This window comes from Aegilops tauschii, chromosome 1 (genome assembly GCF_002575655.3).
Source record: "Aegilops tauschii subsp. strangulata cultivar AL8/78 chromosome 1, Aet v6.0, whole genome shotgun sequence".
NCBI classification, from domain to species: Eukaryota; Viridiplantae; Streptophyta; class Magnoliopsida; order Poales; family Poaceae; genus Aegilops; species Aegilops tauschii.
The window spans coordinates 507,359,800-507,431,888 of record NC_053035.3 but is presented as its reverse complement, the minus strand read 5'-3'; the positions used below and the strand labels follow the sequence as shown (position 1 = coordinate 507,431,888).

The window sequence follows — 72,089 nt, the reverse complement described above, 5'->3', positions numbered from 1 at the left end:
AGTAAGGGGAGAGGAGAAGTTGAAGGAGAACTCCAGCAGCACGATGACGTGGTGGCAATGGAGCTCGTGGTTCTCCGGCAGAGCTTCGCTAAGCACTACGGAGGAGAAGGAGGAGGTGTGTGAGGAGGGAGGGCTGCGCCAGGGAAGAGGTGCGGCTGCCCTCTCACCCCTCCACTATATATAGGGGCAAGGGGAGTGGGGGAGGCGCCCTAGGGTTTCCCCTAGGGGGCGGCGGCCACCCCAAGCCAAGCAGGTGGAGGCTTGCCTCCCAAGCCAGGTGGAGGCGCCCCACCTCCCCAAGTAACGTGGGAAAGGGTGTGGGGGGCGCACCACCCCTTAGTGGGCTGGTTTGCCCCTTCCCCTTTGGCCCATGAGGCCCTCCAACACTTGCCGAGTCTCCCGAAACACCTTTCGGTCATGCTGGCCATAGCCTGGTACCCCCGGAACACTTCCGGACTCCAATACCCTTCGTCCAATATATCGATCTTCACCGCCGGACCATTCCGGAACTCCTCATGATATCCGGGATCTCATCCGGGACTCCGAACAACCTTCGGTAACCACATACTATTTCCCATAACAACTCTAGCGTCACCGAACCTTAAGTGTGTAGACCCTACGGGTTCGGGAACCATGCAGACATGACCGAGACACCTCTCCGGTCAATAACCAATAGCGGGATCTGGATACCCATATTGGCTCCCACATGTTCCACGATGATCTCATCGGATGAACCACGATGTCGGGGATTCAATCAATCCCGTATACAATTCCCTTTGTCTATCGGCATGTTGCTTGCCCGAGATTCGATCGTCGGTATCCCAATACCTCATTCAATCTTGTTACCGGCAAGTCTCTTTACTCGTTCCGTAACGCATGATCCCGTGGCTAACTCCTTAGTCACATTGAGCTCATTATGATGATGCATTACCGAGTGGGCCAGAGATACCTCTCCGTCATACGGAGTGACAAATCCCAGTCTCGATTCGTGCCAACCCAACAGACACTTTCGGAGATACCTGTAGTGCACCTTTATAGCCACCCAGTTACGTTGTGACGTTTGGTACACCCAAAGCATTCCTACGGTATCCGGGAGTTGCACAATCTCATGGTCTAAGGAAACGACACTTGACATTAGAAAAGCTCTTAGCAAACGAACTACACGATCTTGTGCTATGCTTAGGATTGGGTCTTGTCCATCACATCATTCTCCTAATGATGTGATCCCATTATCAATGACATCCAATGTCCATGGTCAGGAAACCATAACCATCTATTGATCAACGAGCTAGTCAACTAGAGGCTTACTAGGGACATGTTGTGGTCTATGTATTCACACATGTATTACGGTTTCCAGTTAATACAATTATAGCATGAACAATAGACAATTATCATGAACAAGGAAATACAATAATAACCATTTTATTATTGCCTCTAGGGCATATTTCCAACAGTCTCCCACTTGCACTAGAGTCAATAATCTAGTTCACATCACTATGTGATTGTAACGAATCCAACACCCATTGGGTTTGATCATATCTCGCTTGTGAGAGAGGTTATTAGTCAACGAGTCTGAACCTTTCAGATCCGTGTGTGCTTTACAAATCTCTATGTCATCTTGTAGATGCAGCTACCACGCGCTACTTGGAGCTATTCCAAATAACTGCTCTACTATACGAATCCGGTTCACTACTCAGAGTCATCCGGATTAGTGTCAAAGTTTGCATCGACGTAACCCTTTACGACGAACTCTTTTACCACCTCCATAATCGAGAAAATTCCTTAGTCCACTAGTTACTAAGGATAAGTTCAACCGCTGTCATGTGATCCATTCCCGGATCACTATTGTACCCCTTGACTAACTCATGGCAAGGCACACTTCAGGTGCGGTACACAGCATAACATACTGTAGAGCCTACGTCTAAAGCATAGGGGACGACCTTCGTCCTTTCTCTCTCTTCTGCCGTGGTCAGGTCTTGAGTCTTACTCAATACTCACACCTTGTAACACAGCCAAGAACTCCTTCTTTGCTGATCTATTTTGAACTCCTTCAAAATCTTGTCACGGTATGTATTCATTTGAAAATACTATTAAGCGTTTTTGATCTATCCTTATAGATCTTGATGCTCAATGTTCAAGTAGCTTAATCTAGGTTTTCCATTAAAAAACACTTTTCAAATAACCCTGTATGCTTTCCAGAAATTCTACATCATTTCTGATCAACAATATGTTAACAACATATACTCATCAAAAATTCTATAGTGCTCCCACTCACTTCTTTGGAAATACAAGTTTCTCATAAACTTTGTATAAACCCAAAATCTTTGATCATCTCATCAAAGCGTACATTCCAACTCCGAGATGCTTACTCCAGTCCTTAGAAGGATTGCTGGAGCTTTGCATACTTGTTAGCATCTTTCAGGATTGACAAAACCTTCTGGTTGTATCACATACAACCTTTCCTCAAGAAAATCGTCGAGGAAACAATGGTTTTTGACATCCTATCTGCAAGATTTCATAAATAATGCAGTAACTGCTAATATAATTCCAATAGACTCTTAGCATCGCTACCAGTGAGAAAGTCTCATCGCAGTCAACTCCTTGAACTTGCCGGAAAACATCTTAACGACAAGTCGAGCTTTCTTAATGGTGAGACTTACCATCATTGTCTGTCTTCCTTTTAAAATCCATCTGCACCCAACAGCCTTACGACCATCAAGTAGTTCTTCCAAAGTCTACACTTTGTTTTTATACATGGATCCTCTCTCAGATTTTATGGCCTCGAGCCATTCGTCGGAATCCGGGCCCATCATTGCTTCTCCATAGCTCGTAGGTTCATTGTTGTCAAGCAACATGACTTCCAAGACAGGATTACGTACCACTCTGAAGTAGCATGCATCCTTGTCGTCCTACGAGGTTTGGTAGTGACTTGATCCGAAGTTTCATGATCACTATCATAAGCTTCCACTTCAATTGGTGTAGGTGCCACAGGAACAACTTCCTGTGCCCTGCTACACACTAGTTGAAGTGATGGTTCAATAACCTCATCAAGTCTCCGCCATCCTCCCACTCAATTCTTTCGAGAGAAACTTTTCCTCGAGAAAGGACCCGATACTAGAAACAATCACTTTCGCTTCCAGATCTAGGACGTATACCCAACTGTTTTGGGTATTCTATGAAGATGCATTTATCCGCTTTGGGTTCGAGCTTATCAGCCTGAAACTTTTTCACATAAGCGTCGCAGCCCACTTTTAAGAAACGACAGCTTAGGTTTCTCTAAACCATAGTTCATACGGTGTCGTCTCAACGGAATTGCGTGGTGCCCTATTTAAAGTGAATGCGGTTGTCTCTAATGCCTAGCCCATAAACGATAGCGGTAATTCGATAAAAGATATCATGGTATGCACCATATCCAATAGGGTGCAGTTATGATGTTCGGACACACCATCACACTATGGTGTTCCAGGCGGTATTAGTTGTGAAACAATTTCCACAATGTCTTAATTGTGTGCCAAACTCATAACTCAGATATCTCTATGATCATATCATAGACATTTTATCCTCTTGTCACGACGATCTTCAACTTCACTCTGAAATTACTTGAACCTTTTCAGACTTGTGTTTCATCAAGTAAATATTCTTAGCATCTACTCAAATCATCTGTGAAGTAAGAACATAACGATATCCACTGCGTGCCTCAGCACTCATTTGATTGCACACATCAAAATGTATTACTTCCAACAAGTTGCTCTCTTGTTCCATCTCACTGAAAACGAGGCCTTTCAGTCATCTTGCCCATGTGGTATGATTTGCATGTCTCAAGTGATTCAAAATCAAGTGAGTCCAAATGATCCATCTGTATGGAGTTTCTTCATGCATATATGCCAATAGACATGGTTCGCATGTCTCAATCTTTTCAAAAATGAGTGAGTCCAAAGATCCATCAACATGGAGCTTCTTCATGCATTTTATCCCAATATGACTCAAATAGCAGTGCCACAAGTATGTGGTACTATCATTACTATCTAATATCTTTTGGCATGAACATGTGTATCAGTACGATCGAGATTCAATAAACCATTTATTTTAGGTGCAAGACCATTGAAGGTATTATTCAAATAAAAAGAGTAACCATTATTCTTCTTAAATGAACAACATAATCCAATCATGTCTATGCTCAACGTAAACACCAAATAACAATTATTTAGGTTTAAAACCAATCTCGATGGTAGAGGGAGCAAGCGATGCTTGATCACATCAACCTTGGAAACACTTCCAACACATATCGTCATCTCACTTTTAGCTAGTCTCCGTTTATTCCGCAGCTTTTATTTCGAGTTTCTAACACTTAGCAACCGAACCGGTATCTAATACCCTGGTGCTACTAGGAGTACTAGTAAAGTACATATTAATATAATGTATATCCAATATACTTCTGTCGACCTTACCAGCCTTCTCATCTATGAAGTATCTAGGGTAGTTCTGCTTCAGTGACCGTTCCCCTCATCTCAGAAGCACTTAGTCTTGGGTTTGGGTTCAACCTTGGATTTCTTCACTAGAGCTGCAACAGATTTGCCGTTTCATGAAGTATCCCTTGTTGCCCGTGCCCTTCTTGAAACTAGTGGTTTTATTAACATCAACAATTGATGCTCCTACTTGATTTCTACTTTCGCGATGTCAAACATCGCGAGTTGCTCAAGGATCATCATGTCTATCCCTGATATGTTATAGTTCATCACGAAGCTCTAATAGCTTGGTGGCAGTGACTATGGAGAACCATCACTATCTCATCTGGAAGATTAACTCCCACTCGATTCAAGCGATTGTAGTACTCAGACAGTCTGAGCACATGCTCAACGATTGAGCTTTTCTCCCTTAGTTTGCAGGCTTAAGAAACTTGTCGGAGATCTCACACCTCTTGACGTGGGCACGGGCTTGAAATCCCAATTTCAGCTCTTGGAACATCTCATATGTTCCGCGACGTTTCAAAATGCCTTCGGTGCCTCAATTCTAAACCGTTTAACATTACACACCGAACTATCACGTAGTCATCAAAATGTGTATGTCAGATGTTCGCAACATCCACAGACGACGCTCGAGGTTCAGCACACCGAGCGGTGCATTAAGGACATAAGCCTTCTGTGCAGCAATGAGGACAATCGTCAGTATACGGACCCAGTTCGCATAATTGCTACTGTCAACTTTCAACTAAATTTTCTCTAGGAACATATCTTAAACAGTAGAACTAAAGCATAAGCTATGACATAATTTGCAAAGACCTTTTGACTATGTTCATGACAATTAAGTTCATCTGATTATTTAATGAACTCCCACTTAGATAGACATCCCTCTAGTCATCTAAGTGATACATGATCCGAATCGACTAGACCGTGTCCGATCATCACGTGAGACGGACTAGTCATCAACGGTGAACATCTCCATGTTGATCGTATCTACTATACGACTCATGTTCGACCTTTCGGTCTCTTGTGTACCGAGGCCATGTCTGTACATGCTAGGCTCGTCAAGTCAACCTAAGTGTTTCGCATGTGTAAATCTGGCTTACACCCGTTGTATGCGAACGTTAGAATCTATGACACCCGATCATCACGTGGTGATTCGAAACAACGAACCTTCGCAACGGTGCACAGTTAGGGGGAACACATCTCTTGAAATTTTAGTGAGGGATCATCTTATTTATGCTACCGTCGTTCTAAGCAAATAAGATGTAAACATGACAAACATCACATGCAAATCATAAAGTGACATGATATGGCCAATATCATCTTGCGCCTTTTGATCTCCATCTTCGAGGCGCGGCATGATCACCTTCGTCACCGGCATGACACCATGATCTCCATCATCATGATCTCCATCATCATGATCTCCATCATCGTGTTTTCATGAAGTTGTCTCGCCAACTATTACTTCTACTACTATGGCTAACGGTTAGCAATAAAGTAAAGTAATTACATGGCGTTTACATTGACACGCGGGTCATACAATAAATTAAGACAACTCCTATGGCTCCCGCCGGTTATCATACTCATCGACATGCAAGTCGTGATTCCTATTACAAGAACATGATCAATCTCATACATCACATATATCATTCATCACATCCTTTTGGCCATATCACATCACATAGCATACCCTGCAAAAACAAGTTAGACGTCCTCTAATTGTTGTTGCATGTTTTACGTGGCTGCTATGGGTTTCTAGCGAACGTTTCTGACCTACGCAAAAGCCACAACGGTGATATGCCAATTGCTATTTACCCTTAATAAGGACCCTCTTCATCGAATCCGATCCGACTAAAGTGGGAGAGACAGACACCCGCTAGCCACCTTATGCATCAAGTGCATGTCAGTCGGTGGAACCTGTCTCACGTAAGAGTACGTGTAAGGTCGGTCCGGGCCGCTTCATCCCACAATGCCGCCGAATCAAGATAAGACTAGTAACGGCAAGCAAATTGAACAAATCATCGCCCACAACTACTTTGTGTTCTACTCGTGCATAGAATCTACGCATAGACCTAGCTCATGATGCCACTGTTGGGGAACGTAGCAATCATTCAAAATTTTCCTACGTATCACCAAGATCAATCTAGGAGATGCTAGCAACGAGAGAGAGGGAATGCATCTTCATACCCTTGAAGATCGCTAAGCGGAAGCGTTACAAGAACGCGGTGGAGTCGTACTCGCAGCGATTCAAATCGCGGAAGATCCGATCTAGCGCCGAACGGACGGCGCCTCCGCGTTCAACACACGTACAGCCCGGGGACGTCTCCTCCTTCTTGATCCAGCAAGGGGAGAGGAGAAGTTGAGGGAGAACTCCAGCAGCACGACGGCGTGGTGGCAATGGAGCTCGTGGTTCTCCGGCAGAGCTTCGCTAAGCACTACGGAGGAGAAGGAGCAGGTGTATGAGGAGGGAGGGCTGCGCCAGGGAAGAGGTGCGGCTGCCCTCTCACCCCTCCACTATATATAGGGGCAAGGGGAGTGGGGGAGGCGCCCTAGGGTTTCCCCTAGGGGGCGGCGGCCAAGCAGATTGGATCTCCCTAGGGAAAATCCTAGGGAGACTTGCCCCCCAAGCCAAGCAGGTGGAGGCTTGCCTCCCAAGCCAGGTGGAGGCGCCCCACCTCCCCAAGTAACGTGGGAAAGGGTGTGGGGGGCGCACCACCCCTTAGTGGGCTGGTTTGCCCCTTCCCCTTTGGCCCATGAGGCCCTCCAACACTTGCCGGGGCTCCCGAAACACCTTTCGGTCATGCTGGCCATAGCCTGGTACCCCTGGAACACTTCCGGACTCCAATACGCTTCGTCCAATATATCGATCTTCACCGTCGGACCATTCCGGAACTCCTCGTGATGTCCGGGATCTCATCCGGGACTCCGAACAACCTTCGGTAACTACATACTATTTCCCATAACAACTCTAGCGTCACCGAACCTTAAGTGTGTAGACCCTACGGGTTCGGGAACCATGCAGACATGACCGAGACACCTCTCCGGTCAATAACCAATAGCGGGATCTGGATACCCATATTGGCTCCCACATGTTCCACGATGATCTCATCGGATGAACCACGATGTCGGGGATTCAATCAATCCCGTATACAATTCCCTTTGTCTATCGGCATGTTGCTTGCCCGAGATTTGATCGTCGGTATCCCAATACCACGTTCAATCTTGTTACCGGCAAGTCTCTTTACTCGTTCCGTAACGCATGATCCCGTGGCTAACTCCTTAGTCACATTGAGCTCATTATGATGATGCATTACCGAGTGGGCCCAGAGATACCTCTCCGTCATATGGAGTGGCAAATCCTAGTCTCGATTCGTGCCAACCCAACAGACACTTTCGGAGATACCTGTAGTGCACCTTTATAGCGACCCAGTTACGTTGTGACGTTTGGTACACCCAAAGCATTCCTACGGTATCCGGGAGTTGCACAATCTCATGGTCTAAGGAAACGATACTTGACATTAGAAAAGCTCTTAGCAAATGAACTACACGATCTTGTGCTATGCTTAGGATTGGGTCTTGTCCATCACATCATTCTCCTAATGATGTGATCCCGTTATCAATGACATCCAATGTCCATGGTCAGGAAACCATAACCATCTATTGATCAACGAGCTAGTCAACTAGAGGCTTACTAGGGACATGTTGTGGTCTATGTATTCACACATGTATTACGGTTTCCAGTTAATACAATTATAGCATGAACAATAGACAATTATCATGAACAAGGAAATACAATAATAACCATTTTATTATTGCCTCTAGGGCATATTTCCAACACGACAACCATGGAAATCGCTTTGGGACCCTAAAACAGTGAGTAATAGTCCATGAAACGGGCCAGAATCGGCCAAAACTGCGGGTGTTGATGACCAACACGTAATCACACCTTGGGGTTCAACAACTATGGAAATCGCTTCGGGACCCCAAAACGGTGAGTAATAGTCCACGAAACAGGTCAGAATTGGACCAAACTGTGAGTGTTGACGACGGACACATATACGCACCCCGGGTTCATCAATCGCTCTATGTACCCAAAACGCTAAGTAATAGTGCATGAAACGGACATGAATCGGCCAAATATGTGAGTGTTGATAACCGACACGTAAACGCACCCCGGTGTTTGTCAATCAATCATGGAAATGCCTACAGGACCCCAAAACTGAGTAATAGTCCATGAAACGTGCCAGAATAGGACCAAACTGTGATTGTTGATGACCGTCATGTAAGCGCACCTTGGAGTTCGACAACCATGGAATTCGCTTTGGGACCCCATAACGGTGAGTAATAGTCCACGAAACGGGCCAGAATCGGCCAAAACTGCGGGTGTTGATGACCAACACGTAATCACACCTTGGGGTTCAACAACTATGGAAATCGCTTCGGGACCCGAAAACGGTGAGTAATAGTCCACGAAACAGGTCAGAATTGGACCAAACTGTGAGTGTTGACGACGGACACATAAACGCACCCCGGGTTCATCAATCGAGGAAATCGCTCTGTGTACCCAAAACGCTAAGTAATAGTGCATGAAACGGACAAGAATCGGCCAAATACGTGAGTGTTGATGACCGACACGTAAACGCACCCCGGTGTTTGTCAATCAATCATGGAAATGCCTCCAGGACCCCAAAACTGAGTAATAGTCCAAGAAACATGCTAGAATCGGACCAAACTGTGATTGTTGATGACCGACACGTAAGCGAACCTTGGAGTTCGACAACCATGGAAATCGCTTTGGGACCTCAAAACGGTGAGTAATAGTCCATGAAACGGGCCAGAATCGGCCAAAACTTCGAGTGTTGATGACCAACACGTAAGCACACCTTGGGTTTCAACAACTACGGAAATCGCTTCAGGACCCCAAAGCGGTGAGTAATAGTCCATGAAACGGGTCAGAATTGGCCAAACCTGTGAGTGTTGACGACGGACACATAAAGGCACCCCGAGGTTCGTCAATCGTGGAAATTGCTCTGGGTCCCAAAACCCTGAGTAATAGTGCACGAAACGGACAAGAATCGGCCAAATATGTGAGTGTTGATGACCGACACGTAAACGCACCCGGGGTTCGTCAATCATGGAAATGACTCTGAGACCCCAAAACTTAGTAATAGTCCCAGAAACGGGCCAGAATCGGCCAAAACTGTGATTGTTGATGACCGACACGTAAGCGCACCTTGGAGTTCGACAAGGGACCCCAAAACAGTGAGTAATAGTCCATGAAACGGGCCAGAATTGGCCAAAACTACGAGTGTTGATGACCAACACGTAAGCACACATTGGGGTTCAACAACTATGGAAATCGCTTCGGGACCCCGAAACGGTGAGTAATAGTCCACGAAACAGGTCAGAATTAGACCAAACTGTGAGTGTGGACGACAGACACATAAACGCACACCGGGGTTCATCAATCGTGGAAATCGCTTCGGGTCCCCAAAACGCTGAGTAATAGTGCATGAAATGGACACGAATCGGCCAAATATGTGTGTGTTGATGACCGACACGTAAAGGCACCCCGGGATTTGTCAAATGTGTAAATGACTCCGGGACCCCGAAACTGAGTAATAGTCCAAGAAACGGGCAAGAATCGGCGCAAACTGTGATTTTTTATGACTGACACGTAAGCGCACCTTGGAGTTCGACAACCATGGAAATCACTTTGGGACCCCAAAACAGTGACTAATCGTCCATGAAACGGGCCAGAATCGGCCAAAACTGCGGGTGTTGATGACCAACACGTAATCACACCTTGGGGTTCAACAACTATGGAAATCGCTTCGGGACCCCAAAACGGTGAGTAATAGTGCACGAAACAGGTCAGAATTGGACCAAACTGTGAGTGTTGACGGCGGACACATAAACGCACCCCGGGTTCATCAATCGAGGAAATCGCTCTGTGTACTCAAAACGCTAAGTAATAGTGCATGAAACAGACAAGAATCGGCCAAGTAAGTGAGTGTTGATGACTGACACATAAATGCAGCCTGGTGTTTGTCAATCATGGAAATGCCTCCAAGACCCCAAAACTGAGTAATAATGCAAGAAACGTGCCAGAATTGGACCAAATTGTGATTGTTGATGACCGACACGTAAGCGCACCTTGGAGTTCGACAACCATGGAAATCGCTTTCGGACCCCAAAACGGTGAGTAATAGTCCATGAAACGGGCCAGAATCGGCCAAAACTGCGGGTGTTGATGACCAACACGTAAGCACACCTTGGGTTTCAACAACTACAGAAATCGCTTCAGGACCCCAAAGCGGTGAGTAATAGTCCATGAAACGGGTCAGAATTGGCCAAACCTGTGAGTGTTGACGACGGACACATAAACGCACCCCGGGGTTCGTCAATCGTGGAAATCGCTATGGGTCCCAAAACCCTGAGTAATAGTGCATGGAACGGACAAGAATCGGCCAAATATGTGAGTGTTGATGACCAACACGTAAACGCACCCCGGGGTTCGTCAATCATGGAAATGACTCTGAGACCTCAAAACTGAGTAATAGTCCAAGAAACGGGCCAGAATCAGACAAAACTGTGATTGTTGATTACCGGCACGTAAGCGCACCTTGGAGTTCGACAAGGGACCCCAAAATAGTGAGTAATAGTCCATGAAACAGGCCAGAATTGGCCAAAACTGCGGGTGTTGATGACCAACACGTAATCACACCTTGGGGTTCAACAACTATGGAAATCGCTTCGGGACCCAAAAACGGTGAGTAATAGTCCACGAAACAGGTCAGAATTGGACCAAACTGTGAGTGTTGACGACAGACACATAAACGCACCCCGGGTTCATCAATCGAGGAAATCGCTCTGTGTACCCAAAACGCTGAGTAATAGTGCATGAAACGGACAAGAATCGGCCAAATATGTGAGTGTTGATGACCGACACGTAAACGCACCCCGTGTTTCATCAATCATGGAAATGACTCCTGGACCCCAAAACTGAGTAATAGTCCAAGAAACGGGCAAGAATCGGCCCGAACTGTGATTGTTGATGACCGACACGTAAGCGCATCTTGGAGTTCGACAACCATGGAAATCGCTAGGGGACCCCAAAACAGTGTGTAATAGTCCATGAAACGGGGTAGAATCGGCCAAAACTGCGAGTGTTAATGACCAACACGTAAGCACACCTTGGGGTTCAACAATTATGGAAAGGGTTCATTGTTAAATACTGGCCTAATATTTGAAGTTCCGCCATATTTGCTCTCTAGCATTTGACTTAACGCGGAATTTCATGAATTAATATTGATTAAAAATACCAGCTAGGAATGATGGGGGAACTCTTAGGGGAGTGTACACAAATAATACAATTGTATACTAACATTACTATCCATACTAATATATAAAAAGCATTAATGGAGGTGATCCAAAAAATCTCAAACATATAACCAAGTCAATCTGAAGGTCCAAATCGCTCCAACGTTGAGCACCAAGCATGTTTAGCATGTTTAATGCACAATTAATATCTTACCTAATATCAACATGCACCTAATATCAACATGCATTGTAGACGGTTATTACTAGTAGATAAGAAATAATACATCCGCATTGTTTTTTGAACAATGGAATTACGGTCTCGAAGGACCCCGATTCACATTAGAAGCATTCAAGAACCACATACGATAGGACTCACAAGTAAGTAATAATTAGAGCCCGGTCGAAACATTAAGCAACATGACCCTTAAAAACGAAACTATACTGTAAGCCAGTACTAGACACAGGCACACTAGACAAACAGAATCCTTGAAAAAGAAACTATGTTTTAATCCAGTCCTAGACACAGGCTTCAACACATCCCCAAACAAGGATTTGCATTTCGTTTTTTTACAGGATCTGGGCAAAATTCTTCATTTTAGAAAATTTTGGATGAAAAAACAAATCAAAATTTGAAACGAAATTTGAATGAAAACTGACCGACATTTGGTAACTTTTTAAAAAATTGAGCAGAACTAGACCATATCACAGAAATTGTGGCCAGGCTCGATGTTGGGGCCCAAGTGCAGCCTGGATCTCATGTGGCCTCGTTTCACAGCATCGACCAGGTGGCCGCGAACGGGCATGGGCGATGTAGCGGCCAGCGACCTATACCATCCATGGGATGGAGAAGAAGAAGTGCTTGAGGAGGTGGTGTGCTGGAGGAGGAGGAGGAGGAGGAGGAGGCTCGGCGGAGGAGGTACTTTCGTTGCCTGCAGCCGCCACAATACAAGGAAGGGTACAATATCTGACCTCCACCACTCGGGCACATAGTATACAGTACCAACCAACAGTAGATGGACCTCACTCACTCGGTTAATCTTTCTTTCGCCAGAGAGGAATGGCCACGGGCCAGCGACGCCGGCGCCGGCGGCTCCCTACTCTGCAGGCCCCCCTGCCTCGTGGGGCCCATGGCCCTCTCCCTCCGCGGCGCCGGCGCGGCGCCTCCCTCCTCCGCAGGCTCCCTGCCTCGTGGGGCCTGGCGGCCTCACGCGCGGACGACGGCCGCCGACACCTTCACCTATCCAGCCGATCATCGCCTCCGGGGAGCACCATGGCCATTACTGCTCCGCACCGCTACTCCTCAGTCGAGCTCGCGCGACGCCATCACCGGGACCGGGAGCAGCACCGGCCGTCCATGTTGCCATTGGCCTTGTCCTTCAGGTTCCCTTCCTCTCACTCTTGTCCGATTCTCTCCTAGCCGTATGTTATGTGCCTGGTCCTGATTCGTTCGTTGTCCCACAGCTGGATCGGGGGGCGGTGACATGTTCGTCGTGTTCATCGCTTGTTATCACCTTGGCCGCCTGACGGAGATGGAAGAGGTTCCTTGCTCCCTTGCTTGGTCCTGTACTGGTTTTGTCCTGTCTAGGTGCTTATCTAGATCTATTTACTGTGATTTGTGGTCTGGTTAGGGTTTGTTAAGTTTACTAGGTTCTTCATTGCTGATTGGTGGACGGTGGTGTTGTTCTGCTGGGAAGAGACAAGATCTGCCATTGTTTCTCCTCTAGGTTGGGTCGCTGTTGCTGGTCTGTACATGTACTTTTCTTTTCCAGGTTCTACTATTTGGCATTACATGTTCATGGTTTTACTTGAAGGATATGCATCTCAGACGTGGATTAGCAAGAAAACATGTAGACGTCATCTAGCATACCATTATGTTGTATAATGGGTTAGTGATGTGTCATGAATGAATTAGAATTAGAAATCAAACTATTTCTGGTATTTTAAGGATTGAGACAGCTGGTTGACTTGCCAATTTATAGCTCGCCTCCACACATGAGGAAGGCGATGCCATTATGCCTTTGTTGCCACGGAGCCGAGCTAGGACACTGGTCAGCCTGTCACCTAACTCCATCAAGGTCACTCGCTAATCCTGACTCACCATCAACCTCCTCAATATCACCTATCCTATTACCACTTTAGCATTTGATTCCGTACTTCCAGATAACTGATACTAATTATTTGAGGAGTAGACATTTGAACCATTGTTTAGTTAATACTACCAGGTTCATATTTTTAGGAAGATAGTCATGTATCTGTTAATTTGACAGCGGAGTTAATTTTACAGAACATATAAGTTACCACTGTTTTGTTAGTTCATTCTTGGTCAAACATACTATTTTAATATCATCCTATAAGTGCCACAAAAATTGTGCAGGTGATCATACCATGTTGCCAGAATATACTTTAGAGTGTGGTCTTTATATGCTTATTGTACGCACTTCTAATGGCTTCTGGTGGCTTAATATGCCCAATGTTGTTATAGAACATGTAGATACCGCTGTTTTATTTGATGGTCAGACATACTATTTAATATCTTCCTACAAGTGCCTCAAAAAATTATTCAGGTGATCGTACCATGTTATCATTGGAATAAAGAAGAATCTATTTGAGAGTGTGGTCCACAAAAGTTATGCAGGTCGTCACTGCAAGCAATACCCTATTGTCCAACTCCATTCGTGCATCTTATCTGGAGATGCTTACTTATCTAATCATCTTCTAGATTATTTGACTAGAAGATAGTTCAATTTCCACTTCAATGCATGGATGCAGAGTATCTCGGGAAGAAGGTGAAGACATATATGCAACACATTTTGAGTGTCATCCCCTATGCCTCGGCCATAGGGTCTATTATGTATGCCATGTTGTGTACCAGACCTGATGTAAACCTTGCCGTAAGTTTGGTAGGAAGGTGCCAAAGTAATCCCGGCATGGAACACTGGACAGCGGTCAAGAATATCCTGAAGTACCTGAAGAGGACTAAGGATATGTTTCTCGTTTATGGAGGTGACGAAGAGCTCGTCGTAAAGGGTTACGTCGACGCTAGCTTCGACACAGATCTGGATGACTCGAAGTCACAAACCGGGTACGTGTATATTTTGAATGGAGGAGCAGTAAGCTGGTGCAGTTGCAAGCAAAGCGTCGTGGCGGGATCTACATGTGAAGCGGAATACATGGCGGCCTCGGAGGCATCACAGGAAGCAGTCTGGATGAAGGAGTTCATTACCGACCTAGGGGTGATTCCCAATGCATCGGGCCCGATGACTCTCTTCTGTGACAACACTGGAGCTATTGCCCTTGCAAAGGAGCCCAGGTTTCATAGGAAGACCAGGCATATCAAGTGTCGCTTCAACTCCATTCGTGAAAGTGTTCAAAATGGAGACATAGATATTTGTAAAGTACATACGGACCTGAATGTAGCAGATCCGTTGACTAAACCTCTCCCTAGAGCAAAACATGATCAACACCAGGACGCAATGGGTGTTCGATTCATCACAATGTAACTAGATTATTGACTCTAGTGCAAGTGGGAGACTGTTGGAAATATGCCCTAGAGGCAATAATAAATGGTTATTATTATATTTCTTTGTTCATGGTAATTGTCTATTGTTCATGCTATAATTGTATTGTCCGGAAATCGTAATACATGTGTGAATACATAGACCACAACGTGTCCCTAGTAAGCCTCTAGTTGACTAGCTCGTTGATCAACAGATAGTCATGGTTTCCTGACTATGGACATTGGATGTCATTGATAATGGGATCACATCATTAGGAGAATGATGTGATGGACAAGACCCAATCCTAAGCATAGCATAAAAGATCGTGTAGTTTCGTTTGCTAGAGCTTTTCCAATGTCAAGTATCTTTTCCTTAGACCATGAGATCGTGCAACTCCCGGATACCGTAGGAGTGCTTTGGGTGTGCCAAACGTCACAATGTAACTGGGTGACTATAAAGGTGCACTACGGGTATCTCCGAAAGTGTCTGTTGGGTTGGCACGGATCGAGACTGGGATTTGTCACTCCGTGTGACGGAGAGGTATCTCTGGGCCCACTCCGTAATGCATCATCATAATGAGCTCAATGTGACTAAGGCGTTAGTCATGGGATCATGCATTGCGGTACGAGTAAAGAGACTTGCCGGTAATGAGATTGAACAAGGTATTGGGATACCGACGATCGAATCTCGGGCACGTAACATACCGATTGACAAAGGGAATTGCATACGGGATTGATTGAATCCTCGACACCGTGGTTCATTCGATGAGATCATTGTGGAACATGTGGGAGCCAACAAGGGTATCCAGATCCCGCTGTTGGTTATTGACCGGAGAGGCGTCTCGGTCATGTCTCCATGTCTCCCGAACCCGTAGGGTCTACACACTTAAGGTTCGGTGACGCTAGGGTTGTAGAGATATGTGTATGCGGAAACCCGAAAGTTGTTCGAAGTCCCGGATGAGATCCCGGACGTCACGGGAGGTTCCGGAATGGTCTGGAGGTGAAGAATTATATATAGGAAGTCAAGTTTCGGCCACCGGGAAAGTTTCGGGGGTTACCGGTATTGTACCGGGACCACCGGAAGGGTCCCGGGGGTCCACCGGGTGGGGCCACCTATCCTGGAGGGCCCCGTGGGCTGAAGTGGGAAGGGAACCAGCCCCTACTGGGCTGGGCGCCCCCCATGGGCCTCCCCCCCATGCGCCTAGGGTTGCAAACCCTAGGGTGGGGGGGCTTCCCACTTGCCTTGGGGGGCAAGGCACCCCCCTTGGCCGCCTTCCCCCCACCCTAGATGGGTTTTGGCCGGCGCCCCCCCTCCCAGGGGGCCTATATAAAGGGATGGGGGGGAGGGAGGGCAGCATCATCTCAGCCTTGGGCGCCTCCCTCCTCCCCTGCTACACCTCTCTCTCTCGTAGAAGCTCGGCGAAGCCCTGCCGGCATCCCGCTACATCCACCACCACGCCGTCGTGCTGCTGGATCTCCATCAACCTCTCCTTCCCCCTTGCTGGATCAAGAAGGAGGAGACGTCGCTGCACCGTACGTGTGTTGAACGCGGAGGTGCCGTCCGTTCGGCACTCGGTCATCGGTGATTTGGATCACGGCGAGTACGACTCCGTCATCCACGTTCATTGGAACGCTTCCGCTCGCGATCTACAAGGGTATGTAGATGCACTCCTTTCCCCTCATTGCTAGTATACTCCATAGATGCATCTTGGTGAGCGTAGGAAAATTTTAAAATTATGCTACGATTCCCAACACAATTGTCCTGTATCAAAAACCTCGCAAGCCAGAGTAATTGCTCTTTTAAAGAAAACAATATATAATATATAAAAAATTTACTGGATTGATTTCACCTGATATGTCAGGCCAGAAATTATCCACCGCGGAGTTGATGATCATCACGGTGAAGCTGAAACCAACCACGGCCGAGTCGGCCGCGGGAACAGACAGATGAGCCGGCCGCGGCGTTGTAAGCCGGTGCGGTCGGGCGAGTCAATCGCAGGAGCGGTAAGCCATGCAGACGCCGAGTCGACCGCGGGGGCGGACGGGTAAGTTGTCTGTCACATTGTAAGCCGGCGCAGACGTGTGAGCCGGCCGCGAGGGTGGACGGGCAAGTCGTCCGTGGCATTGTAAAGCAGCGCGGATGGTTGAGTCGGCTGGCGCGTTGATGTAGACTGGACCGCAGGGGCGGCGGCTTGCGCCCACCTGTTGAACAGTAAGCGGTCGCAGATGCCGTTGCATGATGATGCTACCGCACACTCCATGGATATGGCATTACACCATCTTTATGATGAATCATTGTCCTGCACATAAAAGTGTACATACCAAAGTGATTGTTTTTTGACAAAAACAATATATGCTAAAAAATAGGCTTAGATGGATATCACCTGATGTTTTGTGACCGAAAGAGGAGCAGAGGCCTGCCCGGCGACTCAGTAGAGGTCGCGGCGGCTTGTGGAGGCATATTGCAGCGGCTGAAACAGTCGGTGACATGTCGCGGGGCCGCAGCAGAAAATGGCACGAGACTCGCTGGTCCACGGGTCGGCTCGTCACGGGGGCAGCCCGGCTTGTCGATGGCCGGAGGAGGCGACTCAGAGACGGAGGCGAGGCTGCTGAAGCATAGCCGGCTTCGGAAACAGAGCTGCGCAAGCAGCAACAGCAGAGTCCAGACTTTGCGGCCTTTTTTTATATGGCCTCGAGAGTCAGGCGCACATCATTAGCTTTTGCTGCCTCACGTCAAATAATAGTACATCACCACATAGCTTTTGGACTCGTACTACTAGTAGCTTGTAGTAGCACTACTCCATTGTTTAATCATGTTGAACTAGTCTTTCCTTGGACCGACACCGCTTTGAGGAGACCAACGAGGCCGACGTGGAGTACGAAAATTGATTGATGCCCCCCGTTGAACTGTTTATCAATGGATTCCTGATTTGCCTCGAAGTGGCACACTATATCGAGCTGCAGTTTTTTCGTTTGCTCCCCATGAGGTAAATCTGAAACCGGTTTACAGGAGATCTCAGGAGGAGTCCCGTTTGCAGATCGTCCAAGTACACGTGTAGATGCCGACTGGACCAGCTTCACGGTAGTGCGCGACACATCGTCATGAAAATTCCGAGCTTGATTTTTAGACAAGACTGACTCTGATTTTGAAAGAAAAGTAAATCCGCCCACGACTGGCGATGGCCGAGTAGATTAGGAAGAACGCCTGCGGCGGCGCTTTTGCACCGGCTCTTCTTCAGCCGGAAAATTGCGAACCTTTTGATCCCTAGAAAATCCCTTCAAGAACTCAACACCACCGTGCGCGGGCCCCACGGTGGGCGCCAACTGTCGTGGAATTGTCACGCAGATGTCCTTAGTGTCAGGACTTAGTCACGAGGCCAACGCATCTATGCGGTAGCTTGAGAGGGGTTGGGCGGAATCGAGAGACACAACACAAGACAAGGATTTAGACAGCTTCGGGCCCCGGGAAACATCATCCGGTAGTAACCCTACATGCTATTTGAGGCTAGGTCTCATTATGATCATGAGTGAGTCGCCGGCTCGGCCGGCTCTTTGTGTCTAGCCCTAGAGATTGTTTCTTGTTACTTGTCCCTCTTTGGGGTGCCCTGCCCCTCCTTATATAAGTTAGAGGGGCGGGTTACATGCGGAGTCCTAGTAGGACTAAGACTAGTCTATCTTTTCTTACAAGTTGAATATAAGTCTGGGTCTTGCTTCCTTGTAAAGGAAATATTCGTCATCCCTTTCTCCTTAAGCCGGCCCACCAGAGTATAAGCCAGCCTCCTGGGCCTTGCGCCTTGTCGTCCGCCTGATCCGTCGTTGGGGTTATCAGTAAGTCACCAAATACTCGCCGGGTCTCTGTGAGCCGCCAAGTCCGGCCGGGTCATACTTCCGGCCGGGTCATACCGCGTGGTATATCCCCAACAGGACCCCAAAACGGTGAGTAATAGTTCATGAAACGGGCCAGAATCGGCCAAAACTGCGAGTGTTGATGACCAACACGTAAGTACACCTTGGGTTTCAACAACTACGAAAATCGCTTCAGGACCCCAAAGCGGTGAGTAATAGTCCATGAAACGGGTCAAAATTGGCCAAACCTGTGAGTGTTGACGACGGACACATAAAAGCACCCCGGGGTTCGTCAATCGTGGAAATTGATGGGATCGTAGCAGAAATTTAAAATTTTCTACGTATCACCAAGATCAATCTATGGAGTCATCTAGAAATGAGAGAGAGGGAGTGCATCTACATACCCTTGTAGATCGCGCGCGGAAGCGTTCAAGAGAACGGGGTTGAGGGAGTCATACTCGTCGTGATCCAAATCACCGATGATCCTAGCGCCGAACGGACGGCACCTCCGCGTTCAACACACGTACGGAGCGGGGACGTCTCCTCCTTCTTGATCCAGCAAGGGGGGAGGAGAAGTTGATGGAGATCCAGCAGCACGACGGCGTGGTGGTGGAAGTAGCGGGATCCCGGCAGGGCTTCGCCAAGCGCAAGCGGGGAGGAAGAGGTGTCACGGGAGGGAGGGAGGCGCCAGGGCTTGGGGTGCTGCTCCCATGCGCCTCCCCACTATATATAGGGGTGGAGGGGGCTGGTTTCTTGCCCTCCAAGTCCATTGGGGCGTTGGCAAAGGTGGGGGAAAGAAATCCCATCATTTCCCTTCCCCACCGATTGTTATCCCCCTTTTTTAGGGATCTTGATCTTATCCCTTCGGGATATGATCTTATTCCTTCTAAGGTGGGATCTTGGTGCGCCTTGACCAGGGGTGTGGGGCCTTGCCCCCACTACCCACGTTCATGTGGGTCCCCCCATGCAGGTGGTCCCCACTTCGGAACCTTCTAGAACCTTCCTGGTACAATACCGAAAAATCCCGAACATTTTTCGGTGGCCAAAATAGGACTTCCCATATATAAATCTTTACCTCCGGACCATTTCGGAACTCCTCGTGACGTCCGGGATCTCATCTGGGACTTCGAACAACTTTCGGTTAACCGCATACTAATATCTCTACAACTCTAGCGTCACCGAACCTTAAGTGTGTAGACCCTACGGGTTCGGGAGACATGCAGACATGACCGAGACGACTCTCCGGTCAATAACCAACAGCGGGATCTGGATACCCATGTTGGCTCCCACATGTTCCACGATGATCTCATCGGATGAACCATGATGTCGAGGATTCAATCAATCCCGTATACAATTCCCTTTGTCAATCGGTACGTTACTTGCCCGAGATTCGATCGTCGGTATCCCAATACCTTGTTCAATCTCGTTACCGGCAAGTCACTTTACTCGTACCGTAATGCATGATCCCGTGACCAAACACTTGGTCACATTGAGCTCATTATGATGATGCATTACCGAGTGGGCCCAGAGATACCTCTCCGTCATACGGAGTGACAAATCCCAGTCTCGATTCGTGCCAACCCAACAGACACTTTCGGAGATACCCGTAGTGCACCTTTATAGCCACCCAGTTACGTTGTGACGTTTGGCACACCCAAAGAACTCCTATGGTATCCGGGAGTTGCACAATCTCATGGTCTAAGGAAATGATACTTGACATTTGGAAAAGCTCTAGCAAACGAACTACACGATCTTGTGCTATGCTTAGGATTGGGTCTTGTCCATCACATCATTCTCCTAATGATGTGATCCCGTTATCAATGACATCCAATGTCCATAGTCAGGAAACCATGACTATCTGTTGATCAACGAGCTAGTCAACTAGAGGCTCACTAGGGACATGTTGTGGTCTATGTATTCACACATGTATTACGACTTCCGGATAACACAATTATAGCATGAGCAATAGACAATTATCATGAACACGGAAATACAATAATAACCATTTTATTATTGCCTCTAGGGCATATTTCCAACAGTCTCCCACTTGCACTAGAGTCAATAATCTAGTTACATTGTGATGAATCGAACGCCCATAGAGTTCTGGTGTTGATCATGTTTTGCTCTAGGGAGAGGTTTAGTCAACGGATCTGCTACATTCAGGTCCGTATGTACTTTACAAATATCTATGTCTCCATTTTGAACATTTTCACGAATGGAGTTGAAGCGACGCTTGATATGCCTGGTCTTCCTGTGAAACCTGGGCTCCTTGACAAGGGCAATAGCTCCAGTGTTGTCACAGAAGAGAGTCATCGGGCCCGACGCATTGGGAATAACTCCTAGGTCGGTAATGAACTCCTTCACCCAGATTGCTTCTTGTGCTGCCTCTGAGGCCGCCATGTATTCCGCTTCACATGTAGATCCCGCCACAACGCTTTGCTTGCAACTGCACCAGCTTACTGCCCCACCATTCAAAATATAATCATATCCGGTTTGTGACTTAGAGTCATCCAGATCTGTGTCGAAACTAGCATCGACGTAACCCTTTACGACGAGCTCTTCGTCACCTCCATAAACGAGAAACATATCCTTAGTCCTCTTCAGGTACTTCAGGATATTGTTGACCGCTGTCCAGTGTTCCATGCCGGGATTACTTTGGTACCTTCCTACCAAACTTACGGCAAGGTTTACATCAGGTCTGGTACACATCATGGCATACATAATAGACCCTATGGCCGAGGCATAGGGGACGACACTCATCTTTTCTCTATCTTCTGTCGTGGTCGGGCATTGAGCCGTGCTCAATTGCACACCTTGCAATACAGGCAAGAACCCCTTCTTGGACTGATCCATATTGAACTTCTTCAATATCTTGTCAAGGTACGTACTTTGTGAAAGACCAATGAAGCGTCTTGATCTATCTCTATAGATCTTGATGCCTAATATATAAGCAGCTTCTCCAAGGTCCTTCATTGAAAAACACTTGTTCAAGTAGGCCTTTATGCTTCCCAAGAATTCTATATCATTTCCATCAACAGTATGTCATCCACATATAATATGAGAAATGCTACAGAGCTCCCACTCACTTTCTTGTACACATAGGCTTCTCCATAAGTCTGTGTAAACCCAAACACTTTGATCATCTCATCAAATCGAATGTTCCAACTCTGAGATGCTTGCACCAGCCCATAGATGGAGCGCTGGAGCTTGCATACCTTGTTAGTATTCTTAGGATCGACAAAACCTTCCGGCTGCATCATATACAATTCTTCCTTAAGAAAGCCGTTAAGGAATGCCGTTTTGACGTCCATTTGCCATATCTCATAATCATAGTATGCGGCAATTGCTAACATGATTCGGACGGACTTCAGCTTCGCTACGGGTGAGAAAGTCTCATCGTAGTCAACCCCTTGAACTTGTCGATAACCCTTAGCGACAAGTCGAGCTTTATAGATGGTAACATTACCATCCGCGTCTGTCTTCTTCTTAAAGATCCATTTGTTTTCTATCGCTCGCCGATCATCGGGCAAGTCTGTCAAAGTCCACACTTTGTTTTCATACATGGATCCTATCTTGGATTGCATGGCTTCAAGCCATTTGTCGGAATCTGGGCCCGCCATTGCTTCTTCATAGTTCGAAGGTTCACCGTTGTCTAACAACATGATTTCCAAGACAGGGTTGTCGTACCACTCTGGCGCGGAATGTGTCCTTGTGGACCTACGAAGTTCAGTAGGAGCTTGATCCGAAGTACCTTGATCATCATCATCATTAACTTCCTCTCTAGTTGGTGCAGGCACCACAGGAACATCTTCCTGAGCTGCGCTACTTTTCGGTTCAAGAGGTAGTACTTCATCAAGTTCCACTTTCCTCCCACTTACTTCTTTCGAGAGAAACTCTTTCTCCAGAAAGGACCCGTTCTTGGCAAGAAAGATCTTGCCTTCGGATCTGAGGTAGAAGGTATACCCAATGGTTTCCTTAGGGTATCCTATGAAGACGCATTTTTCCGACTTGGGTTCGAGCTTTTCAGGTTGAAGTTTCTTGACATAAGCATCGCATCCCCAAACTTTTAGAAATGACATCTTAGGTTTCTTCCCAAACCATAATTCATACGGTGTCGTCTCAACGGATTTCGACGGAGCCCTATTTAAAGTGAATGCGGCAGTCTCTAAAGCATAGCCCCAAAATGAGAGCGGTAGATCGGTAAGAGACATCATAGATCGCACCATATCCAATAGAGTGCGATTACGACGTTCGGACACACCATTTCGCTGAGGTGTTCCAGGCGGCGTGAGTTGTGAAACTATTCCACATTTCCTTAAGTGTGTGCCAAATTCGTGACTCAAATATTCCCCTCCACGATCTGATCGTAAGAACTTCATTTTTCTGTCACGTTGATTCTCAACCTCACTCTGAAATTCCTTGAACTTTTCAAAGGTCTCAGGCGACTTGTGTTTCATTAGGTAGACATACCCATATCTACTCAAGTCATCAGTGAGAGTGAGAACATAACGATAGCCACCGCGAGCCTCAACACTCATTGGACCGCACACATTAGTATGTATGATTTCCAATAAGTTGGTTGCTCGCTCCATTGTTCCGGAGAACGGAGTCTTGGTCATCTTACCCATGAGGCATGGTTCGCACGTGTCAAATGATCCGTAATCAAGAGACTCCAAAAGTCCATCTGCATGGAGCTTCTTCATGCGTTTGACACCAATGTGACCAAGACGGCAGTGCCACAAGTATGTGGGACTATCATTATCAACCTTACATCTTTTGGTATTCACACTATGAATATGTGTAACACTACGTTCGAGATTCATTAAGAATAAACCATTAACCAGCGGGGCATGACCATAAAACATATCTCTCATATAAATAGAACAACCATTATTCTCGGATTTAAATGAGTAGCCATCTCGAATTAAACGAGATCCTGATACAATGTTCATGCTCAAAGCTGGCACTAAATAACAATTATTGAGGTTTAAAACTAATCCCGTAGGTAAATGTAGAGGTAGCGTGCCGACGGCGATCACATCGACCTTGGAACCATTCCCGACGCGCATCGTCACCTTGTCCTTTGCCAGTCTCAGTTTATTCCGCAGCTCCTGCTTTGAGTTACAAATATGAGCAACCGCACCGGTATCAAATACCCAGGAGCTACTACGAGTGCTGGTAAGGTACACATCAATAACATGTATATCACATATACCTTTGGTGTTGCCGGCCTTCTTGTCCGCTAAGTACTTGGGGCAGTTCCGTTTCCAGTGACAACATGTATATCACATATACCTTTGGTGTTGCCGGCCTTCTTGTCCGCTAAGTACTTGGGGCAGTTCCGCTTCCAGTGACCACTTCCCTTGCAATAAAAGCACTCAGTCTCAGGCTTGGGTCCATTCTTTGGCTTCTTCCCGGCAACTGGCTTACCGGGCGCGGCAACTCCCTTGCCGTCCTTCTTGAAGTTCTTCTTACCCTTGCCTTTCTTGAACTTAGTGGTTTTATTCACTATCAACACTTGATGTTCCTTTTTGATCTCCACCTCCGCTGATTTCAGCATTGTATATACCTCAGGAATGGTCTTTTCCATCCCCTGCATATTGAAGTTCATCACAAAGCTCTTGTAGCTCGGTGGAAGCGACTGAAGGATTCTGTCAATGACCGCGTCATCCGGGAGATTAACTCCCAGCTGAGTCAAGCGGTTGTGTAACCCAGACATTTTGAGTATGTGCTCACTGACAGAACTATTTTCCTCCATCTTACAACTGAAGAACTTGTCGGAGACTTCATATCTCTCGACCCGGGCATGAGCTTGGAAAACCATTTTCAGCTCTTCGAATATCTCATATGCTCCGTGTTGCTCAAAACGCTTTTGGAGCCCCAGTTCTAAGCTGTAAAGCATGCCGCACTATACGAGGGAGTAATCATCAGCACGCTGCTGCCAAGCGTTCATAACGTCTTGGTTCTCTGGGATGGGTGCGTCACCTAGCGGTGCTTCTAGGACATAATCTTTCTTGGCAGCTATGAGGATGATCCTCAGGTTCCGGACCCAGTCCGTATAGTTGCTGCCATCATCTTTCAGCTTGGTTTTCTCTAGGAACGCGTTGAAGTTGAGGGCAACATTAGCGTGGGCCATTTGATCTACAAGACATATTATAAAGATTTTAGACTAAGTTCATGATAATTAAGTTCATCTAATCAAATTATTCAATGAACTCCCACTCAGATAGACATCCCTCTAGTCATCTAAGTGAAACATGATCTGAGTCAACTAGGCCGTGTCCGATCATCACGTGAGACGGACTAGTCAACATCGGTGAACATCTTCATGTTGATCGTATCTTCTATACGACTCATGCTCGACCTTTCGGTGTTCCGTGTTCCGAGGCCATGTCTGTACATGCTAGGCTCGTCAAGTCAACCTAAGTGTATTGCGTGTGTAAATCTGGCTTACACCCGTTGTATTCGAATGTTAGAATCTATCACACCCGATCATCACGTGGTGCTTCGAAACAACGAACCTTCGCAATGGTGCACAGTTAGGGGGAGCACTTTCTTGAAATTATTGCGAGGGATCATCTTATTTAAGCTACCGTCGTTCTAAGCAAATAAGATGTAAAACATGATAAACATCACATGCAATCAAATAGTGACATGATATGGCCAGTATCATATTGCTCCTTTGATCTTCATCTTCGGGGCGCCATGATCATCTTCGTCACCGGCATGACACCATGATCTCCATCATCATGATCTCCATCATCGTGTCTTCATGAAGTTGTCACGCCAACGATTACTTCTACTTCTATGGCTAACGTGTTTAGCAATAAAGTAAAGTAATTTACATGGCGTTATTCAATGACACGCAGGTCATACAAAAAATAAAGACAACTCCTATGGCTCCTGCCGGTTGTCATACTCATCGACATGCAAGTCGTGATTCCTATTACAAGAACATGATCAATCTCATACATCACATATATTTCATTCATCACATCCTTTTGGCCATATCACATCACAAGGCATATGCTGCAAAAACAAGTTAGACGTCCTCTAATTGTTGTTGCATGTTTTTACGTGGCTTCTATAGGTTTCTAGCAAGAACGTTTCTTACCTACGTAAAACCACAACGTGATATGCCAACTTCTATTTACCCTTCATAAGGACCCTTTTCATCGAATCCGATTCGACTAAAGTGGGAGAGACAAACACCCGCTAGCCACCTTATGCAACTAGTGCATGTCAGTCGGTGGAACCTGTCTCACGTAAGCGTACGTGTAAGGTCGGTCCGGGCCGCTTCATCCCACGATGCTGCCGAAACAAGATAAGACTAGTAGTGGCAAGAAAATTGACAACATCTACGCCCACAACAAGTTTGTGTTCTACTCGTGCATAGAAACTACGCATAGACCTAGCTCATGATGCCACTGTTGGGGATCATAGCAGAAATTTAAAATTTTCTACGTATCACCAAGATCAATCTATGGAGTCATCTAGCAACGAGAGAGAGGGGAGTGCATCTACATACCCTTGTAGATCGCGCGAGGAAGCGTTCAAGAGAACGGGGTTGAGGGAGTCGTACTCGTCGTGATCCAAATCACCGATGATCTTAGCGCCGAACGGACGGCACCTCCGCGTTCAACACACGTACGGAGCGGGGACATCTCCTCCTTCTTGATCAGCAAGGGGGGAGGAGAAGTTGATGGAGATCCAGCAGCACGACGGCGTGGTGGTGGAAGTAGCGGGATCCCGGCAGGGCTTTGCCAAGCGCAAGCGGGGAGGAAGAGGTGTCACGGGAAGGAGGGAGGCGCCAGGGCTTGGGGTGCTGCTCCCATGCGCCTCCCCACTATATATAGGGGTGGAGGGGGCTGGTTTCTTGCCCTCCAAGTCCATTGGGGCGTTGGCAAAGGTGGGGGAAAGAAATCCCATCATTTCCCTTCCCCACCGATTGTTATCCCCCTTTTTTAGGGATCTTGATCTTATCCCTTCGGGATATGATCTTATTCCTTCTAAGGTGGGATCTTGGTGCGCCTTGACCAGGGGTGTGGGGCCTTGCCCCCACTATCCACGTTCATGTGGGTCCCCCATGCAGGTGGGCCCCACTTCGGAACCTTCTAGAACCTTCCCGGTACAATGCCGAAAAATCCCGAACATTTTTCGGTGACCAAAATAGGACTTCCCATATATAAATCTTTACCTCTGGACCATTCCGGAACTCCTCGTGAGGTCCGGGATCTCATCCGGGACTCCAAACAACTTTCGGTTAACCGCATACTAATATCTCTACAACTCTAGCGTCACCGAACCTTAAGTGTGTAGACCCTACGGGTTCGGGAGACATGCAGACATGACCGAGACGACTCTCCGGTCAATAACCAACAGCGGGATATGGATACCCATGTTGGCTCCCACATGTTCCACGATGATCTCATCGGATGAACCACGATGTCGAGGATTCAATCAATCCCGTATACAATTCCCTTTGTCAATCGGTACGTTACTTGCCCGAGATTCGATCGTCGGTATCCCAATACCTTGTTCAATCTCGTTACCGGAAAGTCACTTTACTCGTACCATAATGCATGATCCCATGACCAAACACTTGGTCACATTGAGCTCATTATGATGATGCATTACCGAGTGGGCCCAGAGATACCTCTCCGTCATACGGAGTGACAAATCCCAGTCTCGATTCATGCCAACCCAACAGACACTTTCGGAGATACCCGTAGTGCACCTTTATAGCCACCTAGTTACGTTGTGACGTTTGGCACACCCAAAGCACTCCTATGGTATCCGGGAGTTGCACAATCTCATGGTCTAAGGAAATGATATTTGACATTTGGAAAAGCTCTAGCAAACGAACTACACGATCTTGTGCTATGCTTAGGATTGGGTATTGTCCATCACATCATTCTCCTAATGATGTGATCCCGTTATCAATGACATCCAATGTCCATAGTCAGGAAACCATGACTATCTGTTGATCAACGAGCTAGTCAACTAGAGGCTCACTAGGGACATGTTGTGGTCTATGTATTCACACATGTATTACGATTTCCGGATAACACAATTATAGCATGAGCAATAGACAATTATCATGAACACGGAAATACAATAATAACCATTTTATTATTGCCTCTAGGGCATATTTCCAACAGTCTCCCACTTGCACTAGATTCAATAATCTAGTTACATTGTGATGAATCGAACACCCATAGAGTTCTGGTGTTGATCATGTTTTGCTCTAGGGAGAGGTTTAGTCAACGGATCTGCTACATTCAGGTCCGTATGTACTTTACAAATATCTATGTCTCCATTTTGAACATTTTCACGAATGGAGTTGAAGCGACGCTTGATATGCCTGGTCTTCCTATGAAACCTGGGCTCCTTGACAAGGGCAATAGCTCCAGTGTTGTCACAGAAGAGAGTCATCGGGCCCGACGCATTGGGAATAACTCCTAGGTCAGTAATAAACTACTTCACCCAGATTGCTTCTTGTGCTGCCTCTGAGGCCGCCATGTATTCCGCTTCACATGTAGATCCCGCCACAACGCTTTGCTTGCAACTGCACCAGCTTACTGCCCCACCATTCAAAATATACACGTATCCGGTTTGTGACTTAGAGTCATCCAGATCTGTGTCGAAACTAGCATCGACGTAACCCTTTAGGACGAGCTCTTCGTCACCTCCATAAACGAGAAACATATCCTTAGTCCTCTTCAGGTACTTCAGGATATTCTTGACCGCTGTGGCCGAGACATATCCTTAACCCTTTACGGCAAGGTTTACATCAGGTCTGGTACACATCATGGCATACATAATAGACCCTATGGCCGAGGCATAGGGGACGACACTCATCTTTTCTCTATCTTCTGCCATGGTCGGGCATTGAGCCGTGCTCAATTGCACACCTTGCAATACAGGCAAGAACCCCTTCTTGGACTGATCCATATTGAACTTCTTCAATATCTTGTCAAGGTACGTACTTTGTGAAAGACCAATGAGGCGTCTTGATCTATCTCTATAGATCTTGATGCCTAATATATAAGCAGCTTCTTCAAGGTCCTTCATTGAAAAACACTTGTTCAAGTAGGCCTTTATGCTTCCTAAGAATTCTATATCATTTCCCATCAACAGTATGTCATCCACATATAATATGAGAAATGCTACAGAGCTCCCACTCACTTTCTTGTAAACACAGGCTTCTCCATAAGTCTGTGTAGACCCAAACGCTTTGATCATCTCATCAAATCGAATGTTCCAACTCCGAGATGCTTGCACCAGCCCATAGATGGAGCGCTGGAGCTTGCATACCTTGTTAGTATTCTTAGGATCGAAAAACCTTCCGACTGCATCATATACAATTCTTCCTTAAGAAAGCCATTAAGGACCAACACGTAAGCACACCTTGGGTTTCAACAAATACGGAAATCGCTTTAGGACCCCAAAGCGGTGAGTAATAGTCCATGAAATGGGTCAGAATTGGCCAAACCTGTGAGTGTTGACGACGGACACATAAACGCACCCCGGGGTTCGTCAATCGTGGAAATCGCTCTGGGTCCCAAAACCCTGAGTAATAGTGCACGAAACGGACAAGAATCGGCCAAATATGTGAGTGTTGATGACCGACACGTAAACGCACCCCGGGGTTCGTCAATCATGGAAATGACTCTGAGACCCCAAAACTGAGTAATAGTCCCAGAAACGGGCCAGAATCGGCCAAAACTGTGATTGTTGATGACCGACACGTAAGTGCACCTTGGAGTTCGACAAGGGACCCCAAAACAGTGAGTAATAGTCCATGAAACGGGCCAGAATTGGCCAAAACTACGGGTGTTGATGACCAACACGTAAGCACACATTGGGGTTCAACAACTATGGAAATCGCTTCGGGACCCCGAAACGGTGAGTAATAGTCCACGAAACAGGTCAGAATTAGACCAAACTGTGAGTGTTGACGACAGACACATAAACGCACACCGGGGTTCATCAATCGGGGAAATCGCTTTGGGTCCCCAAAACGCTGAGTAATAGTGCATGAAATGGACACGAATCGGCCAAATATGTGTGTGTTGATGATCGACATGTAAACACACCCCGGGGTTCGTCAATCGTGGAAATGACTCCGGGACCCCGAAACTGAGTAATAGTCCAAGAAACGGGCAAGAATCGGCCCAGACTGTGATTTTTTATGACCGACACGTAAGCGCACCTTGGAGTTCGACAACCATGGAAATCGCTTTGGGACCCCAAAACAGTGAGTAATAGTCCATGAAACGGGCCAGAATCGGCCAAAACTGCGGGTGTTGATGACCAACACGTAATCACACTTGGGGTTCAACAACTATGGAAATCGCTTCGGGACCCCAAAACGGTGAGTAACAGTCCACGAAACAGGTCAGAATTGGACCAAACTGTGAGTGTTGACGACGGACACATAAACGCACCCCGGGTTCATCAATCGAGGAAATCGCTCTGTGTACCCAAAACGCTAAGTAATAGTGCATGAAACGGACAAGAATCGGCCGAATATGTGAGTGTTGATGACCGACACGTAAACGCACCCCGGTGTTTGTCAATCAATCATGGAAATGCCTCCAGGACCGCAAAACTGAGTAATAGTCCAAGAAACGTGTCAGAATCGGACCAAACTGTGATTTTTGATGACCGACACGTAAGCGCACCTTGGAGTTTGACAACCATGGAAATCGCTTTGGGACCCCAAAACGGTGAGTAATAGTCCATGAAACGGGACAGAATCGGCCAAAATTGCGAGTGTTGATGACCAACACGTAAGCACACCTTGGGTTTCAACAACTACGGAAATCGCTTCAGGACCCCAAAACGGTGAGTAATAGTCCATGAAACAGGTCAGAATTGGCCAAACCTGTGAGTGTTGACGACGGACACATAAACACACGCCGGGGTTCGTCAATCATGGAAATCGCTCCGGGTCCCCATAATGCTGAGTAATAGTGCATGAAATGGACACGAATCGGCCAAATATGAGTGTGTTGATTATCGACATGTAAACGCACCCCGGGGTTCGTCAATCGTGGAAATGACTCCGGGACCCCAAAACTGAGTAATAGTCCAAGAAACGGGCAAGAATCGGCCCAGACTGTGATTTTTTATGACCGACACGTAAGCGCACCTTGGAGTTCGACATGTTGGGAAACGTAGCAATAATTCAAAATTTTCCTACGTGTCACCAAGATCAATCTAGGAGATGCTAGCAACGAGAGAGAGGGAATGCATGTTCATACCCTTGAAGATCGCTAAGCGGAAGCGTTACAAGAACGCGGTTGATGGAGTCGCACTCGCAGCGATTCAAATCGCGGAAGTTCCGATCTAGCGCCGAACGGACGGCGCCTCCGCGTTCAACACATGTACAGCCTGGGGACGTCTCCTCCTTCTTGATCCAGTAAGGGGAGAGGAGAAGTTGAGGGAGAACTCCAGCAGCACGATGACGTGGTGGCAATGGAGCTCGTGGTTCTCCGGCAGAGCTTCGCTAAGCACTACGGAGGAGAAGGAGGAGGTGTGTGAGGAGGGAGGGCTGCGCCAGGGAAGAGGTGCGGCTGCCCTCTCACCCCTCCACTATATATAGGGGCAAGGAGAGTGGGGGAGGCGCCCTAGGGTTTCCCCTAGGGGGCGGCGGCCACCCCAAGCCAAGCAGGTGGAGGCTTGCCTCCCAAGCCAGGTGGAGGCGCCCCACCTCCCCAAGTAACGTGGGAAAGGGTGTGGGGGGCGCACCACCCCTTAGTGGGCTGGTTTGCCCCTTCCCCTTTGGCCCATGAGGCTCTCCAACACTTGCCGGGGCTCCCGAAACACCTTTCGGTCATGCTGGCCATAGCCTGGTACCCCCGGAACACTTCCGGACTCCAATACCCTTCGTCCAATATATCGATCTTCACCGCCGGACCATTCCGGAACTCCTCATGATATCCGGGATCTCATCCGGGACTCCGAACAACCTTCGGTAACCACATACTATTTCCCATAACAACTCTAGCGTCACCGAACCTTAAGTGTGTAGACCCTACGGGTTCGGGAACCATGCAGACATGACCGAGACACCTCTCCGGTCAATAACCAATAGCGGGATCTGGATACCCATATTGGCTCCCACATGTTCCACGATGATCTCATCGGATGAACCACGATGTCGGGGATTCAATCAATCCCGTATACAATTCCCTTTGTCTATCGGCATGTTGCTTGCCCGAGATTCGATCGTCGGTATCCCAATACCTCGTTCAATCTTGTTACCGGCAAGTCTCTTTACTCGTTCCGTAACGCATGATCCCGTGGCTAACTCCTTAGTCACATTGAGCTCATTATGATGATGCATTACCGAGTGGGCCCAGAGATACCTCTCCGTCATACGGAGTGACAAATCCCAGTCTCGATTCGTGCCAACCCAACAGACACTTTCGGAGATACCTGTAGTGCACCTTTATAGCCACCCAGTTACGTTGTGACGTTTGGTACACCCAAAGCATTCCTACGGTATCCGGGAGTTGCACAATCTCATGGTCTAAGGAAACGACACTTGACATTAGAAAAGCTCTTAGCAAACGAACTACACGATCTTGTGCTATGCTTAGGATTGGGTCTTGTCCATCACATCATTCTCCTAATGATGTGATCCCGTTATCAATGACATCCAATGTCCATGGTCAGGAAACCATAACCATCTATTGATCAACGAGCTAGTCAACTAGAGGCTTACTAGGGACATGTTGTGGTCTATGTATTCACACATGTATTACGGTTTCCAGTTAATACAATTATAGCATGAACAATAGACAATTATCATGAACAAGGAAATACAATAATAACCATTTTATTATTGCCTCTAGGGCATATTTCCAACAGTCTCCCACTTGCACTAGAGTCAATAATCTAGTTCACATCACTATGTGATTGTAACGAATCCAACACCCATTGGGTTTGATCATATCTCGCTTGTGAGAGAGGTTATTAGTCAACGAGTCTGAACCTTTCAGATCCGTGTGTGCTTTACAAATCTCTATGTCATCTTGTAGATGCAGCTACCACGCGCTACTTGGAGCTATTCCAAATAACTGCTCTACTATACGAATCCGGTTCACTACTCAGAGTCATCCGGATTAGTGTCAAAGTTTGCATCGACGTAACCCTTTACGACGAACTCTTTTACCACCTCCATAATCGAGAAAATTCCTTAGTCCACTAGTTACTAAGGATAAGTTCAACCGCTGTCATGTGATCCATTCCCGGATCACTATTGTACCCCTTGACTAACTCATGGCAAGGCACACTTCAGGTGCGGTACACAGCATAACATACTGTAGAGCCTACGTCTAAAGCATAGGGGACGACCTTCGTCCTTTCTCTCTCTTCTGCCGTGGTCAGGTCTTGAGTCTTACTCAATACTCACACCTTGTTGATGATCGACATGTAAACACACCCCGGGGTTCGTCAATCGTGGAAATGACTCCGGGACCCCGAAACTGAGTAATAGTCCAAGAAACGGGCAAGAATCGGCCCAGACTGTGATTTTTTATGACCGACACGTAAGCGCACCTTGGAGTTCGACAACCATGGAAATCGCTTTGGGACCCCAAAACAGTGAGTAATAGTCCATGAAACGGGCCAGAATCGGCCAAAACTGCGGGTGTTGATGACCAACACGTAATCACACTTGGGGTTCAACAACTATGGAAATCGCTTCGGGACCCCAAAACGGTGAGTAACAGTCCACGAAACAGGTCAGAATTGGACCAAACTGTGAGTGTTGACGACGGACACATAAACGCACCCCGGGTTCATCAATCGAGGAAATCGCTCTGTGTACCCAAAACGCTAAGTAATAGTGCATGAAACGGACAAGAATCGGCCGAATATGTGAGTGTTGATGACCGACACGTAAACGCACCCCGGTGTTTGTCAATCAATCATGGAAATGCCTCCAGGACCGCAAAACTGAGTAATAGTCCAAGAAACATGTCAGAATCGGACCAAACTGTGATTTTTGATGACCGACACGTAAGCGCACCTTGGAGTTCGACAACCATGGAAATCGCTTTGGGACCCCAAAACGGTGAGTAATAGTCCATGAAACGGGACAGAATCGGCCAAAATTGCGAGTGTTGATGACCAACACGTAAGCACACCTTGGGTTTCAACAACTACGGAAATCGCTTCAGGACCCCAAAATGGTGAGTAATAATCCACGAAACTGGTCAGAATTAGACCAAACTGTGAGTGTTGACGACAGACACATAAACGCACACCGGGGTTTATCAATCGTGGAAATCGCTCTGGGTCCCCATAATGCTGAGTAATAGTGCATGAAATGGACACGAATCGGCCAAATATGAGTGTGTTGATTATCGACATGTAAACGCACCCCGGGGTTCGTCAATCGTGGAAATGACTCCGGGACCCCAAAACTGAGTAATAGTCCAAGAAACGGGCAAGAATCGGCCCAGACTGTGATTTTTTATGACCGACACGTAAGCGCACCTTGGAGTTCGACATGTTGGGAAACGTAGCAATAATTCAAAATTTTCCTACGTGTCACCAAGATCAATCTAGGAGATGCTAGCAACGAGAGAGAGGGAATGCATGTTCATACCCTTGAAGATCGCTAAGCGGAAGCGTTACAAGAACGCGGTTGATGGAGTCGCACTCGCAGCGATTCAAATCACGGAAGTTCCGATCTAGCGCCGAACGGACGGCGCCTCCGCGTTCAACACACGTACAGCCTGGGGACGTCTCCTCCTTCTTGATCCAGTAAGGGGAGAGGAGAAGTTGAGGGAGAACTCCAGCAGCACGATGACGTGGTGGCAATGGAGCTCGTGGTTCTCCGGCAGAGCTTCGCTAAGCACTACGGAGGAGAAGGAGGAGGTGTGTGAGGAGGGAGGGCTGCGCCAGGGAAGAGGTGCGGCTGCCCTCTCACCCCTCCACTATATATAGGGGCAAGGAGAGTGGGGGAGGCGCCCTAGGGTTTCCCCTAGGGGGCGGCGGCCACCCGAAGCCAAGCAGGTGGAGGCTTGCCTCCCAAGCCAGGTGGAGGCGCCCCACCTCCCCAAGTAACGTGGGAAAGGGTGTGGGGGGCGCACCACCCCTTAGTGGGCTGGTTTGCACCTTCCCCTTTGGCCCATGAGGCCCTCCAACACTTGCCGGGGCTCCCGAAACACCTTTCGGTCATGCTGGCCATAGCCTGGTACCCCCGGAACACTTCCGGACTCCAATACCCTTCGTCCAATATATCGATCTTCACCGCCGGACCATTCCGGAACTCCTCATGATATCCGGGATCTCATCCGGGACTCCGAACAACCTTCGGTAACCACATACTATTTCCCATAACAACTCTAGCGTCACCGAACCTTAAGTGTGTAGACCCTACGGGTTCGGGAACCATGCAGACATGACCGAGACACCTCTCCGGTCAATAACCAATAGCGGGATCTGGATACCCATATTGGCTCCCACATGTTCCACGATGATCTCATCGGATGAACCACGATGTCGGGGATTCAATCAATCCCGTATACAATTCCCTTTGTCTATCGGCATGTTGCTTGCCCGAGATTCGATCGTCGGTATCCCAATACCTCGTTCAATCTTGTTACCGGCAAGTCTCTTTACTCGTTCCGTAACGCATGATCCCGTGGCTAACTCCTTAGTCACATTGAGCTCATTATGATGATGCATTACCGAGTGGGCCCAGAGATACCTCTCCGTCATACGGAGTGACAAATCCCAGTCTCGATTCGTGCCAACCCAACAGACACTTTCGGAGATACCTGTAGTGCACCTTTATAGCCACCCAGTTACGTTGTGACGTTTGGTACACCCAAAGCATTCCTACGGTATCCGGGAGTTGCACAATCTCATGGTCTAAGGAAACGACACTTGACATTAGAAAAGCTCTTAGCAAACGAACTACACGATCTTGTGCTATGCTTAGGATTGGGTCTTGTCCATCACATCATTCTCCTAATGATGTGATCCCGTTATCAATGACATCCAATGTCCATGTTCAGGAAACCATAACCATCTATTGATCAACGAGCTAGTCAACTAGAGGCTTACTAGGGACATGTTGTGGTCTATGTATTCACACATGTATTACGGTTTCCAGTTAATACAATTATAGCATGAACAATAGACAATTATCATGAACAAGGAAATACAATAATAACCATTTTATTATTGCCTCTAGGGCATATTTCCAACAGTCTCCCACTTGCACTAGAGTCAATAATCTAGTTCACATCACTATGTGATTGTAACGAATCCAACACCCATTGGGTTTGATCATATCTCGCTTGTGAGAGAGGTTATTAGTCAACGAGTCTGAACCTTTCGGATCCGTGTGTGCTTTACAAATCTCTATGTCATCTTGTAGATGCAGCTACCACGCGCTACTTGGAGCTATTCCAAATAACTGCTCTACTATACGAATCCGGTTCACTACTCAGAGTCATCCGGATTAGTGTCAAAGTTTGCATCGACGTAACCCTTTACGACGAACTCTTTTACCACCTCCATAATCGAGAAAATACCTTAGTCCACTAGTTACTAAGGATAAGTTCAACCGCTGTCATGTGATCCATTCCCGGATCACTATTGTACCCCTTGACTAACTCATGGCAAGGCACACTTCAGGTGCGGTACACAGCATAACATACTGTAGAGCCTACGTCTAAAGCATAGGGGACGACCTTCGTCCTTTCTCTCTCTTCTGCCGTGGTCAGGTCTTGAGTCTTACTCAATACTCACACCTTGTAACACAGCCAAGAACTCCTTCTTTGCTGATCTATTTTGAACTCCTTCAAAATCTTGTCACGGTATGTATTCATTTGAAAATACTATTAAGCGTTTTTGATCTATCCTTATAGATCTTGATGCTCAATGTTCAAGTAGCTTAATCTAGGTTTTCCATTAAAAAACACTTTTCAAATAACCCTGTATGCTTTCCAGAAATTCTACATCATTTCTGATCAACAATATGTTAACAACATATACTCATCAAAAATTCTATAGTGCTCCCACTCACTTCTTTGGAAATACAAGTTTCTCATAAACTTTGTATAAACCCAAAATCTTTGATCATCTCATCAAAGCGTACATTCCAACTCCGAGATGCTTACTCCAGTCCTTAGAAGGATTGCTGGAGCTTTGCATACTTGTTAGCATCTTTCAGGATTGACAAAACCTTCTGGTTGTATCACATACAACCTTTCCTCAAGAAAATCGTCGAGGAAACAATGGTTTTTGACATCCTATCTGCAAGATTTCATAAATAATGCAGTAACTGCTAATATAATTCCAACAGACTCTTAGCATCGCTACCAGTGAGAAAGTCTCATCGCAGTCAACTCCTTGAACTTGCCGGAAAACATCTTAACGACAAGTCGAGCTTTCTTAATGGTGAGACTTACCATCATTGTCTGTCTTCCTTTTAAAATCCATCTGCACCCAACAGCCTTACGACCATCAAGTAGTTCTTCCAAAGTCTACACTTTGTTTTTATACATGGATCCTCTCTCAGATTTTATGGCCTCGAGCCATTCGTCGGAATCCGGGCCCATCATTGCTTCTCCATAGCTCTTAGGTTCATTGTTGTCAAGCAACATGACTTCCAAGACAGGATTACGTACCACTCTGAAGTAGCATGCATCCTTGTCGTCCTACGAGGTTTGGTAGTGACTTGATCCGAAGTTTCATGATCACTATCATAAGCTTCCACTTCAATTGGTGTAGGTGCCACAGGAACAACTTCCTGTGCCCTGCTACACACTAGTTGAAGTGATGGTTCAATAACCTCATCAAGTCTCCACCATCCTCCCACTCAATTCTTTCGAGAGAAACTTTTCCTCGAGAAAGGACCCGTTACTAGAAACAATCACTTTCGTTTCCAGATCTGAAATAGGAGGTATACCCAACTGTTTTGGGTATTCTATGAAGATGCATTTATCCGCTTTGGGTTCGAGCTTATCAGCCTGAAACTTTTTCACATAAGCGTCGTAGCCCACTTTTAAGAAACGACAGCTTAGGTTTCTCTAAACCATAGTTCATACGGTGTCGTCTCAACGGAATTGCGTGGTGCCCTATTTAAAGTGAATGCGGTTGTCTCTAATGCCTAGCCCATAAACGATAGCGGTAATTCGATAAAAGATATCATGGTATGCACCATATCCAATAGGGTGCAGTTATGATGTTCGGACACACCATCACACTATGGTGTTCCAGGCGGTATTAGTTGTGAAACAATTTCCACAATGTCTTAATTGTGTGCCAAACTCATAACTCAGATATCTCTATGATCATATCATAGACATTTTATCCTCTTGTCACGACGATCTTCAACTTCACTCTGAAATTACTTGAACCTTTCAATAATTCAGACTTGTGTTTCATCAAGTAAATATTCTTAGCATCTACTCAAATCATCTGTGAAGTAAGAACATAACGATATCCACTGCGTGCCTCAGCACTCATTTGATTGCACACATCAAAATGTATTACTTCCAACAAGTTACTCTCTTGTTCCATCTCACTGAAAACGAGGCCTTTCAGTCATCTTGCCCATGTGGTATGATTTGCATGTCTCAAGTGATTCAAAATCAAGTGAGTCCAAATGATCCATCTGTATGGAGTTTCTTCATGCATATATGCCAATAGACATGGTTCGCATGTCTCAATCTTTTCAAAAATGAGTGAGTCCAAAGATCCATCAACATGGAGCTTCTTCATGCATTTTATCCCAATATGACTCAAATAGCAGTGCCACAAGTATGTGGTACTATCATTACTATCTAATATCTTTTGGCATGAACATGTGTATCACTACGATCGAGATTCAATAAACCATTTATTTTAGGTGCAAGACCATTGAAGGTATTATTCAAATAAAAAGAGTAACCATTATTCTTCTTAAATGAACAACATAATCCAATCATGTCTATGCTCAACGTAAACACCAAATAACAATTATTTAGGTTTAACACCAATCTCGATGGTAGAGGGAGCAAGCGATGCTTGATCACATCAACCTTGGAAACACTTCCAACACATATCGTCATCTCACTTTTAGCTAGTCTCCGTTTATTCCGCAGCTTTTATTTCGAGTTTCTAACACTTAGCAACCGAACCGGTATCTAATACCCTGGTGCTACTAGGAGTACTAGTAAAGTACATATTAATATAATGTATATCCAATATACTTCTGTCGACCTTACCAGCCTTCTCATCTATGAAGTATCTAGGGTAGTTCTGCTTCAGTGACCGTTCCCCTCATCTCAGAAGCACTTAGTCTTGGGTTTGGGTTCAACCTTGGATTTCTTCACTAGAGCTGCAACAGATTTGCCGTTTCATGAAGTATCCCTTGTTGCCCGTGCCCTTCTTGAAACTAGTGGTTTTATTAACATCAACAATTGATGCTCCTACTTGATTTCTACTTTCGCGATGTCAAACATCGCGAGTTGCTCAAGGATCATCATGTCTATCCCTGATATGTTATAGTTCATCACGAAGCTCTAATAGCTTGGTGGCAGTGACTATGGAGAACCATCACTATCTCATCTGGAAGATTAACTCCCATTCGATTCAAGCGATTGTAGTACTCAGACAGTCTGAGCACATGCTCAACGATTGAGCTTTTCTCCCTTAGTTTGCAGGCTTAAGAAACTTGTCGGAGATCTCACACCTCTTGACGTGGGCACGGGCTTGAAATCCCAATTTCAGCTCTTGGAACATCTCATATGTTCCGCGACGTTTCAAAATGTCTTCGGTGCCTCAATTCTAAACCGTTTAACATTACACACCGAACTATCACGTAGTCATCAAAATGTGTATGTCAGATGTTCGCAACATCCACAGACGACGCTCGAGGTTCAGCACACCGAGCGGTGCATTAAGGACATAAGCCTTCTGTGCAGCAATGAGGACAATCGTCAGTATACGGACCCAGTTCGCATAATTGCTACTGTCAACTTTCAACTAAATTTTCTCTAGGAACATATCTTAAACAGTAGAACTAAAGCACAAGCTATGACATAATTTGCAAAGACCTTTTGACTATGTTCATGACAATTAAGTTCATCTGATTATTTAATGAACTCCCACTTAGATAGACATCCCTCTAGTCATCTAAGTGATACATGATCCGAATCGACTAGACCGTGTCCGATCATCACGTGAGACGAACTAGTCATCAACGGTGAACATCTCCATGTTGATCGTATCTACTATACGACTCATGTTCGACCTTTCGGTCTCTTGTGTACCGAGGCCATGTCTGTACATGCTAGGCTCGTCAAGTCAACCTAAGTGTTTCGCATGTGTAAATCTGGCTTACACCCGTTGTATGCGAACGTTAGAATCTATGACACCCGATCATCACGTGGTGATTCGAAACAACGAACCTTCGCAACGGTGCACAGTTAGGGGGAACACATCTCTTGAAATTTTAGTGAGGGATCATCTTATTTATGCTACCGTCGTTCTAAGCAAATAAGATGTAAACATGACAAACATCACATGCAAATCATAAAGTGACATGATATGGCCAATATCATCTTGCGCCTTTTGATCTCCATCTTCGAGGCGCGGCATGATCACCTTCGTCACCGGCATGACACCATGATCTCCATCATCATGATCTCCATCATCATGATCTCCATCATCGTGTCTTCATGAAGTTGTCTCGCCAACTATTACTTCTACTACTATGGCTAACGGTTAGCAATAAAGTAAAGTAATTACATGGCGTTTACATTGACACGCAGGTCATACAATAAATTAAGACAACTCCTATGGCTCCCGCCGGTTATCATACTCATCGACATGCAAGTCGTGATTCCTATTACAAGAACATGATCAATCTCATACATCACATATATCATTCATCACATCCTTTTGGCCATATCACATCACATAGCATACCCTGCAAAAACAAGTTAGACGTCCTCTAATTGTTGTTGCATGTTTTACGTGGCTGCTATGGGTTTCTAGCGAACGTTTCTGACCTACGCAAAAGCCACAACGGTGATATGCCAATTGCTATTTACCCTTAATAAGGACCCTCTTCATCGAATCCGATCCGACTAAAGTGGGAGAGACAGACACCCGCTAGCCACCTTATGCATCAAGTGCATGTCAGTCGGTGGAACCTGTCTCACGTAAGAGTACGTGTAAGGTCGGTCCGGGCCGCTTCATCCCACAATGCCGCCGAATCAAGATAAGACTAGTAACGGCAAGCAAATTGAACAAATCATCGCCCACAACTACTTTGTGTTCTACTCGTGCATAGAATCTACGCATAGACCTAGCTCATGATGCCAATGTTGGGGAACGTAGCAATCATTCAAAATTTTCCTACGTATCACCAAGATCAATCTAGGAGATGCTAGCAACGAGAGAGAGGGAATGCATCTTCATACCCTTGAAGATCGCTAAGCGGAAGCGTTACAAGAACGCGGTGGAGTCGTACTCGCAGCGATTCAAATCGCGGAAGATCCGATCTAGCGCCGAACGGACGGCGCCTCCGCGTTCAACACACGTACAGCCCGGGGACGTCTCCTCCTTCTTGATCCAGCAAGGGGAGAGGAGAAGTTGAGGGAGAACTCCAGCAGCACGACGGCGTGGTGGAAATGGAGCTCGTGGTTCTCCGGCAGAGCTTCGCTAAGCACTACGGAGGAGAAGGAGCAGGTGTATGAGGAGGGAGGGCTGCGCCAGGGAAGAGGTGCGGCTGCCCTCTCACCCCTCCACTATATATAGGGGCAAGGGGAGTGGGGGAGGCGCCCTAGGGTTTCCCCTAGGGGGCGGCGGCCAAGCAGATTGGATCTCCCTAGGGAAAATCCTAGGGAGACTTGCCCCCCAAGCCAAGCAGGTGGAGGCTTGCCTCCCAAGCCAGGTGGAGGCGCCCCACCTCCCCAAGTAACGTGGGAAAGGGTGTGGGGGGCGCACCACCCCTTAGTGGGCTGGTTTGCCCCTTCCCCTTTGGCCCATGAGGCCCTCCAACACTTGCCGGGGCTCCCGAAACACCTTTCGGTCATGCTGGCCATAGCCTGGTACCCCTGGAACACTTCCGGACTCCAATACCCTTCGTCCAATATATCGATCTTCACCGTCGGACCATTCCGGAACTCCTCGTGATGTCCGGGATCTCATCCGGGACTCCGAACAACCTTCGGTAACTACATACTATTTCCCATAACAACTCTAGCGTCACCGAACCTTAAGTGTGTAGACCCTACGGGTTCGGGAACCATGCAGACATGACCGAGACACCTCTCCGGTCAATAACCAATAGCGGGATCTGGATACCCATATTGGCTCCCACATGTTCCACGATGATCTCATCGGATGAACCACGATGTCGGGGATTCAATCAATCCCGTATACAATTCCCTTTGTCTATCGGCATGTTGCTTGCCCGAGATTTGATCGTCGGTATCCCAATACCACGTTCAATCTTGTTACCGGCAAGTCTCTTTACTCGTTCCGTAACGCATGATCCCGTGGCTAACTCCTTAGTCACATTGAGCTCATTATGATGATGCATTACCGAGTGGGCCCAGAGATACCTCTCCGTCATACGGAGTGGCAAATCCTAGTCTCGATTCGTGCCAACCCAACAGACACTTTCGGAGATACCTGTAGTGCACCTTTATAGCGACCCAGTTACGTTGTGACGTTTGGTACACCCAAAGCATTCCTACGGTATCCGGGAGTTGCACAATCTCATGGTCTAAGGAAACGATACTTGACATTAGAAACGCTCTTAGCAAATGAACTACACGATCTTGTGCTATGCTTAGGATTGGGTCTTGTCCATCACATCATTCTCCTAATGATGTGATCCCGTTATCAATGACATCCAATGTCCATGGTCAGGAAACCATAACCATCTATTGATCAACGAGCTAGTCAACTAGAGGCTTACTAGGGACATGTTGTGGTCTATGTATTCACACATGTATTACGGTTTCCAGTTAATACAATTATAGCATGAACAATAGACAATTATCATGAACAAGGAAATACAATAATAACCATTTTATTATTGCCTCTAGGGCATATTTCCAACACGACAACCATGGAAATCGCTTTGGGACCCTAAAACAGTGAGTAATAGTCTATGAAACGGGCCAGAATCGGCCAAAACTGCGAGTGTTGATGACCAACACGTAATCACACCTTGGGGTTCAACAACTATGGAAATCGCTTCGGGACCCCAAAACGGTGAGTAATAGTCCACGAAACAGGTCAGAATTGGACCAAACTGTGAGTGTTGACGACGGACACATATACGCACCCCGGGTTCATCAATCGCTCTATGTACCCAAACGCTAAGTAATAGTGCATGAAACGGACATGAATCGGCCAAATATGTGAGTGTTGATAACCGACACGTAAACGCACCCCGGTGTTTGTCAATCAATCATGGAAATGTCTACAGGACCCCAAAACTGAGTAATAGTCCAAGAAACGTGCCAGAATCGGACCAAACTGTGATTGTTGATGACCGACATGTAAGCGCACCTTGGAGTTCGACAACCATGGAATTCGCTTTGGGACCCCAAAACGGTGAGTAATAGTCCACGAAACGGGCCAGAATCGGCCAAAACTGCGGGTGTTGATGACCAACACGTAATCACACCTTGGGGTTCAACAACTATGGAAATCGCTTCGGGACCCGAAAACAGTGAGTAATAGTCCACGAAACAGGTCAGAATTGGACCAAACTGTGAGTGTTGACGACGGACACATAAACGCACCCCGGGTTCAATCGAGGAAATCGCTCTGTGTACCCAAAACGCTAAGTAATAGTGCATGAAACGGACAAGAATCGGCCAAATATGTGAGTGTTGATGACCGACACGTAAACGCACCCCGGTGTTTGTCAATCAATCATGGAAATGCCTCCAGGACCCCAAAACTGAGTAATAGTCCATGAAACATGCTAGAATCGGACCAAACTGTGATTGTTGATGACCGACACGTAAGCGAACCTTGGAGTTTGACAACCATGGAAATCGCTTTGGGACCCCAAAAGGGTGAGTAATAGTCCATGAAACGGGCCAGAATCGGCCAAAACTTCGAGTGTTGATGACCAACACGTAAGCACACCTTGGGTTTCAACCACTACGGAAATCGCTTCAGGACCCCAAAGCGGTGAGTAATAGTCCATGAAACGGGTCAGAATTGGCCAAACCTGTGAGTGTTGACGACGGACACATAAACGCACCCCGAGGTTCGTCAATCGTGGAAATCGCTCTGGGTCCCAAAACCCTGAGTAATAGTGCACGAAACGGACAAGAATCGGCCAAATATGTGAGTGTTGATGACCGACACGTAAACGCACCCCGGGGTTCGTCAATCATGGAAATGACTCTGAAACCCCAAAACTGAGTGATAGTCCCAGAAACGGGCCAGAATCGGCCAAAACTGTGATTGTTGATGACCGACACGTAAGCGCACCTTGGAGTTCGACAAGGGACCCCAAAACAGTGAGTAATAGTCCATGAAACGGGCCAGAATTGGCCAAAACTACGGGTGTTGGTGACCAACACGTAAGCACACATTGGGGTTCAACAACTATGGAAATCGCTTCGGGACCCCGAAACGGTGAGTAATAGTCCACGAAACAGGTCAGAATTAGACCAAACTGTGAGTGTTGACGACAGACACATAAACGCACACCGGGGTTCATCAATCGTGGAAATCGCTTCGGGTCCCCAAAACGCTGAGTAATAGTGCATGAAATGGACACGAATCGGCCAAATATGTGTGTGTTGATGACCGACACGTAAAGGCACCCCGGGATTCGTCAAATGTGTAAATGACTCCGGGACCCCGAAACTGAGTAATAGTCCAAGAAACGGGCAAGAATCGGCGCAAACTGTGATTTTTTATGACTGACACGTAAGCGCACCTTGGAGTTCGACAACCATGGAAATCACTTTGGGACCCCAAAACAGTGAGTAATCGTCCATGAAACGGGCCAGAATCGGCCAAAACTGCGGGTGTTGATGACCAACACGTAATCACACCTTGGGGTTCAACAACTATGGAAATCGCTTCGGGACCCCAAAACGGTGAGTAATAGTGCACGAAACAGGTCAGAATTGGACCAAACTGTGAGTGTTGACGGCGGACACATAAACGCACCCCGGGTTCATCAATCGAGGAAATCGCTCTGTGTACTCAAAACGCTAAGTAATAGTGCATGAAACAGACAAGAATCGGCCAAGTAAGTGAGTGTTGATGACTGACACGTAAATGCAGCCTGGTGTTTGTCAATCATGGAAATGCCTCCAAGACCCCAAAACTGAGTAATAGTGCAAGAAACGTGCCAGAATTGGACCAAATTGTGATTGTTGATGACCGACACGTAAGCGCACCTTGGAGTTCGACAACCATGGAAATCGCTTTCGGACCCCAAAACGGTGAGTAATAGTCCATGAAACGGGCCAGAATAGGCCAAAACTGCGGGTGTTGATGACCAACACGTAAGCACACCTTGGGTTTCAACAACTACGGAAATCGCTTCAGGACCCCAAAGCGGTGAGTAATAGTCCATGAAACGGGTCAGAATTGGCCAAACCTGTGAGTGTTGACGACGGACACATAAACGCACCCCGGGGTTCGTCAATCGTGGAAATCGCTTTGGGTCCCAAAACCCTGAGTAATAGTGCATGGAACGGACAAGAATCGGCCAAATATGTGAGTGTTGATGACCGACACGTAAACGCACCCCGGGGTTCGTCAATCATGGAAATGACTCTGAGACCTCAAAACTGAGTAATAGTCCAAGAAACGGGCCAGAATCAGACAAAACTGTGATTGTTGATGACCGGCACGTAAGCGCACCTTGGAGTTCGACAAGGGACCCCAAAATAGTGAGTAATAGTCCATGAAACGGGCCAGAATCGGCCAAAACTGCGGGTGTTGATGACCAACACGTAATCACACCTTGGGGGTCAACAACTATGGAAATCGCTTCGGGACCCAAAAACGGTGAGTAATAGTCCACGAAACAGGTCAGAATTAGACCAAACTGTGAGTGTTGACGACAGACACATAAACGCACCCCGGGTTCATCAATCGAGGAAATCGCTCTGTGTAGCCAAAACGCTGAGTAATAGTGCATGAAACGGACAAGAATCGGCCAAATATGTGAGTGTTGATGACCGACACGTAAACGCACCCCGTGTTTCATCAATCATGGAAATGACTCCTGGACCCCAAAACTGAGTAATAGTCCAAGAAACGGGCAAGAATCGGCCCGAACTGTGATTGTTGATGACCGACACGTAAGCGCATCTTGGAGTTCGACAACCATGGAAATCGCTATGGGACCCCAAAACAGTGTGTAATAGTCCATGAAACGGGGTAGAATCGGCCAAAACTGCGAGTGTTAATGACCAACACGTAAGCACACCTTGGGGTTCAACAATTATGGAAAGGGTTCATTGTTAAATACTGGCCTAATATTTGAAGTTCCGCCATATTTGCTCTCTGGCATTTGACTTAACGCGGAATTTCATGAATTAATATTGATTAAAAATACCAGCTAGGAATGATGGGGGAACTCTTAGGGGAGTGTACACAAATAATACAATTGTATACTAACATTACTATCCATACTAATATATAAAAAGCATTAATGGAGGTGATCCAAAAAATCTCAAACATATAACCAAGTCAATCTGAAGGTCCAAATCGCTCCAACGTTGAGCACCAAGCATGTTTAGCATGTTTAATGCACAATTAATATCTTACCTAATATCAACATGCACCTAATATCAACATGCATTGTAGACGGTTATTACTAGTAGATAAGAAATAATACATCCGCATTGTTTTTTGAACAATGGAATTAGGGTCTCGAAGGACCCCGATTCACATTAGAAGCATTCAAGAACCACATACGATAGGACTCACAAGTAAGTAATAATTAGAGCCCGGTCGAAACATTAAGCAACATGACCCTTAAAAACGAAACTATACTGTAAGCCAGTACTAGACACAGGCACACTAGACAAACAGAATCCTTGAAAAAGAAACTATGTTTTAATCCAGTCCTAGACACAGGCTTCAACACATCCCCAAACAAGGATTTGCATTTCGTTTTTTTACAGGATCTGGGCAAAATTCTTCATTTTAGAAAATTTCGGATGAAAAAACAAATCAAAATTTGAAACGAAATTTGAATGAAAACTGACCGACATTTGGTAACTTTTTAAAAAATTGAGCAGAACTAGACCATATCACAGAAATTGTGGCCAGGCTCGATGTTGGGGCCCAAGTGCAGCCTGGATCTCATGTGGCCTCGTTTCACAGCATCGACCAGGTGGCCGCGAACGGGCATGGGCGATGTAGCGGCCAGCGACCTATACCATCCATGGGATGGAGAAGAAGAAGTGCTTGAGGAGGTGGTGTGCTGGAGGAGGAGGAGGAGGAGGAGGAGGCTCGGCGGAGGAGGTACTTTCGTTGCCTGCAGCCGCCACAATACAAGGAAGGGTACAATATCTGACCTCCACCACTCGGGCACATAGTATACAGTACCAACCAACAGTAGATGGACCTCACTCACTCGGTTAATCTTTCTTTCGCCAGAGAGGAATGGCCACGGGCCAGCGACGCCGGCGCCGACGGCTCCCTACTCTGCAGGCCCCCCTGCCTCGTGGGGCCCATGGCCCTCTCCCTCCGCGGCGCCGGCGCGGCGCCTCCCTCCTCCGCAGGCTCCCTGCCTCGTGGGGCCTGGCGGCCTCGCGCGCGGACGACGGCCGCCGACTCCTTCACCTATCCAGCCGATCATCGCCTCCGGGGAGCACCATGGCCATTACTGCTCCGCACCGCTACTCCTCAGTCGAGCTCGCGCGACGCCATCACCGGGACCGGGAGCAGCACCGGCCGTCCATGTTGCCATTGGCCTTGTCCTTCAGGTTCCCTTCCTCTCACTCTTGTCCGATTCTCTCCTAGCCGTATGTTATGTGCCTGGTCCTGATTCGTTCGTTGTCCCACAGCTGGATCGGGGGGCGGTGACATGTTCGTCGTGTTCATCGCTTGTTATCACCTTGGCCGCCTGACGGAGATGGAAGAGGTTCCTTGCTCCCTTGCTTGGTCCTGTACTGGCTTTGTCCTGTCTAGGTGCTTATCTAGATCTATTTACTGTGATTTGTGGTCTGGTTAGGGTTTGTTAAGTTTACTAGGTTCTTCATTGCTGATTGGTGGACGGTGGTGTTGTTCTGCTGGGAAGAGACAAGATCTGCCATTGTTTCTCCTCTAGGTTGGGTCGCTGTTGCTGGTCTGTACATGTACTTTTCTTTTCCAGGTTCTACTATTTGGCATTACATGTTCATGGTTTTACTTGAAGGATATGCATCTCAGACGTGGATTAGCAAGAAAACATGTAGACGTCATCTAGCATACCATTATGTTGTATAATGGGTTAGTGATGTGTCATGAATGAATTAGAATTAGGAATCAAACTATTTCTGGTATTTTAAGGATTGAGACAGCTGGTTGACTTGCCAATTTATAGCTCGCCTCCACACATGAGGAAGGCGATGCCATTATGCCTTTGTTGCCACGGAGCCGAGCTAGGACACTGGTCAGCCTGTCACCTAACTCCATCAAGGTCACTCGCTAATCCTGACTCACCATCAACCTCCTCAATATCACCTATCCTATTACCACTTTAGCATTTGATTCCGTACTTCCAGATAACTGATACTAATTATTTGAGGAGTAGACATTTGAACCATTGTTTAGTTAATACTACCAGGTTCATATTTTTTAGGAAGATAGTCATGTATCTGTTAATTTGACAGCGGAGTTAATTTTACAGAACATATAAGTTACCACTGTTTTGTTAGTTCATTCTTGGTCAAACATACTATTTTAATATCGTCCTATAAGTGCCACAAAAATTGTGCAGGTGATCATACCATGTTGCCAGAATATACTTTAGAGTGTGGTCTTTATATGCTTATTGTACGCACTTCTAATGGCTTCTGGTGGCTTAATATGCCCAATGTTGTTATAGAACATGTAGATACCGCTGTTTTATTTGATGGTCAGACATACTATTTAATATCTTCCTACAAGTGCCTCAAAAAATTATTCAGGTGATCGTACCATGTTATCATTGGAATAAAGAAGAATCTATTTGAGAGTGTGGTCCACAAAAGTTATGCAGGTCGTCACTGCAAGCAATACCCTATTGTCCAACTCCATTCGTGCATCTTATCTGGAGATGCTTACTTATCTAATCATCTTCTAGATTATTTGACTAGAAGATAGTTCAATTTCCACTTCAATGCATGGATGCAGAGTATCTCGGGAAGAAGGTGAAGACATATATGCAACACATTTTGAGTTATTGAATAGTCTCGTTCTTCTAGCTTTACAATTTTGTTGTTTTTCCAAGATTATTGCTGCACACTTATCTGTTTCACTCTCTGGATGGCCTAGTTATGATTTTGTTTCTTTGTATTATGTAATTCAGGTTCATGTATATTGGAGGTGGAGGAGCACAATATGAAACATCAAGTTTACAGGAAGTTGCTGAAATCAAAGAGGAGCAGGGAAAGATCAATAGCACTGCACTTCCACGCCTGGTCCCAAGGTTTGCCTGTCGATTTAGATACTGTTCAGCACTCTGATTTTACTGAAAGTTTCAGCAGTTAGTGTTGAGCAGGTCGTTACATCGCCACGATTTAGATATTGTTCTAACATTCTGGCTATATTACACACTTGGTTGTTCTGGATTTGGAATAATTTTGGGATCGACGCTCTAGACCAACGGGATGGACCGGGCAATGTACGCCAAGGTGAGACCTGGCTATCCTCTTAAGTTGATTGGTTTCTCTTTCTGCATTCCTTTTTCTATGGTCTCATTTGGCATTTCTCCTTCATGATTATTATGTTGTCCCTTTTGGGTTGTCAAATGCTTTACCTTGGCAGCATGATAAGATTCCTTGCTTTCTCCATGTGAATTTTCCAAAAAGCTTATCTATTTAAGGAACCATTTTTTCTCATTGATGTTGCATCGACCAATGCTTATAGTACCTAATAGAACTAAAAGTCGGTTACCCGGTCAACACACCTTATAAAAAATTATGAATGGGCAAGATGTGGCCATCTAGAGTAGAATTTGGTTCATTGATTAATGTAGAAAGACATGGGTCAAAGTGATCTTTTTCCAAGGTAATCTGTCACGCCCCAAGTGAGTCTTAGCCGTGACAATCGCCACATGCTTATAAATCTGATTTATAAGCATGTTAGGCTAGTAAACAAATTATTTTCTAATATGCACAAGAGCCAACTTTATTCATTACTAGCTATTACAAAGGTTATGATACATGCAACTCCTTTATTTATTCCCAACCCGTAGAGCTACTCCTACTGTTCATCATTCTCATCAGCACATCCATCATTTGCTACTTCTGCAAAATCAACAACAATAGCAAGAATGAGTAAGATCTCATACTCAGCAAGCACACGGATACAAAGGAACTTCTCTCGGCAAAAGTGACAAAACACAAGGGTTAGTTGTAAAAAAAAGAGTTTGATGGCACAGGAAGATAATGGAGATTAATTTAAAGAAAAGAAAAGAAATAACTGGCATCACATATGACCGCAAGCTTCCCAACCCGGGAGTCACAGGGGTGAAATTTCACACTTTTACGCTCTTAAGAGGGGTACTCTGACGTCGACAGCCTCGACTAGAACCACACAGGCGCTAGTAGAGCAGAGCTCTTTATTCCCCCAAGAACCGACCACTCGACTTACTAGTGTCGATCGCTCCTACGGATCCATCATCGACACGCTTCCGAACGAGTGGCGTTCTTAGCGGAGAACTCAGACAGTCCCATACCTGAACTGTGACCGGTACAATACGTTTGCCGTCGTGATACCAGATTTTTATAAAATTTACTAGACAAAGATTAGCAAGAGGAAATACATGCAAGACCAAGATAAATATCTCTAGGCTTTTCACAGAACCAACCATCCATGCATGAGCCATTAATCCATGTGCTCACATGCATGTACCAATGATTTCTCCACCGTGATCATAAACCAAAAAGGTAGTACTGTGGTATGCATGCTAGCTTCAAGAGATGTACAGGAATCAAATCATACGAACAGTGCACATTATAGAGCTTGAGAAGTACTACTAGATGTAGAGCATGGCATGAATAGTGAGACAAACAAGGAATAGGACAGCTAGAAAGGCTAGATGGAATGCATGCTTGCCTGACTCGCTGACTCGCTGCTTCCTCCGAGCGCTCTTGCCGATCAGTGTGATTCTACTCCATGCAAAGCTAGCTAGTGAACTGGTTTGTATGTTGGGATGAGTACTACAGCGTGCTCTTGCCCATCTATTTATAGGCATGGTAGGGTAGGGAATGGAGCTGGATAAGTGTAACTCAGCAGCCTCGGTGTCTCTAGTTTTACAGCTGTTTGTACTTTTACATTACACGTGCCTAGCTGACTCCAACAGAGCATTAAATGCTACAGATAAGTGCAAACTTGAGCTGCTAAATATCTTGTACCACACCCACACGTGGCCCTCCTACTCGAAGGCTCTACAAGCATGTTCTTGTAATGCATATCCTTCCACACTAAGGAATTAAGTTGACTACTCTTACTTAGTACTAACCAATGATTGCCAATGATTGATTTTATCTAATTAAGCTTATAATTACTACTCCAACATTCTGCTAATTTTGTTAATTTACCAAAATACAAGATCTTATTTATACTAATAAACACGGGTATTACATCCTCCCCTACTTATAGAAATTTCGTCCTCGAAATTTAATTACCCATAAACTGGAGATGCGGAAAACATGCGCGCAAATCATCTTCTTTTTCCCAAGTCGCCTCCTCCTCTTTATGGTTGCTCCATTGGACTTTTACAAACCGAATGGTCCTTTTTCTCATTACCCTATCTTTCACATCCAAAATCTTTATTGGGTGCTCTTCATAGGATAGATCCGGCTGCAGCTCCGTGAGTGGTAATTCTACTGTTTTTGGTGGGAGTTCACACTTCTTTAAAGTGGATACATGGAACACGTTGTGTATCCCTGATAAATTTGGGGGTAATTCCAGACGATAAGCGACAGCTCTAACTTTATTAATGATTTGAAATGGCCCGACATATCTTGGACTCAATTTTCCACGTAGGCCAAAACGTCTCGTCCCTTTCCTTGGAGAAACTTTCAGATAGACAAAATCTCCTGCCTTAAACTCAACTTCTCTGCGCTTTTTATCCGCTTGAGTCTTTTGTCGACTTTGTGCTGCCTTTAGGTGCTCACGAATAATTCATAATTTTTCCTCGGCCTGTTGAACTAAATCTGGGCATCCTATCTTTGCAAGCCTACAGATAGAATACACTCAGGGCACCACATGTTTAAGTTGTCACTCCTATGTTTATAAGTTTATAGGAAGCAAACATTTTCATTATCTTTGGCACTTATATTTTCGTTATATTAACTTGTGCAGCGGAGTTTTAAAACCAAAACGGGGCAATTCTCTACTGTGACAAAGTGAAGAGAAAACTGATGCATCAAATTAATAGAGAAATTCAGTTCATATGAAGCAGAAGAAAGGCATGCAGTACCTTACATTGAAAATGATTGTTAGCCCATTGTGGTACTTCAAATCTGATAAAGAATATGTTTCATGACCGAGACATGGCATTTGGAGAATCTCAGTACTAATATCTACATGAATCAACTTTTATTTTGTCACCCTACTTAATGTTCTGATATGGGACTATTTATTCTGTGTATCTCTTATAAATAATAATGAAATGATCTATATGTAAAGTTTTCCTATTTTAATTATATTATGTTGTCGATGATGCATGGTTCTGGAATTTGGAGATTAACATTTAGGCTTTTGGTATATTTTGAACCTTTTTGCTTTGTACTAAACTTGATGCAAACCAGTTTGTCTTATCTGGCACTGCCACTCAGGCTTTTTGGAACAAATTTTGTCATGTTCTTGCAAATTAATTACCCTATTAACTTAGTATTCTCATCTTACCATGTTTTTGTTTTATCTCTACTGTTTGTGATCTACACTAAACTCATTAGTCCTGAAAGAGTGTTGTAATTTTCTTTTGATGTACAAGATTTATACATGCCGTGCCACGGCGCTTGGACGGGCAATGCGCCTGCTTCCGATCTAGTAGTATAGTATAGTAGGACAAAAACACCTCAGCTCAATTGATGATGGTTCGATGTACTACTACTAGCTATAGTAGAAGGGTAGAGTAAGACAAAAGGAACTCAATTCAATTGGAGATTCTGCAAGATAGTGCCATAAACATCAATTGATTAATGACAGCAATTTCGGACTTTCATCAAGATTTTGAGTTTCAAGGAAGGCATGTAAACGTTGACTTAACTGAAATAGAAGCGTCTGATCATTTGCTGTTTGAGGGAATGAAAATATTGGTAACAAATTTTCCCATTTTTATTGTTTGTGTTTTCCCCTTTTTCTTGTACTTTTTCTCTCATAGCTTTTTTAGGCCCTTGATTCGCCCTAATATTAAATAAGAGCAATTTGTTGCGAACCAACCTGTGGTTGAGATGGTTAGGTGGACAGTGGTATCCCCAACCCACCATGGTTCAAATCCTGGTGCTTGCATTATTCCTGGATTTATTTCAGAATTTCCGGCGATGCACTTTCAGTGGGAGGAGATGTTCCCGTCGACGACGAGGCGCCTACGGTGGTTTCGTAAATCTCAAGATAATATGCCGGCTCAGTCTCTCAGAGGTACTCATAGGGGTAGGGTGTGCGTGTGTGCGTTCATAGGGGTGAGTGTATGCGCGTGTATATGAGCGCTTGTGTCTGTACTGATGCTCAAAAAAAAAGAGCAATTTGTTTCTTTTTTTTTACCACAGTTTTTTTTCGAGAATCTTTTTACCACAGTTTAGTACGAGTAAAAAGCTTGTTTGATAAGCAAACAAACTAACCTAGACCCAGACTTGTACTCGCACAAGGCCCAGACCCTTTTCACAACACGTTCTTTTTTCTGGTGACAAACAAGCAGGCTGGGGGTGGAGGCCTATGTACACAATGACAAATACGGAGCGAATAAGTTGGCATCGGGAGGGTTATAAACAGGGTGATGTCATCTTAGATGTGATACATAGTCAGACCCTAGGAAATATGTACCTGACGCCAAACTCCATACGAAAGGATCACCCATTAATTATTTTCCTTTTTAATGGGGAAGGATCGCCGAATATCCAATTCTAAGCCTGGACTCATATGCACCTGGTCAAGGAACAATTCATAAAAAAATCCAAAAAATTTGTGCAAGGTAGATAATTTGATGCGTGAGGTGCACTCTAAATTTCAGAGCATTTCAACATTTGAGTAGCTCTCAACAAATTTTTTTGGGTATATGAACAGCTCCAGAGGCCGAAGCGGGTGCGCGGGGGAGGGGGGTGCGTCAAGACGTACCTTTGGTAAAGGGCCAGGCCATGGCCGGATCGCCGTCGCCACCGTCCTCCGGTGTACGACGCGCCTAACGATCTCGATCCTCCATCTTCCCTAATCCATTCTTTGCCGGATCATCCTGCGAAATCACCTCATCCACCAACAGAGCAACATCTTCCTCAGAATACCCTACCTTAAACGCCTCGCAGATGTGATCTGAAGGTGTCGGCGACGCCATCTCCGGCGAGCAGGCGTCTAGAGGCCGGCCGTCGTCATCTGGTCCTCCGACTCCACTAGCTTGGCGTCTAGGAGTCTCATCCGCGTTCGATCCCGTGTGAACCGACCCAAGTTGTCTTGCCGAGGGCCCACGAAAACCTACTTATTGTGACGTCAAAGTATCAGTGGGCATGGAGGTCTAGTTAGGCTTGGTTGTGAGAAGGCCGATCTGAGTTGGCGGTGGAGGAAGACTTGCATGAAGGCCAGCCGCCTTGCATGGAGGTCTAGTTAGGCTTTGAAACCAATAAAAAGGTGCATGCCGCATTCTCGAGATACTACTAGCTAGAGCCCTTATGAAGTTATGAGGTAAGTGCTGCAATGGCTAATGGCAAAATTACATTTCAGTATTGTGATTGTGATGGGCCGCATACAAAAATAGATGGATGGATGGATGGAGTCAAATTTGTGTAGCTGCCATCCCATGGATGGATGCATTATATATATATACTCATTCACCATATATAAAATAGATAGATAGATAGATAGATAGAGATATAAAAATCCATCCATCTTCTTCCTGCTCGATCTCCGTCATCACACATACATACATACAGACGCATGCAAGGGAACGATCGATCGAAAGAAAAATATATAATCAAAGGAGGGGCTCCTCATCCTCCTCCTAAACCCTAAACCTGAGCATCCACCTCAAAGGCGACAAGGGCGGCGGCAGCGAGGAGGGCCGCGTCGTGTACGCCGACAGGAGGCTGGCCGGCCGACAGTGAGAACAAGTCCAAATCGTCGTCCGACACCCAGGCACCATGCATCTATCTATCTTATAAGTACATATATACACGCTTAATCGTTTCTTTATTTGCTTTCTGATGGGATGCGTACCAGTGGCAGTGACAAGTGGGATCAGGATGCAAGCCAAACATAGATCGATTCAACACATCACATGATCGGGAGGCCTACATGCATGCGCGCGTGCTTCACTCTCCATGTACAGTACAATGAGCCACATGCATGCCAATCCAAAAATTCTCTCATCTTTTTTTCGACAACAAAATTGTCTCATCTTTTTTTTCTTTTTTGAGAATAAAATTGTCTCCTCCGCTTTATAGGATAGGAACGTCGATCATAGGAATAGAAAATAAGATGGTATGTATCTCAAATCAGTTATCTTTGAAAAGGGGGTTGCCCCGGTCTCTAAATCATCGTGATGCTCACAATCATTTTATAAAGTCATTATTCAAAGTACATAACAATCATGATAGGAAAGGGAAAAAATAAAATCACAACAGGCCAATTATTCAAAGTACGTACCATCTATCTATTCATCTGCCCGGCAATTCCAAATTGCCCACGAAACTCCAGTCGAACGTGTTCCTTGAGTTTTTGGTGGATACCACCCATCCAGTTTTCGAACAAAATCGGTATATTCGTCGTTGGTGACAAATTATATGCAACATGCATGAATCGTGCGCCAGACCTCCTTTGAAATGTGGACGATAGAAACAGGAACCCGTTCATGCAAATCAAAGGACTCTAAATAAAATTTCCTACAGGAATCATATTCTATGATATTCTTATACAATTCGTAGAAACCAAAGGAGACCTTAATCGGAAAAGGCAACAACATGTGCTCGCTCCCACGCCGGTTTGGTTTGCACAATTACAAAAAATAAATAAATCAAGAGGTGCCCTTAATTTTCTGAATATACAATTTGATTTAGATGCACGGATTGAGTTATAAACTTAAATTCCATCATCATGTGGCAAAACACTGCGAAAAGGAGCTTCCATTTGAACCGTATCATCCCATGCACTCCATTTAATTAGGCGCAATGGATTGTAGCTCCATGGCGAGCCACCATATGTCCTGCCTTGCAGGCTTTGCAGCATTTAACAAATAGCTAGGGTATTTTTGACAAACGGACTCGTAGTCGTTAAAGAATATAACAATGTCGTACGTTTACATACTGGAGAGTGGATGATCCATGATATATATTCACAAGAAACACGATGCTGCCCATGCATATCGTCTTTTCATCTCTAGCTTCCACGTACAAAGAGGCGGTTGATGTGTCAATCACACCTTTTGTAGATTCATGTTGAACGTATGATTCCTGTAATCTCTAGCCTTATATAGCTGACTCATAGAAATATGATAGGATTAGCTTTCTTGTCACGCAAGACATCTCGTGTATATATTGTGTCCAACTTCAAGGAATACAATTGAGTTGCATCTTATATTCTTTCTACATGGTATCGGTTTTCACCGCGATCTCCCTCGCTTCCGCTCCCCGCAGCCGCCGCTCCCTCTCGTAGCCACCGCTGCCACCCCCTCTAACCCTAGCGCGTGCTACCTCCTCTATAGCCGCCGCCGCCCCCTCCTCCCAAAAACCCTAAGCCGCCGCCGCTGCTCCCTTCCTCCTACAGCCGCCGCCGCCTCTTCCCCAAACCCTAGTGTCACCGCCGCTGCTAATCTCCTACAGCCGCCGCCGCCCCTTACCCCCTCGACCACCACCCAAACCCTAACCACCCGTCGCCACCCCTCTCCCTCTCCCCGCCACCATGTCCCGCTCCAAAGCCGAACCATCCGATGCCGGTTCTTTCGCCGGCGCCATGTTCACCTCCGACCGCCTCAACAAGCTCCACATAAAAGACTGCGTACCCGTCGTCCTCGACTCGCCATCCTACAATGCGTGGCGCACCTACTTCGCGCTATTGTTCTGCTCCTACCGTCTCATGGAGCACGTTGACGGGAGCGTTGACTTTCGTGACATGAAGGACGACAATGAGTGGCTTGTTGTGGACGCTTGCATCGTCAAGTGGCTTTTTCTCACCATCTCCGAAGGTCTCTTCAACATGGTGAACTCCCATGACCCATCGGCGTATGCTATGTGGACACGGCTGTGCGACCTCTTCCTCGACAATCAACCACAACGCCTTGTCTTCCTCTAAGGGGAGTTCTTCACTCTGCAGCAAAATGATATTTCGATCAATGAATACTGCACGCGGCTGAAGGTTCTCGCCGACAAGCTGCGCGACGTCGGCATGACCATCGACGACTCCGTCCTCCTCACCAACCTCCTTCAGGGCCTCCACCCGACCTCGGCCAGTGAAAGGATCGATATAGTTGACTAGAGGGGGAGGGGGGTGAATAGACAACTAACAATTTTTAGCTTTTCTTTACCAATTTAAACTTTGCATCAAAGTAGGTTGTCTAGATATGCAACTAAGTGAGCAACCTATATGATGCAATGACAACACGCACACAAGCAAGCAAGGGATTTAACACAAGTAAGCTTGCGAAAGTAAAGGGACGAGATAACCAAGAGTGGAGCCGGTGAAGACGAGGATGTGTTACCGAAGTTCCTTCCTTTTGAGGGGAAGTACGTCTCCGTTGGAGCGGTGTGGAGGCACAATGCTCCCCAAGAAGCCACTAGGGCCACCGTATTCTCCTCACGCCCTCACACAATGTGAGATGCCGTGATTCCACTATTGGTGCCCTTGAAGGCGGCGACCGGACCTTTACAAACAAGGTTGGGGCAATCTCCACAACTTAATTGGAGGCTCCCAACGACACCACAAAGCTTCACCACAATGGACTATGGCTCCGCGTTGACCTCAACCGTCTAGGGTGCTTGAACACCCAAGAGTAACAAGATCCGCTAGGGATAAGTGGGGGGAATCAAATTTCTCTTGGTGGAAGTGTATATGGGGGCCTTCTCAACCAATCCCGAGCAAATCAACAAGTTTGATTGGCTAGGGAGAGAGATCGGGCGAAAATGGAGATTGGAGCAACAATGGAGCTTTTGGGGGAAGAGATAGATCAACTATGGGGAAGAAGACCTCCTTCTATAGTGGGGGGAACAATCCAACCGTTACCCCCCACAACAGCCCCGCAGAGGGCGGTACTACCGCATAAGGCAGCGGTACTACCGCTGAGAATAGCGGTACTACCGCTCCCCCGACGGTACTACTGTGGAGATTGGAGGGCAAGGGAGACACAGACTCGGGCGGTACTTCCGCGGTGGTAGGGCGGTACTACCGCTCACGAGCGGCACTGCCGCTCTACTGCCACTGCGAAGTACCGCACAATCCAACACGAAAAAGACCCCTCGAGTCGACGCGGTAGAGGCCTGGTACCGCAGCGGTACTACTACTGAGGACCCACCAGCGGTACTACCGCTGTGGAGCGGTACTGCCGCCTGTGACTCCTAAGCGGTACTACCGCTAGGACCAAACTCAGCCCAAAGAAGGGGGAAAGAGACCTCCAAAGAAGCGGAAAGGCTCAGAGGGTGTAAAGAGGATGTGTACGTGTTGATTCCACCCTAGCCTTACCAAAACGGACCCCCTCTTGATAGTACGGTGACTCCTACGAAACTAGTCCACCAGAAAAGAAGCGAAAGAGCTACACCGTCTTGAATGACACTCCGAGGGGAAAGAAATCGTCTCGTGCCAAATGATGAATCTCTGAAATGCTCAAAGCACACAATTAGTTCGCAAACATGTTGTCATCAATCACCAAAACTACATCTAGAGAGATATGCCTTAACAATCTCCCCCTTTTTGGTGGATTGATGACAACCAGGGATTTGCACAAGGATATACCATGAAAGTAAAGATACTTAGAACTACAAAATATAGACGGGCTCCCCCTGAATTTGTGCATCTAGTTAGTAGTGCCTTTGGAATGTAGGACACACACATTAGGATCAACACTCCCCCTATATTTTATAGTCCAACAACCTAAGCATAGGATACATGAGAGCAGGTAATATAACAGGATAGACAAGCAACTCATAAGATACCAAAGTACTAGAAAGACATAGATAAATATAAGGTAGCATATGTCTTACACCATATATCTGGAACTTAGGTCTCACTGGCACACAACCAAACAAGGCAAATGGTGAGAAAACACAACGACACAACAAAGAAAACGCCGACACCATAAAGCACAAATCCCAACAAATCCCTAAGCTCTCTCCCCCTTTGGCATCGAGACACCAAAAGGGCAAAGAGCGACGCTACGGCTCCAGGTGAAGGCAAACTGAGGAGCTCTCTCATGACATCCTGGCAGGGTCATCTGCACTGCCATCTTCAGTCGGGAACTGCTCGGTGTCGGAATCGGTCCACGGACAGTGCTGCTGAATCCACTCCTCTTCCTCAGTGATCTGGCCCTCAGACCCACTGACAACGGTCACACCCAGCTGACGCATGAGCTCCTTGTGATGCCCCCTGGCCTTCTTCTCAGCCACATGAGTCATGTACTGACCACGAGACTCCATGCAGAAGAGCTTCTTCATCTTGCGCTTGATCTTCTTTGCCCAAGAGGGCTCTGTCCCAGAAGGCTCATAATCCTCATCGTCATCATCGGCCTCAGCCCCGTCCTCGGTCTCCATGTCAGCAGCAGTAGATGGACCCCCGGATTTAGGGGCTGGGACGCCCCAACTGTCCTTCTTCCTCAGACGCTTGATCTCATGAGAAACCAATTCTCCAGTTTCCAGCATCACCTGGGGATGGACACGTGCCCATGCCTTCTCAATGAGCAGCATGATGAACGGACCATAGATCGGGCACTTGCGCTCAGAAATGGCAGTGAGAAATTCAGACCACATAACATGAGAAATGTCCAGGGACTCGCCAGTGTTTGCTTCCTTCTCATGCTGGCAGAAGAGAAGCATATCCACGAGATAGGAGTGGACTATATCTAGATTCCTGATGCGAGGAAAGAGGGTCTCTCGAAAGACACGATGAAGGACGTCCAGGTAGGTAGACAACTCATAGGTTTCCTTCTTAGTCACAGGGTGAACCTTCACAGTGCAGTAGGGCCAGAGGGCTTGCTTGTGAGTGGAGTTGACGTTGCGGTGAGGGCGAAAGCCGACAAGAGTCTCAAGACCGCGATCTTCCACCTGAAGTAACTCCATGAAGGCCTTCCACTTGACAGACAGTAACTTGCCATTTGTCATCCAGGTCAGAGTTCTTTCTTCATCAGTGCCAAGATGGACAGTAGCATAGAATTGAGCCACCAAATCTGCATCAAAGTCCTTGTTGAACTGCATAATTCTGAGAATGTTTAGCTGAGCACACATCTAAAGAGCTACACCAAAGTATTCAGGATCCTTTTCCATGGCATCCGTGTCGATGGAGCGAACATCAACATAGAGATTCTTCTTGGCCTTGATCACATCAAAGTAGATGGAAAACTGAAAGCGGTTCCAGAACGGGTGGTTGACAAAATTGGGTTCTTGGTCTTCTGCATAGGGGTTGCGGCGACGCCTTTCCCAGAACTCCTTAGCAGACAACTCAGTCACAGTCTTGCCCCTTGGCTTCGGCCTGTTGGCAAGTTTCTTCTGGTGTGGAGGCGGAGGTGCCGCACTCGAGGAAGCACCTACTGACTCAGAGGTGCGGTAGCGCTTTGATGTTGCACGACCGGGGTTGGCACGGCGGACTTGCTGCTCAGGATGTTCATCACCTGGAACCAAACACACGAATAGAAGAACCAACACGAAAGAAAGAGCGTAAGCTTCCAAACAAAACAACATGGATCAAACAATGGTAGGAAAATGATGGAATCTGGCAGGCAGCGGTAGTACCGCTGGCCATAGGCGGCAATACCGCTCCAGCGGTAGTACCGCTCCAGCGGGAGCAGTAGTACCGCTCAAGACTGGGAAACGGCGGTTCCTACTGCCGCGGTCAGATCCGGTACTACCGGACTACCAAATTCAAAAATACTCCTACCAAAACTTAATCCACACAGTCTAGATGCCTTCTCCAAACTACTCAAGCCGAGATTTAGCCAAAAATCTAGAGATGCAACCACTATTGCCCCAAAAACGCTAGATCTGAGAACTAGACAAAAAGAGAGAAGGAACGAGGGCAATACCGACATCCATGGCAAGAGGACGAGGTGGGGATCGACTCCACCAAAGGGAATGGAGAGGGAAGTCCCGGAGACGGCGGCCCGCCGGAGCCCTCCCGCGGCGAGGCGAGGTTGGAGAGAGGAAGAGAGACGAGGGGGCGGTGTGTATGGGTATGGGGGAGGAGAAACCTCCCCCTGCCCCGACATAACCCCCTGGTCCCGCCCCCAGTGGTAGTACCGCTCGGGTGGGCGGTAGTACCGCTTGTCAACATAAGCAGTAGTACCGCGCACCACCAGCGGTAGTACCGCCCAGCCAAGACTCCAAAGACTAGACACAAAAGGCTTAGCTCAAAAAGAAAAAGAAAAACAAACGGCAAGAAGAGAGAGCAAACACAAAGCAACAAAAAATAAAAACACCAGCGAGAGGACAAGAACCACACACCTCTTCAAGAGAGGGCGGTGGCCGAGGCCACCTATGTTTGAGTCAATTGGTATGGCACCGCGAAGAATTATCCTTGGGCCCATGACCAAAACTCGTCTTTGAAGCACAAGTACCATAAAAAATGGCTAATGTGAAATAGTTGATCAATTTATGCATAATAAGGGGAGGGAGAGTTCATTAAGAAAACAACACTCCCCCTATGTCCATGCCTACACCTAAACAAGATAACAAGTCGAGTATGGTGGGGAGTGCAAGTGTTCAAGCAACATTGCTCGAATCAATGATATTTAGCTCATGCCTTAACTCGCGAAATCTTGCTTCATCCAACGGCTTCGTGAAAATATCTACAAGGTTATCATGAGTGTTACATAGTTGAGCTCGATCTCCCCTCGCCTAATATGATCCCGGATGAAGTGATACCGAATCTCAATATGCTTCGTCTTGAAGTGTTGCACCGGGTTGAGAGAAATCTTGATGGCACTTTCATTGTCACACCAAAGAGTCACTTTGTCACAAATGACACCGTAATCCTTTAAAGTTTGCCTCATCCATAAGAGTTGTGCACAACAACTCTCGGCCGCCACATACTCCGCTTCGGTGGACGAGAGAGACACACAACTTTGCTTTTTAGAAGACCAACTTACCAAAGAGCAACCAAGGAATTGACACCCTTCGGAAGTGGACTTCCTATCCACTTTGTCTCCCGCCCAATCCGAGTCCGAATACCCTACAAGCTTGAAGTTTGCTCCTCTTGGGTACCATAAGCAAAGTTTGGGGTATGAGCCAAATATCGAAAGATTCGCTTGACCGCCACAAAGTGGCTTTCCTTAGGTGCGGCTTGAAAACGTGCACAAATTCCCACACTCAACATGATATCCGGTCTAGATGCACAAAGGTAAATTAATGAACCAATCATGGAGCGATATACCTTTTGATCCACCGCTTTACCATTGGGATCGATGTCAAGTTGGCACTTGGTGGGCATTGGAGTGGACGCCGGCTTGACATCACTTAGCTTGAATCTCTTGAGCATGTCTTGAGTGTATTTGGCTTGGTTGATGAAGGTTCCTTCTCTTCTTTGCTTTACTTCGAAACCGAGAAAGAACTTCAACTCTCCCATGGAAGACATCTAGAACTTTGAGGTCATGAGTGCGGCAAATTCCTCATTGAAAGCTTTGTTAGGGGAACCAAAGATAATGTCATCAACATATAGTTGGCACACAAACAACTCCCCTTTGACCTTCTTAGTAAAAAGAGTGGGGTCGATTAGCCCAACTTCAAACCCACGATCTTGTAACAACTCGGTAAGGTGGTCATACCACGCACGTGGGGCTTGTTTAAGGCCATAGAGTGCCTTATCGAGTTGATACACATGATCGGGAAAGTAGGGATCCTCGAACCCGGGGGGTTGCTTGACATACACCAACTCATTAATAGGACCATTAAGAAAAGCACTCTTCACATCCATTTGTTGCAACTTAAAGTTGTGATGAGAAGCATAAGCAATCAACAAACGAATAGATTCAAGGCGAGCAATGGGAGCAAATGTTTCACCGTAGTTGATACCCTCGACTTGGGAGTAGCCTTGTGCCACCAATCGTGCCTTGTTGTGGATGATGGTCCCATGAGCATCTTGCTTGTTCTTGAATATCCACTTGGTTCCAATGACATTGTGGTTCCCCGTTGGCCTTGGCACTAATCTCCACACATTGTTGTACTCGAAGTTGTTGAGTTCTTCGTGCATGGCATTGAGCCAATCCGGATCTTCGAGAGCTTCATATACCTTTTGGGGTTCCACACAAGAGACAAACGCGTGATGTTCACAATAGTTTGCCAATTGTCTACGAGTGCTTACCCCCTTTTGAATGCTTCCAAGCACATTCTTCATGAGATGACCCTTGGTGGAGAGCTTGGAAGCAATCTTGGCGGCACGACGCTCCAATTCCTCCTCGGAGGTGAGTTGAGGAGCGGTCACTTGATCATCTTGAGCGCCGTCTTGAGCTTGTTCTTGATCTTGAACTCGCTCGGAGGAGAGAACTTAACCTTGGGCATCACTTGGTGTGTCTCCACCGTCTTGAGCATAATCTTGCGCTTGTTCTTGTTCACGAGGTTGAGGGCCTTCACTTTGTTCTTCGGAAGCGTGTGGGCCTTGGGTTGGTGATGGCTCCACTTGAGTGGAGCATTGTCCTTCTCCTTCGGCCATAAGGGGTTCCTCAATGGGTAGGATAAAACCAACACCCATTCTTCTTATGGCTTGAGGAGGAATTTCATCACCTACATCACAAGTGCCACTTTGCTCCACTTGGGAGCCATTATTCTCATCAAACTCCACGTTACACATCTCCTCAATAAGTCCCGTGGATTTATTGAGGACACGGTAAGCATGAGAGTTTGTAGCATAACCACAAATATGCCCTCATATGCTCTAGCCTCAAATTTAGACAACCGAACACCTTTCTTCTCAATCTTAGGGGCCGGGCCGGCATGATTCAAATGAGTGGAAGGGAGCGGTCCACCATAGACAGGTGGAGGTTCCACATGGGCAAAGATGCCGGTGCCATTTTAACCACTAGAAGAAGGAGCTTTCTCGCTAGTAGCTTCCCCTTTGTCGGAGGTAACATCCGTCACCTTGTTGGCGGGATCACCCACTTTCAATGGTGCGGTGGAAAGTTTAAGCCCTTCTAAGTATTTATTAAACATGCTTTCGACCTCGGTAGTCATGGAGGTTTTCAATGTGTCCAACACCACATTTAATTCCTCACGAGAGACCGCGGTTCCCCCATCTCCCGTAGACGAGACCGGATTCACACCGGAGTGCTCCTCCACACCGTCTACGACGTCAAACATACTCTTCGGACGATAAAGTCCTTAATAAAGAGACGAGGCTCTGTTACCAATTGAAAGTATTGATATAGTTGACTAGAGGGGGGGAGGGGGTGAATAGGCAACTAACAATTTTTAGCTTTTCTTTACCAATTTAAACTTTGCATCAAAGTAGGTTGTCTAGATATGCAACTAAGTGAGCAACCTATATGATGCAATGACAACACGCACACAAGCAAGCAAGGGATTTAATACAAGTAAGCTTGCGAAAGTAAAGGGACGAGATAACCAAGAGAGGAGCCGGTGAAGACGAGGATGTGTTATCAAAGTTCCTTCCTTTTGAGGGGAAGTACGTCTCCGTTGGAGCGGTGTGGAGGCACAATGCTCCCTAAGAAGCCACTAGGGCCACCGTATTCTCCTCACGCCCTCACACAATGCGAGATGCCGTGATTCCACTATTGGTGCCCTTGAAAGCGGCGACCGGACCTTTACAAACAAGGTTGGGGCAATCTCCACAACTTAATTGGAGGCTCCCAACGACACCACAAAGCTTCACCACAATGGACTATGGCTCCGCGGCGACCTCAACCGTCTAGGGTGCTCAAACACCCAAGAGTAACCAGATCCGCTAGGGATAAGTGGCGGGAATCAAATTTCTCTTAGTGGAAGTGTAGATCGGGGCCTTCTCAACCAATCCCGAGCAAATCAACAAGTTTGATTGGCTAGGGACAGAGATCAGGCGAAAATGGAGCTTGGAGCAACAATGGAGCTTTTGGGGGAAGAGGTAGATCAACTATGGGGAAGAAGACCTCCTTATATAGTGGGGGGAACAATTCAACCGTTACCCCCCACAACAGCCCCGCAGAGGGCGGTACTACCGCATAAGGCAGCGGTACTACCGCTGAGAACAGCGGTACTACCGCTCCCCCGGCGGTACTACCGTGGAGATTGGAGGGCAAGGGAGATACAGACTCGGGCGGTACTGCCGCGGTGGTAGGGCGGTACTACCGCTCACGAGCGGCACTGCCGCTCTACTGCCGCTGCGAAGTACCGCACAATCCGACACGAAAAAGACCCCTCGAGTCAACGCGGTAGAGGCCTGGTACCGCAGCAGTACTACTGCTGAGGACCCACCGGCGGTACTACCGCTGTGGAGCGGTACTGCCGCCTGTGACTCCTAAGCGGTACTACCGCTAGGTAACGCGGTACTACCGATGGGACCAGACTCAGCCCAAAGAAGGGGGAAAGAGACCTCCAAAGAAGCGGAAAGGCTTAGAGGGTGTAAAGAGGATGTGTACGTGTTGATTCCACCCTAGCCTTACCAAAACGGACCCCCTCTTGATAGTACGGTGACTCCTGCGAAACTAGTCCACCAGAAAAGAAGCGAAAGAGCTACACCGTCTTGAATGACACTCCGAGGGGAAAGAAATTGTCTCGTGCCAAATGATGAATCTCTGAAATGCTCAAAGCACACGATTAGTCCGCAAACATGTTGTCATCAATCACCAAAACTACATCTAGAGAGATATGCCTTAACAGCCAGTCCGCTGCCAACCTCTCCCTTGGCACGCCGACATACGCCAAGGCGGTCACGTATCTTTGCATGGAGGAGACGCGCCTTTGCCACTCTGCTCGGCAGGCGACCCACGCCGCCCTCCACGTCGGCCTCGCCGCCGGCACCGGTGCGCCTCCAGCCCTGTCTGCGCCGCGCGCTCCGACTCCGACCCCGCCACCCGTGCCCGCCCCCTCTGGTGGTCGCAAGCAGAAGGGTCGTGGGGGTCGGGGCCGCAACTCCAACGCGGTGCAGCGCCCGCCCGCGAACACCGCGGCCGCCCCTACTCCGCCCTGGTTGTCGGGGTACAACCCCTGGACGGGCGTTGTGCATGCGTATTCCATGCCCGTCCCTCGCCCCCCTGCTCCGGGGCATCCCCGGTGCATGGTCCGCACCCGGTCCTGCGGCATATGGTCGTGTCGCACCCTATGGTGGCCCTCTGGCCTACGGCGCATATGGCGGGACACACGGCGGTGTTTGGGATCCCGCACTTCTCTCCGCCCTTCACGCTGCACCCTCGCCGAGCAACTACAGCGGAGGTGGTGATTGGTACATGGACACCGGCGCCGCCGCTCACATGGCTTCTAACCCCGGTATCCTCTCCCGTGCCTCACCCTATCCCTTCAATTCTCGCATCGTGGTCGGTGATGGCACCTTTTATCCCATCACTCATCACGGTTCCTCCTCCCTTCCGTTTTCCTCTTCATCTTTAACTCTTAATAATGTGCTTGTTTCACCATCCTTAATCAAAAACCTATGCTCTGTTCGTACTCTTACTCGTGAAAATCCTGTCATTGTTGAGTTTGACGCTCTTGGTTTCTCTGTCAAGGTTGCTTGCTCCCGGAGGGTTCTGCACCGATGTGATTCCCCTGTCGATCTCTATCCATGCGGTCCTATGACGAGTGGCGGCCCGGTTGCTCTTCATGCCGATGTCTCGCTTTGGCACGCTCGACTTGGTCATCCCGGTGCCGACACTCTTCACAAAATTTTGACCACCTTTTCCTTTTCATGTAATAAATCAGCGGCTCATACTTGTCATGCTTGTCGTATCGGAAAACACGTTCGCTTGCCGTTTTCTTCATCTACATCAATAGCCACTTTTCCTTTTGATGTTATTGATTGTGATGTTTGGACATCTCTAGTGCCTAGCAATCCGGGCTTATCATATTATCTTGTGATTTTAGATGATTTTTCTCACTTCACTTGGACTTTTCTGCTACGTCATAAATCCGATGTCGCCTCCACCCTTCACTCATTTTATGCTTACGTCCACACCCACTTTCATCGCATCATTGTTCACCTTCAAAAGGATAACGGAAAAGAATTTGATAATCTCGCCATTCGACACCTTCTATCCACCCATGGCACTATCTTTTGTCTCACATGTTCACATACATCCCAAAAAAACGGTCGTGTTGAACGTGTCCTCCGCACCCTCAATGAGATTGTTCGTGCGTTGCTTTTTCATGCACACATGCCAGCACGGTTCTGGCCAGATGCTCTTGCTACTGCCACGCTTCTCCTTAACATCCGGCCTTGCAAACCACGATGGAGCTATACACCTCATCACCTCTTGTTCGAGTGTCCTCCATCCTATGATGATCTTCACGTCTTTGGTTGTTTATGTTACCCCAACATTACCGCCACCGCTCCACACAAACTTGCACCTCGGTCTCTCGCTTGTGTGTTTCTTGGCTATCAACCCAACACCAAAGGCTTTCGCTTCTATGATCCCGTCCCTCGTCGTGTGTTCGTCTCGAGGCACGTTTACTTTGACGAGGTTGTCTTCCCTTTTGAGCAGGTCACTTCGACAGCGGCGACATCTTCGGAGACCGGCCCTCGACGATCGCGTGGCGCCCTTGTACTACCTACGTCGGGGCCGCCTGCTCCCTTGGCGGCCCGTCCGGTTCTCTTGACCGGATCCTCCTCGCCGGCAGTGGTGCAACCGGCCTCGACTCAGCCGGCTCAGGAGGAGCCGACTTCGTCCCCGCTAGCCTCGGCACCAGCCCATGCAGGTGTGTCGGCCTCCTCATCGCCCTTGGCCACCTCCTCCGTCGCGGTGTCGCGCCCTGCTGCACCAAAGGCGCCTTCGTCGCCACTGTCCGCGGTCTCACCCGCGGACCTGTCTTCGCCACCCACGGCTCCGTCCGCGGTCTCGTCGCCACCGCCTTCTGCGGCTTCACCCGCGGCCTCGACCGTGGTCTCATCGCCGCCGCCCTCTGCAGCCTCACCGGTGGCCTCGACCGTCGCCTCATCGCCTGCGGTCTCTTCCGTGGCTTTCACCCGCGGTTGTGGCTTCGCCTCGACGACGGCCTCACCTCCCGCCTCCGCCACCTCATCACTCTATGGTGACGCGTGCTAAGGACGGGATTCATCAGCCGAACCCCCGCTACCACAACCTCAGTGTCACGGCCATCTCTCCGGTACCGCGCTCGGTGTGCTCTGCTTTGAGCGACCCGCACTGGCTCACGGCCATGCGCGCTGAGTATGATGCTCTTGTCGCCAATAGGACCTGGACGTTGGTCCCTCGCCCTCCCGGTGCCAACATCATTACCGGCAAATGGGTGTTTCAGCATAAAATTCTACCGGATGGCTCTCTGGACAGGTACAAGGCTCGTTGGGTCATTCGTGGATTTGCACAACGTGCCGGTGTTGACTTCTCGGAGACCTTCTCCCCGGTTGTTAAACCCGCCATGATTCGTGTTGTCCTTCAGCTCGCCGCATCTTGACACTGGCCTGTTCATCAGCTTGACAAACAATGCCTTCCTCTACGGTCATCTTCAGGAGCGTGTTCTTTGTCAGTAGCCAGCTGGTTTTGTTGATCCCACTTGGCCTGATGGCGTTTGCCTGCTCTCATGGTCTCTCTATGGCCTAAAACAGGCGCCTCGTGCGTGGTATCAACACATTGCAGGATTCCTCACTACTCTCGGGTTTCGCAACACCACCTCTGACACGTTGCTATTTGTGCTTCATCGAGCTGATCATGTCGCCATGCTTCTTCTATATGTTGATGATATCTTCATCACCGCCTCTCGTGCGGATTTACTTCATGACATTATTGACCGCCTTGGTTCTCAGTTTCGGCTGAAGGACTTGGGCGTGTTGCACTTCTTCCTCGGCATTAATGTGCGGCGTGATGCCTCCGGATTTTTTTCTTCATTAAGGACAGTATGCTCTTGATCTATTGGATCGTGCTGGCATGACCGATAGCAAACCTGCTGCTACTCCTGCCGAGGCCAAGCCGAAGCTCTCTGCCACTGTTGGACAGCTTGCCACTGACGCCGCTCTCTACCGCAGTATTGTTGGTGCTCTTTAGTACATCACGCTCACCAGACCAGATATTCAATTTGCCGTGCAACAAGTTTGCTTGCACATGCACTCGCCTCGTGATGTTGACTGGTCTCTGGTCAAGCGCATTCTCTGGTACATTCGCAGCACACCGACCTTCGGTCTTCATCTTCGTGCCTCCGCCTCCATCGAGCTTTTTGCCTACACTGATGTGGATTGGGCCGGCTGTCCTGACACTCGACGGTCCACGTCGGGATATTGTGTCTTCTTTGGTGACTCTCTCATCTCATGGTCCTCTAAGCGGCAGCCCACCGTCTCCCGCTCGAGTGCTGTGGCCGAGTACCGTGCCGTCGCCTACGTTGTTGCCGAGACATGTTGGCTACATCAACTACTTGGCGAACTTCGGGTCACGATCCCGAAAGCTATGGTGGTTTTCTGTGATAATGTTTCGGCCACCTACCTCGCGGCCAGTCCGGTGTAGCATAAGCGCACCAAGCATATTGAACTTGATGTTCACTTCGTCCGCGAGAAGGTTCAGTTGAGTCAGCTTCGTGTTCTTCATGTACCGACCACCCAACAATTTGCCGACATTATGACCAAAGGGCTTCCAACCGCTGCAATTCTTTCCATCGCCGACGCCGACGCTTCGACTGGGGGGGGGGGGGGGGGATGTTGAACGTGACATATTTGTATTACTATTCCTGTAATCTCTAGCCTTGTATAGCTGACTCCTAGAGATATGATAGGATTAGTTTTCTTGTCACGCAAGACATCTCGTGTATATATTGTGACAAACTCCAAGGAATACAATTGAGTTGCATCCCATATTCTTTCTACAATTCCCATTTTGAAATTTGAGTTTATGAGGTAGTATCTCAATGACATTGGTATATGTGTTGTTTCGTCCACTCTTTTGCGCCATGCATGAAAAGTCTCTCGCCTCTTGAATTATATATAGATCGTATATATGAGAATTAAGAGGGCCGTCGGTTAAGCCTGAATGATGCATGGCATCTTTGGTTTAGATTTTACATATGATTTAGCCACTCTTTTTTCTGACAGAAAGACTGTAAGGAACCCCCTACAATATAATTGGTGCAACAAACCCAAATTGTAAGTACCATGCCTTGAACCTGGGTGGGTGGGAAGGCATCAGCCCCTTCCCACTACTAGGCTATGCCTTAGTCTGCGATTTAGCCACTCTTGTCGTGTCTCACCTCCATCGAATCGACATACACGTATCCAATCTTAGTAATCCTAAGATGGAAGAGGGAATCAATTGAACATGTTTTCTTTACATCTATTGACTTGATACAAACCCTTATCTGAAAAGAAGAAGAAAAGTTTTACACCTCATGGTTTGGGTGCTTGGTGGTGGAGTTGCAGTGGCATGGTTCATGTTGTTTTGGCGCCAATCTAGTGACACGAAGCATATGTCGCAGCCTTGTCTGCGCGTGATTGTAGATGCTACACACACATGCATATAGTTCATATTATTCATTCATGGAATTAATGTAATCAAATGAATTAGTTGATGCATGCATGGAATTAGGTAGTAGGTAGCTAGGTTGGTACGTACCTGAGCCTGTGCCTGTTGCAGGCGTAGAAGAAGACAAGGATGCCATTGAGGATGCCCCTGATGGCCCGGAAGATCTGCGAGAAGAGGTCATTCCACAAGGTCTTGAGCGTGGTCATGTCGAAAGCGCTCTGTTGCGCCTCCGACATGTGGTTGAGCTCGAAGATGCTGCTCAGAGTCTCCCAAATGTCCTTGAAGAAGTTGTAGCTGTTGGACAGCACGGACCCCGCGCACGCTGCGACCGCCACCGCAAACCTCGCCGGCAACACCACCACCTTGAGCACCGGCCACAAGGACGTGACCAATCCGGCGACGCAGTCTAGCACGACGTCGAACGGCGCCCACACCACCTCTGCCAGGTCCACCACCAGGCGCCACGCGTGTGAGGCTAGGAGGCCCAGTGTGGCAAGCAGCTGGCACAAGCCTAGGTCGGCCAATGGAGCGAGCATAACACGGAGCAGCGCCCTGGCGGCGTGCAGGAGCGTGAGCAGCCCCTGCATGAACTTGCGCAGGTTGCGGAGGAAGAGGATGGTGCCCAGGTACTGGATGCGGGTCACCATGTCCCACGTCTCGATCCACTCGAAGAGCGGGCCGCAGATGCGCGCCGCCGCCGACTTGAGCAGCGGCACGTTCTTGTACAGGTCGTAGAAGCCGATGATGACGGTGACGAGGGAGGCCATGACGTAGAGGCTCCGCGCCAGGGGCCGCATCCAGG

The 72,089-nt window shown here is 47.1% G+C and overlaps 1 protein-coding gene and 1 long non-coding RNA gene across 2 annotated transcripts in view; both read right to left on the bottom strand.

The window, feature by feature from the left end:
* Nucleotides 1-50,443: 50,443 nt before the first annotated feature.
* Nucleotides 50,444-52,264, bottom strand: LOC141023324 (uncharacterized). Its single transcript, XR_012184361.1, has 2 exons — nt 51,403-52,264; nt 50,444-50,591 (listed from the first exon to the last, which is right to left on the bottom strand). It is a non-coding gene; the product is annotated as an uncharacterized lncRNA (long non-coding RNA).
* An 18,880-nt stretch (nt 52,265-71,144) lies between these two features.
* The window catches only part of LOC109784844 (uncharacterized), a 2,770-nt gene continuing 1,825 nt past the window's right edge, over nt 71,145-72,089 (bottom strand). The window contains exons 3-4 of the mRNA XM_020343449.1: nt 71,378-72,089; nt 71,145-71,265 (exon numbers count right to left, since the gene is read on the bottom strand). The exon at nt 71,378-72,089 is cut by the window's right edge and continues 808 nt beyond it. Of these exons, the coding sequence (XP_020199038.1) occupies nt 71,145-71,265; nt 71,378-72,089 (833 nt within the window). The remainder of the gene's footprint in view (nt 71,266-71,377) is intronic.